The sequence below is a fragment of the Henckelia pumila genome, chromosome 3, assembly GCF_033568475.1.
Source record: "Henckelia pumila isolate YLH828 chromosome 3, ASM3356847v2, whole genome shotgun sequence".
Taxonomy (NCBI): Eukaryota; Viridiplantae; Streptophyta; class Magnoliopsida; order Lamiales; family Gesneriaceae; genus Henckelia; species Henckelia pumila.
In genome coordinates, this window is record NC_133122.1 from 184,963,909 (window position 1) to 185,033,941 (window position 70,033).

Consider the following 70,033-nt stretch of genomic DNA (forward strand, 5'->3'; position numbering starts at 1 on the left):
TTTTGCTCGGGACTAGCAAATATTTAAGTTTGGGGGAATTTGATAAGTGTATTTTACACTTAATATGATTATGATTTTAATTGTTAATTTCTTGGTTTTGAGTAGATTTATGCGCAAGTTTTGTTGTTTGTGTGGTTGTAGGAAATTATGAAATTGGTGTGGAATTTGAGGAAAAGAAGAAAATAAAAGGGGAATAAAAGAATAAAAGAATAAAAGGAAAGGAAAATAAGAAAGATATGTTGAGAAAGTGTTTAGCGCTTAGTTTTAGCGCTAAAAAAGAAGGAAAGAAGAGCAATCGCGCTGATTTTGAGGAGCTTGGAAAAATAAAATGCGAGAATTATGCGCGCCCGCGCATGACTACTGAGCGCCCGCCCCGACAAGATTTCAGAGTTTTAATTATTTCTAGAAGGAAAGTTTATATTCTATTGGGATTTTTAATTGGATTTTGTGTGCGACGTATAAAAAGAAAATTGGAAGTTAGATTTGAGAGAGGAGCCGCCGCATACATCAGAGATTGAAGAGAATTGGATTGTGATTTTTGATCGGGGAAATATGTGCTTAACGTGAAGAACAGAGTTTGAAGATCGATAGTCCGGACACGACATCGCATATTCGGCTTTGTTTTCTTTCTTTTATATTTATTAAATTCTGAATTGATGCCTTTTCTGAAAATGAATTATTGTTATCAGAATTTTATTATGAACTAAATTTTTAGAGTCTAGAGGTCGGATGGAACCTGGATAGACACTTTCATGAATTTTTGATTTTATTGAATTGAGTTTCTTTAGATTAATTGTTTTTTTTCTAGATTTGATTTTCTGTTCAATTAACTGATCAATAATTGAATTGTAATATTTATTTAAAATCTGGCACTCGGGAGATGGGATTTTGAATAGGATCGATAGAAATAACACTATTAATTATTTATATAACTCCGAAGAGTATATAACTTTAATAGATTCTTAAAAAGAACATCGTTTTACACAATTCACTGTAATTAGATTGTACTAGAGGTTGAAATAAAAATTACTACAATAGTTTACCTCAAATACATTATCCACTCCGATCTTGTTTCAAAAGGTGGTTTCCAAAAGATTCTTTAATTTTTAGTTCTTTAGACTCACCGGAGATAAAAAGATATCATAAAAGTATAACTCATGAATCTTTTACTATCTTTTACTATATTATTAAAGGTGCGGGCCTCTTACCATTTTTTGGTACGTTAGTATGGCTTTTTTCTGTTCTCTAATAAAAAAATCTTCACTCGCTTGAAGGAAAAAAAAACTTCCATCCTACTCCCTCGCGAAGTGGGTTAAAAACTGTCTCTACTATGCCCTAGAACCGTCAATAAGTTTTCTTTTTCTTCTCCAAGACCTCTTAACTTCCATGCTTTGGGATATCACAGACGCATCTATCCATCTGTATTTCATCGGATCTTCGGGTGATATAAGACATTTCCGCTACATAATTTGAGGTATAATTAAGAACCCAATTTCTACTCTCTTTTACGGATTTAGAATGTTATAACCTTTAATAACCCCAATTCCTACTTTGTTTGCGGACACACAGTGTTAATATTTAGAAAGTAGAGTATTGGAGAATCGAAAACCCCAATTTTCTATTCTGTTTATGCTTATTTTAGTGGATTTTAAGTTGAGTTTTAATAATGATTAAATTCTTACATTTCAATTTCGAAACGTGTTTTCAAAAGCATGTTAATTTGAACAGATCACTTTGAGCTCATCTTTCGTTTAGGCAAATAAAATATTAAGTGTTAAAGATGCTCTGTTTCTCATCCTAAGTTACATCACCACGACGCCAATAGAACGCCACCATTGTGAGTAAACTGTTTTACAATTAGTCTGAGTTTTGAAATTTTTAATTCTTTTTGTTAAGTTTTAAAACTTGATCATTTCAGGTTTCTAAGCTATATAATTTTGGAATTTCGGTTCACACTTTCAAAATTTTAATCTTTTATAGGATTTAATTCTTAACCGTTTTTGTAGATTTCATCATCAAACTTAATTGATTTGATAAATGGATGACATAGTTATTAGCTTTTTAGTTTATTGATAAATCGACTCTTCCTGATTGTGGATTAATTTTTTTCAAAATATGTTTAATTTAGTGCAGTTGGAGACAACATGAATTCAGGGAATTTGTTGAAAAATAACTCAATCTTCGGTACAATAAATATTAATGCTAGCGTATAAATAAAAATTTTATTAGTATGTGTCAGAATTGGTAAGTACTATAAATATTATTTAGTTTAAAATGAAATTTTTATTGCTTTATAGTTTTGCATGGATTTGACTACATCTACAAATTTTATCAGTTTTTCTTTTCAACATCTATAAATAGGACCTCATAGTGAAGACTGGGGCGAAAACCGATTGGTCAGGAGAGGTCCACTTCCCATTTATGCGGATTTACTTTCTGGAGTTATTCTTGGTTTTCAGCCTCCCTTTAGATTACTCTCTTATGGTGTGAGATCGACTGTTGGAATGAAAGAAGGAACTGCTATACGGAGGCTTGCCGGAGTTTTTCCACCACATTTTGCACTAGGTATGAAAGTTTTCTTATAAACAGGACATTTATTGAGCAAGAACCTTTACGTAAAGGTTGGCATCTTCAGGAAGAGGCAGGAAACTTCAAGGGTTGGCTGTAGCCATGATAAAGTTATGGGAATAAAGTTCAATTGCAAAAAATTGCATTAAAAAGAGGAGTCCAGCTGACAACAAGTGAAAGAATGGCAGAAGATCTCAAGGTAACATGCGATGCCCATTTTGAGACCAAACATTGAAATAAAACTCAAAGAGTGAAACCATCAATGCATAGTAGTGAAGGTTGTTAGTGTATGGGAGTATTTATTCTCAAGAATGTAACGGTATATGAGTTGTAATGCAAGTATACTCAAATTTGAAATTAATTAATTGTCTTCTGCTTATTGTGATTGAAGATATGATCTCTAATATTTGATTCACCGTATGTAAGAACTGAAATAATGCATGTAAACTTAAATACCTGAATATGCTCGATATTAACTTGATGCAGAAATTAACCGGTGGCATGCTACTGTCAAGAAACAAGGACTTCCTGGTATTTTATAAAGGAAAATGTTTTTTTGACACCAGATGTTGCCGAGGCATTACTGGAACAAGAGATATTGGCGAAGACTACACAAGATGAAGAAGAGAAAGCTCGGTTTCGAGCATTACCTTTAGTTTCACTAGTTTAGAGAGAACCTAATGAACTTGGAACTGAGGGTACACTAAAAAAAACTTTAGATTTATATTTTAGTGAGTTGTAGTCATTGTCTTTAATTCATGTATTTTTCACTAACTCCCACTTTCATATCATTAATAATATTGGTTCATGACGTACGATCTAGCATATTAACAACATTATTATTGTACGTTGCAATTTGAAAGGTGTGCTCTTGAACTTTGTAAATGAAATTCTTTGGTAATCAATCACGGAAGATGGTTGATGCCTGATGGATTTATAAATAGAAAAATTATATTCAAGGATTTAGTTTAACCTTTTTGGATCTCTCAATCGAAAAATAATCAAATTGTTGTGTTAAAACAGTTTGTGATGAATTCACATATGAAACTGAAGCATTTATTTATAAGTTATATTTTCAAAAATAATAATAAAATTAAAAAATTATTTTGCACACGCAACGCGTATGCGTCAGTAGCTATATTAATTAGTTTTCCCTTTGTTTGTCTTTCTATTGAAAGACATATGGAAATCTAAATAATGAGAACTTGAAAAAAAAAAGTTTTGTAAATTGAAACGGCTTCCACATCTTTGTCTAATTAATTTACCGTCTCTAGCTCTAAATTTTTTAGCAAATTTTGTTGGCTTAATCGACAAAAAGAATCTTAATTTGGCCAAGAATGTAAGACAAGATTTAACAAGGATCAATTTGAATGAAAGAATAGTAGCCTTCTTCAATTTCTCATGCTCCTCTTCAATGTCTAATGCTCAGAGTCGATTGAAACAAAAAAAATGTCTTTTTATTTCCATTTTAATCTAAATTGATACTTCTAACATGTTTTTGAAGAATATGTTCAAAACGGTGCATAAAAAAACAAGTCAATAAGGTCTAACTTTCAATTTGTTTTGTTGAATCTTAGGCTATGGATTTTAATGATATGCATGTATTTTTATGTCTTTTTTTCAATTTTAATCGAAATTTATACTTTTAACAGGTTTTTGAAGAATGTGTTCAAAATGATATATAAAAAACAAGCAAGTCAACGTCTATTCTTCAAGTTCCCGTCTCCACCAAATTGGGAGAAATACTTTCTCTTTTAATTGCATTTTCAAGTTTATTTTATTTGTTCGGGTATATATAGGTATAGAAATTTGTTCTCATTTCAAATTAACTTACGATAGGAACCGAAATGTCTATGATGATGAAATTGATATTGGGCATTATATGTTAAAATTAAGAACAACTATAGCTCTAATTTGAATAATTATAATTAACTTAACTTTTTTTTGGCATTCACTGTTCTTATATACATAATTCTTTCTTACTCAAAAGAGTGCAATATTGAATTTTAAAAAGAATTTTGATTAATTCTATTTTTAAAGGTACGCGATATGGTGCATTTTTTGGTCCTAATCTATCTTGATGTGTGAAGATTCTATCAAGGTTTTGAGCAATGAGTACTGGCATCCAAATTATCAAAGCTTTTTACATGTTTCAACGATGGAGTTTAGTAACAAATCTCTTTTGTCGAGTTTGATGTGCAACATTTTTAAAAAACTTGAATGCCACATTTTTTTGTTACACACGCAACGTGTGTGCCACGGTTACTAGTCTCCATAATTAATTGGATGTGACAACACCTGAACCGCATTCTAAAGTAATTACACTAATGAAATTAGGAAACCCCCAAAAAAATTGAAAGAAAAAGCATTTGCGACAAAAGACGTGGAATTATACCTTAAAGAAATTAAAACCAACACGGCTTAAACGATGTAGAGTTAAAGAAACTAAATAACTACAATCCATTGCTTAAAAAATGCAGAAATGGAGAACTACAGAGAACGCATTACTGAGTGTTTAAAAAAAAATCAAATATTTACCTAGAGCAGCACAAGAAAACAAGATTAAAGCTGAGAAATGGTGAAGGACAAAACTAACAGTAGGAAACTTGTTGCTAGTGTAACATATGAGAAAGTCATCCCCATAGCTCCATCTCTCACTATCACACATTTGATAAACTTTGAAGCACTCATTTTCCTAAAATCTTAAATCTTGGGCAACTATGGTCGAACATGGTTGACAGCTTCGAAGCTTCAGGTCGTCATTCCTTGCTATATTGGCATCAAAATGAATCTTAGGACGATCTGTAACCGAATTCTAGCTCCAAACACATATTACCGACACCGGTGGAAGCGAGAAGAAGGAAGAATGGGGTTCAGAAAATTAAATAAGAAAGCCAGATCTCGCATTATTATTATTATTTATTTTTTCAAAAAATGGAAAAAAATAGGACAATGGTTTAACATAATCTGTTGTCTTGGACTCCATAAAACAACATAAAACACAACGATTTTAAAAACCGTTGTCGTAGACCCAAAAAATGCACATAGACAACGATTAATTAAAACTGTTGTCGTAGGCCATAAAAAACCTGCTCATAGACATATAAAAGACAATGGTTTTTTTCATTAAAATATGGCCAACAACAACGGTTTTTACTAAAATCATTGTTAAAAGCAAAAAAACAACAATTTTTTGAAAAACCCATTGTCTATTAGGTTTTGTTGATACAAAAAATTGTTGTAGTAAGAGTTGTGTACAGGGGAAGCTACCTCAGTATTGATGCTTTACACAGTCACAAAAGGGTATAGTTAATCAGGAACATTTCAGAGATAGATGAGCTCTCTTGATGAAATTCATTGTGGTGCAAAGGTTAGTGGCAAAGGAATCTAGTATTTTATCATCTGACTTCGTCCTGTGACTTCGTCAGAGATACAGATTGAGAATTTGAGATAATGAGCTGTCCAGGGAAGGGTATTCCTTGTAAGTGACAATACTGAGTTTCTGTTCAGAAACATTGGTAATTGGATTAGAGTGAGTTCTAATTTCAAAAGGCGTGGATAGTAATGCCTAGTATAAACCAAGAGCGAGTATCGGCTCGATAGAGTGTGTCAGATACTTCAAGAAAAAGGTTGTTCTCCTAGGTTTAGATCAGTGATTTAATCAGTAACTATGGGAAGTTACTAGAGAAATTTATTTTAATGGTACTCGGGAGTGTCTTGCATTAAGAATGTTGTGATTGCGTTTTCAGGGTTGACCAAGACCTGATTTCGAGGACGAAAGCTCTTAAAGTGAGGAGAATGTAGTAACCCGGGTTTTATTTTAAATGTTAGAAAATGACACTAAATATTAAAAGTGTAAAAACATGATTAAGGAGTTTTTATTTGGAAAAAATAAGTGGAAAATCAGCTTTGGAACGTCCAAAAATGGTAGGGATGGTCTCAGGGGCCCGAAAAATTCGGAAGCAGCCGAACCATTTTGGAGCTTCTGAACCAGATTGGATCTTCCAAACTCAGCAGGAAACACGTGTCAAAATGAGTTTTACGCGTGGAAAGTGAGGTGCAGATCGGATCTTCCGAACCAAATTTCAAACCTTCAGAACTCTAGGTGTCAAAATATTGTCTACACGTGGAATTCATGCCCAGATCAGAGTTTTTGAACCCAAATCATACCTTCCAAACACTGGCCTATAAATATGGGCAGAAATCTCATTTTCAAGTGAAAATTCATAGGGTTTTCGAATCATTAGTCTTTATTTGAGTGTTTTGGGCCATACCATCGAGGTCGAGCATTAGCGAGGTACTACAGGGTTTGTAGCGGAGCTATACCAGGGTCAAGGCTTCGACATCAGCGGGTTGAAGACGGAAGAAAGTATAGTCTGAGATCCCTAGTAGTATTAAGGAATATCTATTAGCTTAGTTAAGACTTTTAGATCAGTATTAGTGATACATAATTACCTTGATTTGTAGTAATGGACTGTAGATGTTTGTACTTCTAGGCTAGTTTTTTAGGGACATAAAGTATGAACTGAGATAGCCAGCGAGTATGCATACTTATATGTTGCATATTATGTGTTATGATCAATGTTTACTGATTTGTATATTATGATGCATGTGCATATTCATGTTGAGTCAAATCTTCTTCGAGATAGCCATTTGAGTAGGGTCGCTCAGCCCTACATTCTTGTTATATTATCGAACACCAGGAGATGTCCTGATGACGAAGAATGACGCTACAGTGATTTTGACGAGTATGAGGATGTACTCAACGGAGTTGACCCCAGATGGTACTACACACTCATTGATGCTTAGACTAAGAAAGACTAGATAGTTGAACAGTACCCAGTCATTTTGCCCATTGTAGGTTTGTATACTCGTGCTTTACGTTCTGGGCGTACTTTGCTCACATCTGTGTTGCTTTTCATGGACACCCCATTCGACGGGATAATTGCAGGTGCCTCAACAGATGGACCTGTGCGTAGCAGGTGACCTAGACAAGGATACGGAGGTTGTTGTTATTCTGCTTAAGTTATTTATTCGATTGATTTGTATTTTAACTCCATTTTGGATATTTATTTTATCGGTTTTATTCTACCAGATTAGCAGTTTATTCAAGTTCAACAGTAACTTTGATTACGATTTTTTTATTATGTTTAATTGCATGCTTTAATGTTTAGATAGTAGGTGATCCGAGTCGGCTCACTACACTAAAAGTCTAGGGATATTCAATCATAACTTTTATTTACTCTATAAAAATCTATTGATATTCAAAATAGATTTTTGTAGTTTTAAAAGTCAATTGGTATTCAACATTGAATTTTAAAAACTTTACAAAAGTCTAGTGTTATTCAAAATGTCAATGAATTTTTAATAAGTCCATAGAATTCATTGACATACAAACATTAGTACTTAAGGTACAACTATAATATGTCAAAACATATCTTTGGTCTAACTAAAGATTTGTATGGATTTTTAAAATTTATAATCCATGTAATTTTTTTCTCTCTTTCTCATCTCTCCTCCCCTCTCCTCTCATATCACTCTCTCTCATCTTCAAAATATATCTATATCTATATATATAATTAACTATCTATTTTCATCTTCAAGTATTTTTAATTAATTTTCTAAAATTTTTAGGATAGTTTAAAATCAAAATAAAAAATATTTCATTTGAAAATTTAGAATTTTGGAATAGATTTATGGTTTTAATTTATGATTTATACCTATAATTGTAATATTTAATAATAATAAAATATGATTCATAAAATTATAACATGACCTAATTCAAATAATTGAATTGTCGCACAAAAAAACATGATAAACAAATAAAAATTAATAGATAAATTTGAGGATATAGTTGATAAAATAATTTATTTCTTTTGTTGTTTAAAAATAATATTTATTTATGAATTTTAAACTTACTATATGTGCAAGTTTTAAATTAAAATTATTATTTTTAAAATAAAATTAGTACACTAAATATAACAAAATATCATAAATATTGGTTGTCCATGAAGTAATAAGATTTTTTGATAAATCAAATTTAAATAAATTTTATATTAAATATTTGATTAAAAATTATTTTTATTTAAGGATATAATTGATAAAATAATTTATTTCTTTTTTTTGTTTAAAAATAATATTTATTTATGAATTTTAAACTTACTACAACTGAGACAAATTTTAAATTAAAATTATTATTTTTAAAATAAAATTATTACACTAAATATAAAAAAATATCATAAATATTGGTTGTCCATGAAGTAATAAGATTTTTTAATAAATAAAATTTAAATAAATTTAATATTAAATATTTGATTAAAAATTATTTTTATTTTTTGTTTTAATAATTTCAATTAGTCTATAAGTTATCATATTTTAAAAATTAAATTTACACAATCACAAAATATTTTAATTTTTTTACATTAATATATATATATATATTTATTGATTAAATTGATTTAACTTTTGAGCAAGTGAATTTATTTCCATCAATAAATTTAAATATATATATTTTAGATTAAATTTATTATTTATTTAAAATAATTATTAATTCAAAAAAATCAGTGAAAAATAATACGACATATTAAAGAATAAAGATACAAATCCATATGATTCTATGAAAAAGTTTACAAATATCTGTAAAAGTCCGGCGAAAAGTATACAAGGAATCAATGGAATTATGTTTTGCAAATCTGTGAGATTCTATAAAATGTGAATAAAAATTCATCAACTACACATAAGTTTATCATTTAAGAAAGTCATTAAAAATCAATAAAACTCTAGATTGAATACACTTCTGTTTTTTTGCATATTTTGTGTGTGATTTGACCCCGCAGTAGAGGTAGAGAATATAATGACTTAGATTTATCCACACATTTTGTTTGTCAAAGTAAATTGTATAGAAGGGACTTGTTCTCCTTTTCACGGTAGCGAAAAATTTCATAAGAGAAGAGAAATGGGAACCTAGCTAGATACGAGCTAGGATTGAATTTCCCATGCACCTTATAGTATAAATTTAGTGGATCTGAACTTGCTGCTACTGCACCTTAATTTTAGGATGATCTTATTAGAGAGGAATATATATATTTATTTTTCTTAATTATATATATAAATTTTTTAAAATTGTTAATATTTTTAGAATATAAATAGTTTTCTTGTATCAACATAAATGAATCATAAAATTTTCATCAAAGTTTGTGAATCAAATGGAATTCTCCACTCTACTTATACAGGAGATAGATAATTAATTCAAGCGGAGTACAAGTTTATATTGAGATAATTGCACCAGTCCACGAACCAATCCGCTAGCACTAATTCAAAAGTCATAGAGTCTTTCAAATATATTAAGGTTCTGTTTGGATGTGTACTTATAAAACTTTTTTATAAAAGTGTTTTTTAAAAACTTTTTAAAAAATAAATATGTGTTTGGACAATTCTATAAAAACATTTTAACATTTCAAAAGTAATGTTGTTTATCTTTGACTTCCATAGTTGTATTATAAAAACATCTAAAAAAACCTCTCAAATGTTCTTTAAAAACTATACTTGGAGAACACTTTTTAAAAAATATTTTCAAAAAAAAAAATTTACCAAAATTTTATCCAAACACATACTTTAAATTTTTTTACTTATAAAACATTAAAAACGTTTTTAAAGTATAAATGAAAACAGAACCTAAGAAATTAATGCATATTTAATTTTTCTAAAAAGTCAAATATATATCACTCTTTTGTTATAAAACTCAAGAACATTTAACTACTTTTATAGAGAATTTTACACTTGATTTTTAAAAACACTATATCTAATATACTATTATTTTAAATAAAAAATTTTTTTGGCTTCTCCATATTTGATGCGATGTGGCTAGACGTATAAAAATGAGTTAGATCTATTGGATTAGTCTATCCCGACATATAAAATAGGTAGGTTGGATTGATAATTTCTCAAGCCATCAAAATAATGGATGAACTCGTCTCATTCGCATAATAATGGAGTAGGACAAGTTATAAACCGGTGCATCCCACTAATCCAGTTTGATACCTCTAAATGTGTTGATGCAATTATGACATTTATCTTTAGTGCCTAGGGCATCGTCTTATATCTTAGTAGAGCTGTCAAAATGAATTGAGCTCGTTGGGTTGACCCACTTTATCCCGTTTAATAGACGGATTGGATTAGTAATTTTACGCACCCAAATGACGGGCCAGCCCTGACCCCACCCGAACCACCAAATAGACAAAACCCAGTTGCTTATTTTCCAACCTCCGTCCGGCCAACTGATGGATTTGGTGGGTTGCAGACTTATCCGGCCTCTTTTGACAAGCTCTAAACTTAATTAGCCAACTTTGTTGGATATTAGTTATTACAAAGGGCAAAACGGAGATTAGACAAAGGGCAAAACGGAGATTAGACGAGATTATGCTCTGGCATAAAGTAATTTGTTCTGGCAAAGTAAAACTCGAGAATCTCACAAGTACTGTATAAAATTATAAATATTATACAAGACACCACTTCTAATAAATCCACAGAATTGTTTTCATTATTAATAATTATCATTAGCTGGCACTGTCCTTTTCCTTTGACCCAGCAAAAAAAGATTTCTCCGCCGGGAGCGAGGTGTAATGGAGGAAGAATACTGGAAGTTGTTCGTGGAGGAAACCTCATGGTACAATGACATCGTTTTGGGTTCAATGCTTCCGGAGAAGTGGTGCGCTGCACTCCCTCATTTCTACAGAGGGTGGCTACGGAACTACATTGGAGGCACTTTGCTTTATTTCATCTCTGGAATTTTGTGGTGTTTCTATATCTACTACTTGAAGCGCAACGTTTTTGTTCCTAAAGGTATTTTTCAACTTTATCCAGGTTCTAATTTTCTTTTTTTTTTTTTTTCAATGTAATTTGTTTTTGTTATTAGTCTACCTTTCCTGAACATCAATCGTTTCTATTTTATAAAGTTGTTTTTTGATTTTGTGTTTAAAGCTTGTGCCTATTCTGTTCATTAATGTGGGCTTTCTTGCTCTGTTTTGCTCCTTTTTTTCCCCCCTTTTCTTGACGAGGCAGGTGGGTTGAGGGTGTTGTGTTCTTTGTTTAAATCTGCTGCAATATAGTTCTATTCGATTTCATTTTTGGTGCTTAATTTTGGATCTGACAAATAGCGTCAACTGTCATTTTTTATTCAATCTCCACGTCTAGATTGTGAGACCTGGCATATGGTTATTTGGATTTTTTGGTAGATTAATTTTTGTATCCACTGGGTTTAGTTATCTGTATCATACATCTTGTTGAACTTTTTAATCAATTATTGAGATGTTTTATTTTTTAGCATAATCAATTATTGAGATGTTGATAAAGCTAAACCAGGATCATTCGCTGCATTTAAAAATTTTGGTGAACTAGCTAGTTTATCATGTGACATGAATAGTTTCTCTATTTATTGAAACTGTCCATTCTCCTGAAAGATGTGGACAGTATGTGCTCCTTTTCATTGTGTTTTCTTTTATGAAACATGTCCCGTGTTCCAGTTGGCTGTCCCAATTTTAAACATCGCGTAGCTGAAATTTATTATCAAGTATATCACTGGTAAATGTTGGAAATTTAAGGCTCTTCTCTTCATGTTTTATCTCAGAGGGCAGAAATGGCGATTTTCAGCAGTAAGATAGAGAGCCAAGTTCTTAAGGTTCTCCAAATTACTATGTGTCTAGCATGTCAATTGCTTCCACTTTCTTATGTACATAGAACTGAATTTAACTGTCTCATTCAAAGTTATGTTGTAATTCACTGGCTATGTAAGATTAGTTATGAAAGTAGAAATCAAGGGGCGGATCTTATCTAGGTGAGTGTGATACACCTTTTGCATGTAAAATATTTTTGAGAGTTTATTTGAAGTTCTCCTAAGAATCCAGGTTTCACCCTGCAATCACATTAGATGGCTCTCTCCGTCCTTGTTATTTTGAAGTTAATTTAAGCCTGGTTCTCGAGGTTCTCTAATTACTATAATGTCAATCATATCAATTTCTTCCGCTTTCTTTATGTGCATATAATTAAATTTAACACTTCTCATACAAAGTCATATTGGCTATGTAAGAAAACCTGTGAAACATAGAAAGCAAGGGGCAGTTCTTATCTGGGTCAGCACAATACACCTTTTGCTTGTAAAATAATTCAAAATTTTATTTGATGCTTTTCTAAGAATCCATGTTTCTCCCTGCAATTACATTAGATCTCCCTTCCTTGTCTCCACACAATTTTTTTTGGAACCAATCTTGATGCTAGTATATAAATTCTTAATTTAACTCGGTGTGAGGAACACACGTTTGTGATAACCTGTTTGTTTACAGATGCCATTCCTTCGAGAAAGGCCATGCTTTTGCAGATAGGAGTTGCCATGAAAGCCATGCCATGGTACTGTGCTCTTCCGACGATATCTGAATACATGATTGAACATGGATGGACAAAGTGTTATTCGAGGATAAGTGATGTTGGCTGGATTCCTTACCTTTGCTATACGATTATCTATCTAGTAATCGTGGAGTTTGGGATTTATTGGATGCACAGGGAGTTGCATGACATAAAACCGCTCTATAAGTATCTTCATGCCACTCATCACATTTATAACAAACAAAATACACTTTCTCCATTTGCTGGTAAGTTCTTATTTATTTCATCTTTTACATATCCTAGTATGCCTTTCAATGAAATACGGACACTCGACTTATGCAAAGATCATGTGTAATTTATTTCTTTGCAATTTTGATTAGAAGTTATTCCACTCCATTTTTTGTCTTAGAGAAATTACACGAGCCCGCAAGTTTTGAAGATTGGCAAAGCTCCGTGTCAAAGCAACTAGCTTTTGATATTGGGAATAGACTTTGAGTCTTTGTTAACGTAAAAAACAGCTTAAGTTAAATTTATTCAAATTTTTTAAATTGTAACTTAACAATTTTTCCTCGGATCTCTACTGAACACGAGTACATGAGTTATAACGAGGCAAAATTTTGGATGGAGTAGAGTTTGAGCCTTTGACAACATAAAACAGCTTAAGTTAAATTTATTCAAAATTTCTACATTTTCACTTTACAATTGCCCCTCAGATCTCTGTTTGGACATGAGCACATGAGTTATAATGAGGTAAATTTAGGATTTGTGACCATTGTTTTCGCCTGGTATATTCATAGATGGAACTGGATTTGAGTAAAGGATCTTAGATATAAACTAATGCAACAATGTGAAAACTTTGGAGCACATGGTGTAATGATTGAGACAACGTATGAAAGAGATTTGAAATGTACGCATGCCAAATGTATCTAAACAGATGTAATGAGTTCAGACTCTATACCTCAAATCCTTGTTCTTAACACACACTCATCAAATTTCGCATAAACAGCCTCCGTATGTATTTGCTGATTATATTTTCTTTGTGTTTCTCCTTTCAAAATTAACAATTATTCATTAATAGGATGCTTATTCTCACTTTATTCTGACTAGGTCTGGCTTTCCACCCACTCGATGGGATATTACAGGCAGTACCTCACGTCATAGCTCTCTTCTTAATACCAATGCATTTCACAACACACATAGCACTTTTATTTATCGAGGCCATATGGACTGCAAATATTCACGACTGCATACACGGGAAATTATGGCCTGTGATGGGCGCAGGGTACCACACAATTCATCACACCACTTACCGCCACAATTATGGCCACTACACGATATGGATGGATTGGATGTTTGGAACTCTTCGCGATCCGATGGAAGATGAGGCCAAGAAAATCTAATATATGTGGTATCAGTCCTCTATGTACTTGTCTATTTGGTGCGTGCATCATTCGGTTGGCATGACGATGATTGTGCTATGCATGTAAATTTAGCACTTGATAGATGTTCAGAATGGAGGGATTTTGATGTTCTTGAAATAAGTCAAAACGTTACCATCTATATATTCAATCTTTATCAGCTACAGGTCGAGCTTTTCATGCATTTTTTCCTGAAGATTGAGTTTTGAGCAATGCATATTTGTGATTTGTGGTCACCTTGTTGATGTGGATAGATAGTTGGTAGAGCAAAATGTACTTGAAAAATACCTTCCAATTATAATTATATGAATCAACCATTGTTGGATTCCATGCTCTTTTCAGGGATTTAAAGCCGAAATTGCACCATTCATCGCCATATAGTGGTTATTTTCAGTAAATATGCCTAGTTTTGTTTGGACCCAAAATAAGGAAAAAATTACTGCAGGCATCAAAACACGTGAGAAGAATAGATAAAAATATTTATAAATTGTATTTCATATTAATAGTATAATATTATTTTAATGCTGTGCATTGTCGTTTTACTACGAGAAATTGTTTTGGAAAAATATAGTAGTGTAAGCTTCTACTCAACTCTCCGCAAATGAGAAGATGGTGGTAGTTTAGTAAATCTGATTTGGGCTGCTTTTAAATATACATATATAATATAATCTTTACAATATTATAATACATAAATCCCACAAAAAAATCATATTTGGTCATTTTAATGTATTTCTAAATTTTCTCATTATCATTCTTCTAATATGTTTAATTTAATAATGGAGATCTAAAAAAATAAATTTCTTATTCAAATACTTTCCACATTTTGTTCCACTATCCTCATGATCCTAACCACTATCACATTATCCTAACATTTAAACAAAAATTATAATTAAATTCAAGTTTGCCCATAAGAGCATGTACAAGGATGTGAGGAAGTTGGTGTGTTCAAGTTGACAACTTGATCGCATGATGATGTCAGCGTTGATAACATCATTGTGTGTTTCTACAATGGTGTGGTGATGTTGAAATATTAATTTTTTAATATATTAAATAATGTTTTTAAAACATAATAAAATACACAAATTTATAACAAATCAAAAATAAACTTAATTAAATTTAAAATTACATTAAAAATGCACATAAATATAAAAAATAAAAAAATATTTTTTAAAACATAAAAAATAATTTTAAAAGCATGCATAATATTCCAAAATACAAAAACAAACATGAAAAAAATACACATGAATTAAACTTGACAAAAATAAATAAAAAAAATATAGTCGTTGACCTTTTTAAATATTTTTATTAATTATTCTTAAATTTTTTGATTTTTTTTACAATTTATTTCACTTATTTTTAAAAAATAATGGTGGGCCCGCGTGAAAAAAATTTTAAAAAAAGGAGACAAACAATAGAGGTGTGCCCCGCGTAAAAAAAAAATAAAAAAAAAAAAGATGGGAAGGCTTGACCGCGCGGAGCCCCCCACATGACCGTACGTAGAAACTTCCGCGTGCGGTTTCCTCGCCCCTTGGAGGGGGTTGGAGATGCTCTAAAAGGGTAAATTTGAGAAAAATACTTCTGTCAATTTATACAATAGAATTAAGTCCCTAGATAATTTTTTTTTTAATCTAGTACCTGACGCAATCTAAAAATTATTTTAAACTCCCTCTACAAACTTTTTTTTACTTGTTTCTCTTTTCTAATTATTAAAAGTAATATTGGGGATAAAACTCAAATACGTCTTTAAAGTTTCCTAACTTTCCCAAAAATATACTAATACTTTATTCGTTTCTAATTATGTTCCTTATTTAACAAATAGTTTCCTTAATATGTCCCTCAAACTAAAAATTGCCTATAATACCCTTATTCTAACAATTATAATTAATATTTCCTTTGGGCTCAGAAAATGGTATCAGAGCCTAGGTAATTTTATTCAGACTTTATATTATTCATTAAATCATATTTTTCTTTGTTGAGGAAGAGATTTTCAACAAACCATGGATTCAAACGAGAGTTTGAATCAGAAGGATTTTATTTATATGAAATCCCATAAACAAGTGAATCTATTTAAAATAGATTCTTTACAACAGAACTTAAAGAGACTTAGGTCTTTTATACTCTCTGAAGAGATTAAGAAATATGATTTCTAATTTTTAATTTCTAGATATCACACCAGATTCCTCTAAACTCTCCGGAGATCTTAGAGAAATTCAAAAGACGGTACAATATTACAATAATCAGGGGTATGAAATACCTCGACAGATTGAAGAAATCCTTAAAAAACAAGAAGAAATTCTTGTAACTCTAAAGGATCTTCAAACTAAAATTATAAATCTAGAACATATTTTTGGTTCTAGAAAGGGAAATACAGGAGGAAGGTTACCACTCTCGTTTGGTACCGAACCTCTGTTACATCAGAAAGGTAAAACCAAAATGGTTCAAAAACCTTTAACTGATGATGAATTGATGATTAATCTTATAAAGACAGTATCAGAGAAAAACACTATCTGATGACTACTTTAGAAAGATTAAATCTCGAGGATCTACAAGATCTTGCGGATTCTTTTTCGAATCTTAAAATAGTAGATCTAAAAATAAATTCTCCTGAGGGTGAACAACCCATAGAGAATCCCCCGAGATATGTGGTTAAAACAGAAGAACCACATAGTAAGTTCCATGTTGGAGAAAATTCACATCCAGCAGGAACCAGATCAAGAAGGAGTAATATACCAATACATCAAACTCCTTATGGAAAAACCGTTTTAGACCCGATACATCCTTATGAGGTTATGTTAAACCTGGATGTTCTGGACTTCAAAAGCAGAGAAGATCTCATAGATGATTGGACATCAGCCATGAGAATAGCAGCAGGAACTTTAGATCTCAATAAAGAAGGATTTATCAAACTTCTGGAAATGAGTCTAATGGGATCTGTCAAGATAGCTTGGGAAATGACCATGCTAGAAACCAAGAAATCAATCTTAGCAGGAGAATCACTTAGCGAGATTGGAGGAAGAATGGTCACCCTTTTTAAAGCACAATTCATAGGAGTAGACTATTTCAATAATCAAGATACAAAAAAAAAGAGAAGATATACTCAAGCTCTGTATAGCCTCGAGTTACATGATATCTGTTTAGTTGATGAATATATTATGTTATTCACCAAATACAGATGGAATTCGTTAGTTGAAGAAAATGTAGCCATTCAATTATTTTTCGCAAAAATGCCAAGCCCCTGGAGAGAAATGCTGATAAAAGAATACGTTCTAGGTAATCTTGATACTTTGGCAAGACGCACCTCTTTTTTGAAAGTAAAATTGGCGGAATTGTGTCATATGGCAGCATTACAGAAGAACTACAAGAAAATAAGGGGTATTAACAAGCATACTCCTCTATGTTGTAGAGAAAATGATCTCCCTACGGTTATAGGGAATAAATCACAGGGATTTAAAAGGAAGAAATTCAGAAATAATTCCTACAATAAAAGAATGAAAAGTTCTTGGAAACCAAGAACATTTTGGTCCAAACAAAAGGCCAGATCTTATAGATTAGGTAGAAGAAGTGGACCTACAAAAACATCCCCAAAAACAAACTCATCACAAGGCAGGAGAAGAACACCATCTAGAAGAACTTTCAGAAGAACTCATACGAGAGCAAGTGAAAGTTTCAAGGATTGCAACTGCTGGACATGTGGAGCAAGAGAACATATATCTACAAACTGTCCAAAAAACGAGAAAAAAGGAGTTAAACTCTTTGAAGCAACACCAGATATGGATGATGCGGTATTCTTTCAAGATCTAGTCCAAGTATATCAATTTGAAGATATCCCCTCAGATGAAAGTATATACGAAGAAAAGATATTGTTTAGCCAAGATGAATCTGAAGATGAATCAGAATCAGAATCAGAATCAGAATAAAGAAGAAGTGTTTCGACACGAAACACATGAGAGTTTGGCTGGATTTTTTTAGTCAAACCACGATATCTCATAATATGGTCCAAATGATTATGACAGAAAATCCAACATTACAGAAGTACCAAGGATTTTCGGCAGGACAAGTAGAGAGGGTCTTAGGCAACCTAGGGCTAAGACAAAGAAGACATCATTTGATTTACAAAGTATCCAAAAGGGAAATGGCAATTCCGATGGAGTTAACTAGTAATCAAATAGAGATGCAGTTAATTCCTTTTGAAGAAGTAAGAGAGGAATTGCAAAAGCTGAAAAGTGAGGTAGTAAGAACGATGTCTTGGATTCATATTGGAGCAATCCAAATAATGTTCAAGGCAACTTTTAAAGAAGGAATAGATTCACCCATAGATATCGTAGTATGTGATAAAAGAATGGGGAATATCCAAGATGTTGTTCTGGGTACGATCTCAGGAAATTTATGTGCAGGAAAAATTGTATGAGTTATTTATCCAAGAATAGCCTACAATTTAGCTGACAGAGACTTTAGTCGAGCCTTGAAGTTGCATCAAAACTTCAAGGAAAAAAGATTAATGAAGGAAGGTAATAGACCATATTCTATTACTTATCAAATTTCATATGCTCTTTCTAATACGCATCATTCTGAATTATTTATTAGAAATGAGTTTATTGAAATTCCAGAAATCTTTGGAAAAGTTATTCAAGCAATATACCCGGAAAGAATCGAGTTTCCTTTAATTCAGGAAACAGACATTCAAATACAAGATAAACCGGTTCTATACAGAGATCTAAAAATAGAACCCCGAAGGTTATCTTTCCAAGGTGACCGAATGACAAGTCGAAGGTGGGAAAAATCTCCTATTCAGGAAATTCCACCAGAAGAAAAGGAGTTTTCAATAATAGGAAAACTTAGATCTCCAGAAGGATGGAAAGAAGTCAAAATAGTATTCGAAATTACAAGTCACAGGAACCAATTTCCTTGTAACTCGATTTACTATTTAGAGCAGCAGGTAACAGGAACTTACCAAGGATTAATAAATATTGGAGAATTGGAAGTTCAAATCTGTGGAATTCCAGGAAAAGAAGTGGATCAGCTCATTCTTGGCCTAGAGTTTCTGGAGGACCATAAACCATGGAAACGCCTTGAAAAAGGAATAGAGTTTATGGCAAAAGAAAAGACTTGGAAGATTCAATAAGAATTGTACGAGATGGAAAACCAAGAGAATTGGATAAGGAACAATCCCTTAATCAGATTCGAAAACTCTGTTTACAAACAGAGGAAGAAGCAATTGTTAAAATTAGTAAGTCATGAACATGATTTACTAGAACGCATTGAAGAAGTGGAAATGAGTAACCATACTCTACCTTCTAAGGCCTTAGGAAAACTAGAGGTAAATAGTCTTAATCGGATTACTGAGTTACAACACAGTCTGTTAAAAATGGCGGGGCCATTTAGTAATCCCTTTAAAAAATGACAACAAGTCATTTCTCCATATACATTCCAATTGGGATGTTGTATGAACAATATAAGGCTGAATATTTTGCAGCTTATATTGACTCAGGAGCAGGAATTTGTACAGCAAAAATAGGAGTCTTCCCTGAAGAATGTGAAGAAGAATTGCCAAAAATTGCTGGACGAGATTTCTCTCGAAGAATTTTAATTCTTTGCAAAGGAATAAAACAAGCAGAGATCCTTATAGGAGGAGAAGGTCAAACACCTTGGTACAAGGTAAAGACACCACCAATCTATTTTCATGATACAGGAGCTGATATCCTGTTAGGAAATAACTTCTTACAAATGTTTAAGAAGTAGACACAAGACAATGAGTCAAGAAGACTTATGTTCACTATAATTTGTGATCATAAAATTATCGTTCAACGACTCAATGTTGTTTTTTATCGACAAATACCGATAATATTTCGCAGCCAGCGTGGTGATAAAGGACAACTTTTTCACTAAAAATGAAAGATCCAAGAAGGTTTGGAGAAACCATGTTGAAAATAACAACAGAACAAGAACTCCAAATAGAGGATATGGAGCTTCTCAAAGTAACTCTAAATCACAGAGATATAGAGTTAGAAAATAAAGTATCCCTTGAAGATGTCAAAAAGAGGCTCAAAGAAAGTTACAACGAGCATCCTTCGGCATGGTGGGATAAAAATCAACTCAAAGTCAGTCTTACTCTAAAGGAAGGCAAAGAGTATGAATTCGTCAGATATAAGCCTATCCCAATGAACATAACAGATCAAAGGGATATGAGAATGATTATCAAGGAACATTTGGTCCGTGGTCTAATCAAAGAAGGAGTTTCACCATATAGCAGCCCAGGTTTTCTGGTCAGAAATCATGGTGAAATAAAAAGAGAAAAACCCAGGTTAGTTATTAACTATCAAGGTATTAATAAAATCCTGGAGTTTGATGGGTACTTCATACCCAGTAGAGAACATCTAATTAGCTGTGTACGAAATGCTAGAGTGTTCTCAAAATTTGATTGTAAGTATGGATTTTACCAGATTCGAATGGAAGAAGGCAGTAAGAAATTCACAGCCTTCTCTACACCACAAGGACATTATATCTGGGAAGTTATGCCTATGGGATTGGCTAATGCACCCCAAATATTTCAAAGAAAGATGGATAATCTTTTTAAAGATTATTTCAACTTCATGTTTGTTTATATTGATGATATTCTTATAGCATCAAAAAACATAGATGAACATATTAAACATTTAGAGATTTTTTCTAAAATTTGTATACAAGAAGGACTGGTTTTATCTGAAAAGAAATTAGTCATAGCAACAAGGAAAATTGAATTCCTTGGAATTGAGATTGATGAAACTGGAATAATTCTGCAACCTCATATTGTGAAAAAGGTAAAGAATTTTTCAGATAAACTCAAAGATGTAAAACAACTCCAAAGTTTTCTAGGAGTTGTTAATTTTGCAGGGATATTCATAAACAATCTGGCAATGTATAGAAAGGTGTTTAATCCTTTGTTAAAAAAGGATGCAAGGTTTATATGGACCGATGAACATACTAAAGGGGTGAACCAATTAAAAGAGATATGTAAGAATCTCCCAAAAATGGCTATACCCGTGGATGAAGATGATCTGGTGTTATTTACAGATGCCAGTGACGAATGGTGGGCAGCAGTTCTTACTAAGATCACTCCAGATGGAGAAATACCATGCAGATACTGTAGCGGTCTTTTTTCAGAATCTGAGGCTATCAGATGGCATATCAACGAAAAGGAACTTTATGCAGTTAAAAGGGCTTTCGAAAAATGACCATTATTTTTACTTGCTAAAAAATTCACTTTGAAGGTTGATAACACTAAGATAAAAGCTTTCCTAAGGAATAAGATTGAATCTAAACCTAAGAAGGCTAGGTTATTAAGATGGCAAGCTTTATGTCAAAATTATATTTTTGATATTGTTATTATTAAATCTCATGAAATATTCTTGCAGATTTCTTAACAAGAGATGGAAGGCAGTGACGTAGATTCCATCATGAAAATGCAGAAGCATCTCAGGGAATACCTTGGGTTGCTTCAAACCGAGTTCAACCAGCTTGTCATAAGTGCCGATATGGCGGGCAGGTTACAACAAGCTGATCGGAGCAAAGTATCGAATCGAATCACAGGATGTATGCAAGCTCAAACTCAACTATGGGCTGCTATTCAAGGGCCAATTATGCGTGCCATAGAAAAACCACTGGTTTCTCAAAAATAAGAAATACAGCCACCGGTTGTAAAACAATATGTTGAGGATTCTAATACTCAAGAAACAAGCGCTAATCTATCATCAGCTTTTGATGATCTAGATAAAACAACAATTGATGAGGATAACTCATCAAGTCAAACCTCCGCCTCTTGGGTAAAAGAGGAAGAGATCAATCTTAAGCCCCACACTGACAAGGGCAAATCTAAGATTGATACTAACCCAGCTGTAATTTCTCCATTTCAGGTTTATCAACAAAAATGGGAGAAATTAAGTACAAAAAGTGAAATCAACCCGATCACTTGCAGGGTTGATGTTGCAGGAATATATCCAAGGGTTTGGCTAAAAAACAATGTCAATCCTAAGGATGTAAAGATATGGTATGAATTTGGGACTCTAGCCTCAGTTTATACAACTTCACCAGGCTTCCAGGAAATATCACAACTACCAAAATGAATTCAGGAAGCAGTCCAAGAAACATGGGCAAATAATGATCATTTGTCCAGAGCAGATGTGCTCGAGTTATACTTCTTTAGTGCAGCTCCAGAACCAACAGGAAAAGAATCACACGAGCCCTTTCATTTCATCAAGCTAAGGAGACTTGACATGAATAATAAAAGATTTATCAAGGATCCTATATCTGAAGAAATACCATTGGTGTCCACCTTTGGAGAAAATGAAATTTCAACCAGAAGGGCATGGGGTATTTGGGTTTGTCTCACCGAGATGGATAAGATCAAGTTTTCGTTCAAATTTTATCTAAATTCTTTGAACGGATCATTCCTGTTAAACACAATGACAGAAAAAACTACGGCTTTTGCGGAAGAACTCTTCGAAAAGATCAGAGGAACTTTTTGTGGAACAACAAGCTTCCGGGGAGTAAAGAAACTCGCCGAAAATTTTGTAACATGGCTCATATCGGAAGATGGTCAGAGAATATCTGCCCAGAATGTCCAAACCAGAAGGAGCCAGAATTCGGAAAAACCTTCAAGCCCCAAATGGATCGAAAAGATTTTTCCGAGACAAGCAAAGGTGGACAGGGACCACCAAAACCGCGTTTTCCCAGGGGCCCACTGCAAAAGCAAAAGATGCCCCGACAACAATAAAGAAGGCATTTGAGGAGAATAAATCCAAAAGAAAAAGTCAAGCATGTGACTCCTCCACTAGTAAAAGATGCCATCGGGCATGTGACTCCCACTTGCAAAAGATGCCATCAATAATGGCATAAAGAATTCAAGACAGCTGTAAGATTCCCTGAAGTTTCTCGGTGAAACGAGTGGAACATCGGCTATAAATACAGGATTTTAAGGAAGCTGAAGACATCGATCATTTCCTTCAGTTTTCTTCCAAATAAAACATTGTAATATTTCTCTTTCTATTGTATTAAGTTTTACTTTTATGTATTTCAAGAACAAAGCTACTATGAGTAGCTAAACAAGTTATCTCCTCCTCTTCAAAGGAGGCTGATTTATGTAATAATATGTTGTCTGAATAAATTTCCGAAGATCTTCCCTATCATGTTATTTTATTTAAAAAATTAAGCTTTTACTATACGCCCTAAGGTAGGAAACGAAATAGGGATGTGCTAGCTGCTGCTGAAGGAGTCTGTGTCAGAAACCATCGGTTGCGATCGCGTGGTTTGGTTGTGAGGAACAACATGTAAAACCCGGTGGACATAATCTGGAAACAGTGTGGTCAAAGAGGTATTCTGCTTTAATTTACTGACGGAAGCATGATGGGATTAAGCCTTTAAATTTTAAATAGGAAAATAAAGGGTAGAATGAGCATTATGTAGTTTTAAGGACAAATTCAAGAAACTATATTAATTTGTTCCATCTAGAATCGGAGGTTTCAAAAATGAGTTCGCAACAGACGATGAGTCCATCTTATTCCCTGTAATAAAATAAACAAACCAGGATCAGTTCTTAGTGTATCAAGAATATGTCTCTGATGCCACTTGTAAGGAAATAAGGGTTGCACATAAATAGTTTTAAGTGTTGTCACAAGATGTTGACAACACCTACAATAACACCTTGAGTAAATTGCAACAAAATATAATTTAAGCGTGAATAAAATAAACAAGCAACCAATTAAACAAAGTCAAATGTTTTAAGCACGAGTATAAAATACTCTTGCACCTCCTCAGGACAAAATTTTCATTAGAAAATAATCAAAGAGTTATACAAACCCTAAAACTAGTGATCATTGTAAAATCATTTTTCTCCAACATATGAGAAAATAAATCAAAGAAAAGCATCTCCTAAAATTCTATACGAAAATAGAATAAATAAACAAAACACGGAGATGAATCCTTGAGGCCGAAACTCTACTAGAACACTCCAATGTTTGATCTTCGATATTCACGTGTTTTTCAAGGCTTCAAGGTTACACGACCAACACACCTTCAATAATTCTCTCACAACATATGAAGTAAATCTCAATTGGTCGTACGTTCTCTATCTCTCTTTTTTCTTGTGCATGCCTATATCAATATATAGGCAACAATATTTTCCTTCTTGGTTTCCTTGTATGCATAGGATTCTCTAGATTTGATCACACCAAATCTACAAAGATTGAGAGACAAAATAATTAGATCAAAATATCAAAGATAACTCAATCTTCTTAAATAAGAAAATAAATATTTTAAACATGAAATCTCAAAGTATTTTCATGTCCAAGAAAGTCAAAAGGCTTTAAATAAAATCTTTATAGAATTAAGGAATTTTCAGGAATAACATATTCCTTTCAACTAGAAAAATTGTTTTTTCAATCAAAAGAATAATTCAGAAGAAAAACATGAAAAAAATCTCAGCGTTGGTGTTCTTCTTTTTCTCTCCCTAGCCGCCAAGTGTTTTCTCTATATTTTTTGTCTGACCTAGCCTGCGTAAAAATCTCCTTTTTAAACGCCCTAGAATCCTTCTCTCTTGTCTTTCCTTTCTAAAATCTTCCAACAAGATAAGTTTCGTTATCTCGAGCTCGCTTGAGCGGGTAAAAAAATACCACTCGAGCACATAACTTTCTGTCCAGTTCGTCAATTTCTTCAACAGCACGCTCAAGCAGGTAAAAGTTACCGGTCGAGCGCAATTCTTTCTGCTCAATTTCCGAAATTTCTTCCTTAAACCTACAATTAAACCAGGAAAGATGAGGAGTAGACTACATGCATAAATAATAAAGAAATAAAATATGAATGTTCCTAATTATGACGTAAATATGCATGCAAAATGGACTCAAAAATACCAAAAAATAATAAATAATAACGACACGTATCAAATACTATTCTATATTACATAATGATGGTGGAAGATTTTATCAACACAACAGAAACTTGGAATGAATTTAAGGTACGCCAATACTTTCATATTATTGAAGTTGAGGCTATTTGTGCAATAAGTTTGAATCGTAAAGGATGTGATGATGTTCGGTGTTGGATGGGAAATGCGAATGGTTGTTATACACGCGGTTAAATCTAGATATTTTATGGAACTTAATATCTTGGCTCCTCCGGCCGGATACACAATCTGGACATCCAAACCAAGAGTGGTGGAATTTTATGTGGTGTTTACAAATTCCACCTAAAATCAGAATTTTTCTGTGGAAAACCATTAATGACTTTATCCCAACGGGAGTGAACTTGAAGGCAAAACATGTCCCAACAAATGATATGTGCATGTATTGTAAATATCAGTTAGCTACTACAAGTCATTGTCTCTTTTTCTGTCCATTAGTTTGTAAAGTATGGAAGAACTCTGCATTTTGGTACCATTTGCATTTATTTCGTAAACCCTTTTTTTGGATTGTATGGTGGCTATGTCAAAGGTGTTAGCGAGAACTGCAATGGAGGTGTTTGTGATGATGTCTTCGGCTATTTGGGGTGAGGTATGTAAATGGAGTCATGATACAAATAAGGATATAAAAGAGATTAATGTTAGCTAGTGTTTTGCTTGGTTGGATAATTATCGAGCCGCTAACTTGGCCCCGCCGGAGTTCAGCTGGACAGGGACAGATTTCTACTACTCAAAAATGGTTCCCTCCTGAACAGAAATCTGTGAGATTAGATCATTTCGAGGCTGGAATGGATTGCTAAACTAACAAAGACAGCTTGGGTGCAATCATTTGAAACTCTTCTGGCATGGTTGTGGGAGCGAAAGCAAAGGTGATGCGGCATCGGGGTTGGGTGAAAGAAATGGAATTGGAAGCTATTAGATTTGGAATGGAGTTTTGTCGACAAATTGATGTTTCAAACATTTGTGTTTTCTCGAACTCATTGGTGGCGGTACAAGAATTTACCGAGACAAGTGAGGATCTTGGACAAGATGCTGTCATTGCGAAGGACATTCGAGAATATATAAAATCTGATAGGTTTGCTTCGATTTGGCACATGAGGCGACAGGCGAACAAGGTAGCTCACCGCCTTGCTAAAAGTCACTGATATTGCAAGCTAATTTCGATTTATCCTACCAATACTTTTTTGGACTAGTCTGTTGCACAAGATTTTCTTAGTGACTAGACCACTAGCCTAGTTTGCAATCATTGAACTATAATCATAAATTGAATGAAAAAACATATAAATTATTGAACAAAAAATATAATATTCCCTTAGACTAATTTAGTTAACTGATTTTTTAAAATTTTGTTAAGGAAAAGCACATGATTTTCTTAGTGACTAAACGACTAGCCTAGTTTGCAATCATTGAACTATAATCATAAATTGAATGAAAAAACATATAAATTATTGAACAAAAAATATAATATTCCCTTAAACTAATTTACTTAACTGATTTTTTAAAATTTTGTTAAGGAAAAGCTAAGAAGTGTTTTTCAAAAGCTCTATCAAATACTACTTGTTGGATTGCTTATACTTATATCGTGTATGAATTTAGGCTACGATTCTCGAGATATTTTTGTTACATCAATTGATAATATTGTTCGTTTAAGAAATTATACCAACGTCGAGTGTATGAACTCTATATATAGTTCGTGCCAAGGGATTATATAGAGTCAACAAAGGTTGGTGACCATAGTTTTGTTCACTAAATAAAAAGTGTCCTTTGGATTAATTTCTTGGCTAGGCCATCAAGTTCAACTAAATTGCTTGATTGTTGTTGATTAGGGAACAATGTAAAACTGAAATTTTGGCATTTCGTTTTGTGACCTCATTTTTGTAAACAATGTTCCACAAATTGAACTACTATGTCTATGATTTTGAAGTATTGTCCTATGTCTGATATGCAAATATATAAGAATTTATACTATTAATGAAAGAAGATAGCTTAATAATAACTACGTACTTTTTGTGAGTTTTTTTTAAAATATTTCAAATATACCCTTAGTTTGTTGTGGATTTTGCTTCTTATTCAATTTTGATTTACTTTTAAAATTTCTTTAAACTTTATTTTCTTTTTTTTAAGTGAAAAATTGTTTGAATTGAATTTGTTTCACTCTGTCACAATTATAAATAATTCAAATTTATATAATCATCTTTTTTATTAAAAAAATCGTTCATCTTCTATATTTTATATACGCGCATCACGTGTGACACAATTGTTAGTATAGATTAAAAATAAAATTAAGTTATAAATAAAAAAAATTGACCAAGGCTATTTCTTAAAATGTACCACTTACTAATATAGACACACACCATGTTGAACACAATTTTCAGTAGAGGTGTTCATCGGTCAGTTCGATTTTAATTTGTCCAAATTCGGTTTGATTTTTCGATTTTTGGTTTATGAAAACTATAATTCGAAGAAAACCGTTTTACTTCGGTTCGGTTCGGTTTTGTACTATAATGGACCGATTTATACGGTTCGGTTTGGTCGGTTTGATCAATAATACATAACACAATATTTAATGTAGAGGTGTTCATCGGCCGGTTTGATTCCGTTTTCGGTTTTTCATTTCGTTTTTTTCGGTTTTAGTTTCAGAAATATATAATCCGATATCTGAACCATTTTTTTTCGATTCAATTCGATTTTCTATCAAAATGGTTCGATTATTTCGGTCGGTTATTTCGATTTTGATACGATTATTAAAATTAATAATATAAATATATTGTAAATATAATATGTTATCTTTTTAAATGATTTATTAGTAAAACTTTTAAAAATAAAGTTTAAATGAATTACATAAAAAAAAATCAAGTAAAAATTACATTATACAACCATCAATTAATCAACTATGAATTACAAAAACAACAATGAATTACATAAACAACAATCAATTAAAAATTATTCAAAATAATTATTCATTTACTAAATAAATAAATATCATCTCATAACATATATAATATATAATATAAATATAAATAAAATTATTAATTTAATGAAATTTCGGTTTTATCGATCGGTTCGGTTTTGACATATATAATCCAAAACCGAACCAAATAAACTTCGGTTCAAAGATTTATATTCGAATTACTAAATACGATTTTTGGTTCGGTTCTGTATTTGATTTTTTCGATTTGGATTTACGATTTTTTTCGGTTTTATCCGAAATTTGAACACCCCTAATTGTCAGTTAGCCACATTTCAATACATCCGCTCAAAAATAAAATAAAATAAAATAAAATAGCTTCAATAGAAAATTCTATAGCCCTTCTCTTTGAAAAAAAATATACATTATATCGATTGAAGTTCTATAGCCAATTTCTTCAAATATCCATGTTTCCTTTTAAAGAAAAGGAAAAAAAAAACTAAAATCAGCAAACTAATTTGGCTTAATTTTCGGAATGAAGTATTAAAAATTACGAGCACTTGCACGTTTTCTTTAATTTTTTGTTAATTTATTGGTAAGTTTACAATCTAACTAAATAAATTTTTTTTTTTTTAATTTTAATTTTTTTTTTCAACAGAGTATGAACATGTCATTAGATATATCAACAATGTCTATAACTAGGGGTTCGGTTTTGCATAATTACGGTTTGGTTTTCGGTCTACGATTTTTTAAATGTCTAATCCGATAACCAAACCATTTAATTACGATCTGGTTCGGTTTTATAGTACTACGGTCTGTTTTATACGGTCGGTTTTACAGTTTTAAAAACAAATTCAATCAATTAATTATGTATTATTCTACGAGTTGTAATTTATATTTTAAATTCAGTTTATATAATTGTTCTTTAGGTTTTATGAGTTTAAAATTATAAAATTTGATAAAATTTGTTTTTATCGTTTTTCCAATTATGCAATTTATACATTAAATTACTTTAAAATGTATACAAATATATTATAAGAAACTTTTTAGTAAATTTAAAATTAGTTATCAAATTTAATGCATAAAAATATATAAAATAATTTATATTTTAATTATTAAAATTAAATTCACTTACCAATAGTCTAAATATAAATAAAACATTTATTTTATTAAAATACGGTTTAAACGGTCGGTTTGGTTTTGAAGTACATAAAACCATAACCAAACCATAATAATTTCGGTTTTAAATTATAAAACCAAAATAATAAATTTGGATAATGGTTCGATTTGGTTTTCGATTTCTTCGGTTTGGATTTTAAGTTTTTTTTGGTTTGACCATATTATGCACACCACTATCTATCACCATCACATTGTCACTTTGATGAGGAAAAAATTGCGACATTCGGAAAGTTCAAACCATTACACTATTATCATAGATTGAATGAAAAAATCATATAAACTATTGAACAAAAAATATAATATTCCCTTAATTTAGTTAACTGATTTTGTGAATTTCACGTCGTGCACCTCAGTACCCAGAATTTTTTTGAAGCAATCGAATATCTCTCTGTATAAATCATTTTTAGCAACCATCACAAGTAATTGACTGGTCAATCCAAAGGGTTGACAGTCGGTACCAATCAAAGTTTATGGCCTGTAGGTTTTGTTTTATATTATGAATTTAATCTATGCCTTTGTTCACTTGTCACGATTCATGAAATAATAAACATCACATTTGATTTTGCAAATAATTAGACCGAAACCATAACCTTATAAAAAAATTAACAAATAATCAAAACATTAAGGTAAATATTTTTTTTTGCTTCTGATGCAAAATTCACATGGTTTAATTATAATTCATTAATTATAACATAATGGTACGCAAAATCAAATCTCATTGGGAATTTCTAAAAAGGTCAATATTATTTATTTCTTTTACTTTAATATTTTTGAAAAAAGCAATGCCCCACATACTCTCTCTCTTATTCCTTGCTTTCATGCCTCTTTTCTGCTGGTCAAAAAGATATTCTTTGCCCTCTAAATTTTGCACTTCTTTTAATTTGGATCAAAGTTTAAGTTCAAATTAGTATGGAATTCGATGTTGCTTTAAAATTCTAAAATCATCTTTTAGCCATTAATTTCTGTTTTTGGCTCCATGCCATAATCCTACAATCTAATTAACGTTACATTTTAGAATAATCGAATTCAATTTTATCCGAGAAAGACAATAATTAATAAAAAAGTTCTGCCACCGTAATTAGTTTGCTCGATTGATACTAACAATTTGATTTAATCAAAATAAAATCATGTTGTTTATTTGTTAAAAAAAAGTAATTTATTTATGGAAAAATTGCATATACCACCCATGTGAAATCGCGTGTTTGTTGATAACCCCTTATGAAAATTTTTTGAGCTAGAAGCCCCTTATGATTCTAAATCTGTAGCATACACCCCCTTCTGACTAAAAAATAACTAAAATGTCCTTAATGTTATAATACAATTTAATATTAAAATATATTTCGTATATGACAAATATTATGATAAAATAATTATATATAATTTTCATAGTTATTTAAATAAAATTTGATTATTTTACTCAATTAAATATAAAATTATAAAACAAAATTAATTTAATTATTTATTTAAGTAAGTGTATTTTTGTCAATTTTTAACTGAAAATGGTGTGCATGCTACAAATTTTGAATCACATGTGGTTATTAGCTTAAAAAAATTTCACAGGGAGTTATTAGCAAACTCGGGATTTCACAAGAGTGATATATGCAATTTTCCCTTTATTTATCCAAATAACAGAAGTAATTCCATATTTTGGTAGGAACATTTCAAAGTAAATTTTATTAGAGAATAAAAATACCATAAAATATATTTGAAATTTCTACACCAAATAATTAATTTATGATTGAAAAAAGAAATTATGGAGTCCCAAAAGACAAAAAAAGTAAAAAAAATAGGACAACAATTGTCCGTACGTACACTAGACAAAAACAATACTACTACTCAGGGATGGCGAGGAGCACCGGCCGCCACGCTCTCCTCATCAACCGCTGCCGAAACGTGGCCGAAAGCGGCCGCAGAGAGCGGCAAGCAGCCCCCCTGACGCCGCCGTCGGACGCGGTTCTGGCCGTCAACAACCTGTCCCGAACATTCTCCGAGGCCCTCTGATCTCCGAAAGCCGGCGGCGAAGACACGAACAAATCCTTGAGCTTGTTCCTGGCGGACAACTGATCATCTCCCCCAGATTTCTCCGGCGAGGTCCCTTCACCTCTATTATGAGCATCGGGAGTGCCCTCGTCCGGGAGCCTTTTCCCACCGAGCAGCATTCGAAGGGTCCTCTTGCGGCGGAGGTGGATGACTGGGCTGGCGGTTGGGCTTCTGGCCACGGCACACTGTGCCGCTATCAAGAGCTTGAATTTGTGGAAAGTGGGCATGTGAATCGGTGATGTATATTATCCTTGAATCGACCGGAAAAGCGAGATGAAGGTGTTATTCTGTGTGTGTGTGTGGGTTCAAAGATTAAAATGAGTACGGGCAAGGGAAGAGGCCTCTTTTTTCGTTTTATTCTGTGTTTCGGTGTTTTCATCAACTTCCTCTCATATTCTTACACGTGGCACCAAGGAAAAGACCGGCCCCGAGCCCGCCCTTGTTTTCATCCATTTTTTTTTATTTTGGATTTGGATTGAATACGCTACACTTATTAGTTATTACTAGAGCTCATTTAACTCGGTGTGTTTGAAGTGGTAGATTCCTAATTTACCAATATATTATGTTATTTATCTTATGTTTTTTTTGTCATATTATTTATCTATCTTTCAATTATTTATCTCACATCAATCAAATCATAAATTATTTATCTTACATCAATCAAATCATTGAACAACGCAATCAGGGATGAGGAGGACACTCAAACAGGCGCAAATCCTCTCGGACCAAATCTTCGGTGGAGTAAAAATCACCCACCTGATCTGGTCATCGGTAACCTTACTGCACCTATTCGTACACGTAATCAACTAATTGATGAGCTATTGCATGCAGCTTTCATTTCACAGCTAGAGCCCAAACACATAAATGAAGCATTGCAAGATGTTAGCTGGATTGAAGCAATGCAAGAAGAACTAAATCAATTCACTAAAAACAAAGTGTGAAATCTAGTCCCTCGATCGACAAATCAAAACATCATAGGCACCCGATGGGTGTTTCGCAACAAATTAAATGAGGATGGGACAGTGGTGAGAAATAAAGCCCGAATGGTTGCTCAAGGATTCAGACAAGAGGAAGGCATTGACTTTGACGAATCATTCGCTCCAGTAGCAAGGCTTGAGGCTATCAGAATATTCCTTGCCTATGCTGCTTACAAAACTTCAATGTATATCAAATGGATGTCAAGTCAGCTTTTCTCAATGGTCTACTTCAAGAAGAAGTATATGTTAAACAACCACCAGGTTTTATCAATTCTTTAACTCCTAATTTTGTTTTTAAGCTTGATAAAGCTCTTTATGGCTTAAAACAAGCACCGCGTGCATGGTATGATACATTATCACAATTCCTATTAGATCATGCCTTTACTATAGGAACATTCGATAAGACTATTTTTAAGTTTGTTAAAGAAGATCACATTTTACTCGTTCAAATATATGTAGATGATATTATATATGGATCAACTAATCCTTGTCTATGCGAGAAATTTTCTAAGATGATGCAGGAACAGTTTGAAATGAGCATGATGGGAGAATTAAATTTCTTCCTCGGACTACAAGTCAAGAAGCTGGATAATGGCATCTTCATAAATCAAACTAAGTACACCAAAGAATTATCAAGAAGTTTGGTATGGAGAATTGCTATGCCATTTCTACACCTATGAGTGCTTCTATTAAACTTGACAAAGATGAAGCAGGAACACCAGTTGAGGTAACTATGTATCGAGGTCTAATCGGTTCATTACTTTATCTTACGGCCAGTAGACCAGATATTATGTTTGGTGTATGTTTGTTGCAAGATTTCAAGCAGCACCCAAACAATCGCATTACATTGCAGACAAGAGGATTATTAAATATCTTAAAGGCACTACAAATATGGGTCTTTGGTATTCCAAAGACTCAGAATTTAACATTGTTGGCTATTCAGATGCAGATTATGCAGGTTGCAATATTGACAGAAAAAGCACTGGCGGATCGTGTCAATTTTTGGGAGATAGACTTATTTCATGGTTCAGTAAGAAGCAAACATCAATCGCCACCTCTACTGCTGAAGCAGAATACCTTGCAGCTGGCAGTTGCTGTGCTCAAATACTATGGATACAACAATAGCTTAGGGACTATGGAATCAAGTCAAATGAAGCTCCTATATTTTGTGACATCACGAGTGCTATTGCAATCACTCAAAATCCAGTAATGCATTCCAGAACCAAGCACATTGATGTGCGCCATCATTTCATTCGTGAACACGTACTCAAAAATGAGATTCAAATGATCTACGTATCTACTGACCAGCAGGCAGCAGATATTTTCACCAAGCCATTGTCGGATGCTAAGTTTTCTTATTTTCACATTATTCTTGGTTTAATTGATTTAAATTAAGACAAGCATGATTTTAGGGAGAATAATCGTTTATTTCTTTTAAAGAACAAAATAATTTCATTACATGGAGTGCTTAACCCTATCCCCTAGTGAGTCTGAAGTTAGCATGAGCCGCAGAAATTCTGCTTCTCATTTCACGACTCCACTCTATCATCCAGACGGAGAGCGAGACTTGACCATTGCAGACGTCATCTTCGAAATAGATGTTCTGCATCTCGTCTCTTTCTGCCAACAACATCATGAGCCGAATAGCAGATAGCCTTAGCACCACACCAGTGCTCTGGGTTCGCAAGCAACGCTTGCACCATAGCAACCCTGCAGCAAGGCCTGGCCTAAGAGGCACAACACCTGAACGATGTTGACGACGAATGGATTCCATCATATACCACACGCTCATGCCTCTTTCCACAACTCTACTTCTGTAGATGGACTTTCGTCTTTCGAAATCGGATTCATCCATTTTTTGTTTGTTATTTGTTATTGTTTCAACTAAGCTATGATCTATTTACTTGTTTACATAACAGTATTTATAGGCGAAGAATACCAAAGGCCAAAGGTCATGAATGCCAACAGTTACCCACTGATTCATCTTCGAGAAAATCCGAAAGAGATACTGGCTCAGACTGTTGATAAACATATATTATCGATATTTCTGCACTCTTGCATTTATTTAAAAGCTTAAAATAGTTATTATTTTTAACAGTGATTTGTCATTATTAATATATGTTTTCTTTCTCTATGATATCTCGTTTAATATGTGATGTGACGTAACTTTATTGCTCGTTGCTTACTATTTCATAAAAGAAGATAATGCGCAAAATAAATTTGTTTATTTCAAAGAGAGAAGGACATATTACATGAGAGCCCTACCGATCTCCTTCTCCACCTCACTCTTCCAAGAAAGCATGAAGAACGTAAGCTCCCTGGTAGGAGAGCGAACGTAGCCGAGATCATCCGACCGGATGCACTCTAGTCCTTCTAGCTCTTTGTAGAGCAAGAGGAGCAACAGGCCCTCTGGACTGAAGACCAACATCGAGTCCGACGACCCCAGCTTATCTTCATATTGCTGCACAAGGGCAGCATAGTCTCTCTCAGAATCGTGTGGATGGCCAATTGAGAGAAACAGACACAGCTCTTCAATTGTCTCCATTTCTTCAATAACTTGGAAGAACACAGCATCTTCGTACTCTCGAGACCTAACTCTCGTCAGAGCAGCGGTGAATTCTTCTACCAAATCACCTCCCGGACCCGGCATATTGTTTTCTGATTTATTGAATGATTTCTTATTGTTACACGACTGATATATTCATTTCATATTTATAGGCATAAAAAGAGAAGGTAAAACGTCGGGTGATATCAATCGTCTACTGAACGGAACACGCATCAAATCATTACTCTGAAAATCGACGGCGTGTCCAAGACATCACATATCATGATGTCAGACATTCAAGAATGATTACAGTCATTGGAATTCGAATCCAACCACCTTATATTATATTTTATTATATTATATTCATTGTACTTACTTTATTTTACCGCGTATCTTTCATTCTCTCTCTCTCTTTCAAAATTCAAAAGTTTAAGTGACGTGGCACCATATTTACCGATCATTTCACACGTCTCTCACAAAACTTGTCTTGCAAATCGAACTCATATTCACTTTTTGCATCTGCATTCTTCACAAACTATTGATTAAAATTTTTGTTTGCAGAAAAAAAAAACTCAAGTATGTCTATCCAAAAGACTTGCCTGGCTATTAATTTCGATGAAGTCCATTCCATCCAGAATGCGGAAATTTCAGTCATGTTCAACATGATTGAAGCTTCAGGACTTCGCAAATTTCTTAGCTCCGGATCAACGGTCAACTATGATCTGGTCAAGGAATTCTTTGAATCCGCCCAACTACATCATGGAAGCATCATATGTATCATCAGAGGACGGAAGATCGAGTTCAATCAACGTTTATTCAGCGACACTTTCAACTTTCCCACAACCGGTTTGATGAAATGCGCAGACTTACCTGACGGAAATGCAACTCACTGGGCAGCTCAATTCATACTTGATGGCTCATCCATTAAGGTCAATGGCCTCAAACAAAGCTTGAATCCAGCATACCGACTATTGGCTAACATAGTTGCAAAAACTCTTTTAGCCAAGGATGGATCCTACGGCAATATCACTCTCGAAAAGCTTCAGTACATGGCCTCTATTGCCTCCCAGTTGAACTTCAACTGGTCTTCAATTCTCTACTCTACTCTATGTGAAATGAATAGAGGCAAAGGACAATCGGAAGGTTTTGCACTACAGATATGTTATCTACTTGCAGCTCTAGACGTTGACTCCTCAGACTATGAAGTCCTTTATGCAGCCAAATGGTTAAATGCAGTCACAATCCCTCTGTTCTTAAACAAGAATCAGGTGACTTCTGACCAGCTCAGGACTATCAAACAAGAAATTGGGGCAGATCAACAAACTGCCAAAAGCACTGCAGCTCCCCAAGTCAAGCGTACTCGACCGATCAGACAACCTATTCAAGTGGACTCTAATCTGGAGGATGAGGTTAGTGACAATGCTCCCTTAGTTCAAGTATTCGCTCACCCCTCTCCATCCCAAAAGGCAAAAATGGCTCCCAAGCTATCTCACCCGAAACGAAAGAGGATCAAGTTTCTATCTACAGTTCACACCCCAACGTCTCAACTGACCACAGCAACCACTAAAGTCTTAACATCCGAAACACTACCTACTCACCCAATCCAAATTCCCCAAGTAAATTCCGAACCAATTTACAGCACCATTGTTACCACATTACCCATTTTTCTGCCCTCACCGACTTCATCAGTTAATATTGCTTCCGTCATCAGTCAGCAAATCTTGAGAACACAAGAGTTGGTTGTGAAGACCCAGATTCCTCCACCAAAAGGGATCACTATCCAGGAACTCTCGTTCTTTGCACTGACCACAACTTCAACCGACCCTCAGGGCAAAGGAAAAGCACCTCTCATCCCATTTCAAAAAGCCCAATCGGTAGTAAAAATGGAGGTTCTTATCATTATTTTTAACATTCTCCGGGCTGTGCGGTTCAAACTACAGGAATTTGATGAACGGGTGAACTATCGTCTGAATGCTTCATATTCTCAGATCTTGCTTGAGAATAAATTGGAGTACCTTTCCAAATTGGAAGACAAAATGTTCATTCTCACTACCACATCAAATCTTGAAACAGCACTCGACAGATATAAGTTGGTGGACATTCAGCTCCGTGATAGTCTCGCCCGATATATTCTTGCCAAAAGAGAGAAGAATTATCAGCCGATGAGCAAAACTGCCAAAGATGACACTGAAGTCATCTTACGTCTTAAGCAGTCAGTTGATGTCACTGACACCTTTTTACGAGAATATCGGCTCAAATACTCCATCCCACTACCGGACGACGAATACATACAGGCGTATAACAACGAAGTTCAGGCCATGATCCCTCTTCTAGATTCTCATGATAACTCGGAAGCATCTGACTTCGTATTCTCAGCAGAGGAACATGAATTTATTGCGGCACAAGACGAATGTCCCTTGACATATTTTCCGTTTGCTTCCTCATCAGCCTCTGAACCTACATCAAGTGCTGATCTCATCACAGATCCTCAACTGATTGACTCAATCACAACAGTTGCTGGTGATAATCTTCCTGAGATCCCACTCACATCAGTCTCATATGTTATGCAATCAATTTTTTATGATGAACAACCAACATCTCCTCTTCTGGAGATTCATTCTGAAGACTCGCCTCAACCGACGACTGACGGCTCGCAGCCCTCCAGTCCAATTCACCAAACAGATCAGGTGATTGGCATCGATGTCCGTTCATCGATCGAGACCACCAAAGTCTCGCCTCCAAGAGAACAAACTGCTACACTTGCTTCAACTTCAGTTGCTGACTCCGAACCAACGAATTATGCTTTGGAACGCATCGTAGAAGATCTTCGCGTAACCACACAGCGAATCAGCAATCGCATACAAGGACAAGACGCTAGCATTGACAACACAAGATCATTATGTCTCGCCTTAACAGTTTGTCTTCTGAACTCGGCAGATGCGTCACTGAACTGAAAAACTACAAAGAACGCAATCTTCGAGCTATGGGTACTATTGTCGAACAGGTCTCTCAAACTGTTCGACTCACAAATGAGCATACTTCAACGCAAACCTCAGTTCTTCAGGCTGATTTAACCGCTCATATCGACTCCCGTATTGACACTTTTCAAACCACTGTCGGTGCTCAACTAGGAGAGATCATCTCTCATCTCACCCGTGGTGATGTCAAAAAGGGGGAAGTACCCAAAAAATCAGTTGACACCTCTTCAGAGAGAATGCAAAGGAAGTAAGGTACATTTTATGTACATTTTATTTACTTAACGCAATGTAGGTGTAATAGGTTTTCACTGCTACTTATCAATGATTGCTTGTAACATTAATTGTTCAATGCAATTAATCTTCGCAATGAATTCATTTCGTCTTCTATCTTCTTTAAATGATTTTTGGGGCCTAGGTTTTGTCATCACCAAAAAGGGGAAAATTGTTGAATCCTGACTTTTGGTGATAACAAAACAATACTTTGTTGTTTAGTCGGCTGCCATTTATTTGTATAAGCAGCTACGTCAACCGAACAAAGACATATCTATCGACGTCAGCCAAAGCATACAAAGCAGCTACGTCAACCGAGCAAAGACACATCTACCGACGGCAACCAAAGCATGCAAAGAAGTTGTACGACAACCGAACAAAGTACACATCTACCGACGTTAGCTAAAACTTATCAACCAACGAAAAATGTAAAAACAGTTGTATGTCAAACGGAACAAAGACATATCTACCTACTGAGATATCTACCGAACTTCAAATACAGAAAGCTATACGCTACATTTTGAAGTTACAGTTTCCCAGATCTCAGAAAGTGACAAGACAACTAAAAAGAAAAAGGACGAAGCATTTAAGGATTCATCTGATAAAGTGAGAAAGCCTTAAATAGCATTTATTGTGAGCGACACATTGAATAGACAATTAAAGGCACTCCCAGTACGAAATATTCAGAAAGCTTTGTCAGTAGGGAAATCCTACCGTTGGACAAAGAAGAAAGACGTTGAAGACTAAGGCTATATATATCAAAGCCTATATAGACAGAACATACGACAGAACACAACACAACAACGCTTATTGAAAATCTGTCTATCTGAGCTCTCGAACCCATCTTGAATACTCAACCGCTCAAAGAGAAAACCCTTAGCTTTAACAGCCTTATCTGATCTTCAAAGATATCTTTTTCAAGGGTTGCTCAAATCCAGATATCGTTTGAAGAACGCTACCTGATGCAAGGATTTGAGAAGTCTTAAGTCCTCAAGAGACTAAGACAATCATCATCACCATCTGAAGAAAAGCTTGATAAGAGCTTTAAATCTTATCACTGTGAATCTAGGAGTTCCATATTAGGCATTGGATAAGTCCTAACTTGGATCGGGTATATTGCAAGATGTTGTAATAACCAAAGTCTTCTAGTGAATCCTTCCGAGGTGGAAGAAGGGGTGACGTAGGAAATTGAGCTCCAAACATCAAAGAAACATATATGTGTCTACTTACGTTATTGCATTACATCATTCCATGGATATCATCTAGCATATTGAGAGCTATTTCCGCACTAATCATAGTTGCTCTTATATTTCTAGTAGGCTAAAAGAAAACCGATCGAGTGAACTAACATTTACTCAACCATATTGCATTAGATTTTAAAGACTATCATTATTGTGTATTCACCCCCCCCCCCCCTACATACTATATCGATCCCCAACAGATGGTGAATCCTCTCCATCTTTTTTCTCCACACCATCTGATACACAAACATTGAAAAAGGAGATAATGTGCAAGAAGTGAGCAAAACCACTTGGCCGATAGGAAGGAAGGCCTTCAAAAGGACAATTAGAGAAAAAGAATCGAAAGATGCAAACATGGTGAAAATGTTGAAAACAATACATAAAGTAGAAAAAAAAAGGAGATAATGAGATGACTGCTAGTTTTATTTTATCTAAAAAATGTTCTTTTCTTCGTTCAAAGGTCTGTTTAGCGGAGCTAAACCATCGGAGTGAGAGAGATTGTGATGCACTTTTTGCGGAGTCTCCCAAACGATGGTACCTACAATCAGAAGGCCCCGCTTAAATATGTTCTCGACGGTGGAGATGTCACGAGCTACGATTTATCGTCAGCTACGGACCGCTTCCCTTCGGCTCGAAATTGTATCGATTGACCTGAACCCTACTTCTGTTTCATTGCTCGGGTTATCCTGAAGCTGCTAACCTGTCCTCTTTGACTGACGGAATTGTTTCATCGCGTTCTACTGTCTTACGTGGATGTTTGATAAAAGATCATTATGCAACAATGACTCAAAATATGGAAAAGAAGTTTTAAAATGAGAATGATGGAGCATGAGATGAGTGTGAAGGAACAACAAAGAATAGAGATAGAGCAAGAATATCGAATCATGGAAAAAAATGTTAACAGTCCAAGGCCTACTGACATTCAACGTCGGTATTACAGAAGCAAGAACAAATTCTTCGAAAAAGATTCAATTAGTAATTTATTTCGTTGATATTTCATTATATTTTATTCGGTTTTAATCTTTTAAATTTGTTGTACTTTTTTAAATTTTATTTCATGTCTTTTTATTTCGTGTATTTTTATTTTGTGGTGTTGTATTTCAAATTATTTTTAAAATTTAATTATGTGTATTTTAAATTTGTTATATTTATGTGCAATTTTATTATGTTTTTTTTAAAAAAAATATTAAATATAATAAAATATAATTTCAACGTCATCTCTACAAAATCATCATTCCATTATAGAAACGTACAATGAAGTTATCAACGCTGACATGATCATGCGATCAAGTTATCAACATCATCACACCAACTTCCTCACATTGTTGAACATGCTCTTAGAGATCAAGGAAGATTTAAAAAAGACAGTGTATTTTAGGGGTGACAAATTTTACATAAATCCCGACCCGTCCCGATTCCCAACCCGTTCTTGTCCCGAAATTTTCCCAACCCAAAATTTTCCCGACCCGAGTGGTCGGGATTTTTTCCGACCCGATCAATTTTGGGATCGAGATCGGGATAGGCAACTCTTCATGACGGGATTCTCGACCCGACCCGAATATAAAAATAATATTTTTTAAATAATTTTTTAAAAATTTTTATGTTTTAATATTAATGTTTTATAATTATATACCATATAATTTTTTTTATATTTATCTTTTTTAATATTAACATTGAGTTATAAATTTTTATTTTATTTTTTTATTATTATGAATAATTATATGTTTTTTTTTATTAATCAAGTAGTTGTTTTAGTTTATTTGTAATGTACTAAAAAAATATTTTAGTTTTTTAATGGTTATATATAAAGAAATTTTAATTTATTTGTAATGTATTAAAAAATTGTTTGATTTTTTTCATAAATTTTTTTCAAAAAAATATTTTCATAGGATTTTTTTTTTAAAAAAAATATTATTCGGGATTACTCTCTCCCGACCCGACGGGATCCCGAACATTCGAGTTCCGACACTTTTCGGGTGCGGAATTGGGAGAAAAAAAATATCTCAATTCCTATCGGGATGAAAATCGGGTAAGGGGGTTACGGGACGGGTCCCGACCCGATTCCACCCCTAGTGTATTTGGTCAAGTTCTTTATAAATTATAACTTCCGGATAATTATTTATGTGAATTTAAGGCAGAAATTCCCTAAAAAATATTAATAATATAATATATTCTTCATTTTTTTTAAAAAAAATATTAAGCACATTTAACCTTTATTAAAAAAAGAAAAAAGAAACTCAGTTACATTTGTCCCAACTGTAAGAAGTTTTATGCTTTTTTTTAAATGACTTTAAATGCAATTAATTTCATAAAGGAGTTATTTGCTTTTTTTAAAAAAAATAATTATAATAATAATTATTATAATTTTAATTAATTTGCCCTCTTAACTTCCTATAGTATGATTAGAAAGAAATTACCACTTGTAAATTACAACCTCCTAGAATGAGTTTAAAATGTCCATAACCATGACTTCTTAAGATCGGTAAATTGATTAACTTTTCTGGCTTCAGCATTCAGAATATTGTCCCACAACATGAGCATGAGGTACTATTGCTTTACCTTAAGCAAGAGCATTGACATTTTCAAATCTATGCTACTCATCCAAATATAGTGCCATCTTTCACTTGCTTTATCATTTCAAAATATGATTATAATCACATAAAAATTCTCATCCGGACCACCTCTTAATTTTTTTAAATTTGAGCAATTTGTTTATCTTTCTAGGTCTTAATCCATATGATACTCTATTTGAGAAATTGTTTGACATGAACTTTTGTTTTAGGGCAGAAATTTTGTCACTCAAGTGCCAAGGATTATACCCGACCCGTATTAAACTCATCCAACCCGATCCAACCTGGATTGGACCTATCGAGTTTTTGGGGCAAGACTGGGTGGGTCTAAAGTGAGGCAGGGTGATTCTTGTATTTGGCCAAAACCACCTGATTGCCATTCATACTAAGCACAGACTACAAGAAATTTGGATTTTATCAATCGCGAGAATTTGAATTTTAATAATTTTAAGGAAAAATTACAATTTACGACAATTTGCCACTTTGTGCTTTTAGTGTTTTATGTTTTCAGATTCCAGTTGTCATCTTGTATATTCTTATTTTTGACAATTTTAGTCTTTTTTCGTCGAGAAAGTACTGATGAAACACGACACACGTCAATTCTATATCGTCGATGCGTTAATATCACATCAGCACCACGTCGAAAAAAAGGACTAAAATTGTATTTAAAAAAAACAAATTGAAATCTGATAATATAGAAGACCAAAATTGTAAAAAAAAAAAATAAAAAAATACATACACCCGACCAAAAAAAAAACAAAAACAATTACCCCTATTTTTAACTCCGAAATGGTGTGTTTTAAAATGAAGGGATTAACGTCTCTTCGTGTCTTTCCATAAATGTATTGTCCCGCAGCCACTAGACCTGTCAATTCAGGCCGGTATGTCTCCGCCCGTCTCGGCCCGCTATCGGGCGGAGAGGGCCGGCCCAAATTGATGGCGGGTTGGGAATACCCCAACCCAACTCGTCATGGGTTGTGGGTTGGGTGGACCAACCCGCCATGAATTAAAAAAATTCAAAAAAATATGAAAAAACTTTTAAAAAACATACATAAATAATTATAAATGATATACATATTTAAAAACTCATTAACAACAAATAAATCATTATAAATAATATAAAATTTTAAAAATAATCAATTAAACATAAATCATATAAATCATTTAGAGCTTATAATCATTTATAAAATATTTTAAAAAATATAAATTTTTTAACACTTATCAATCAAAAATAAAATATTAATTATAATAAAAATTTTAAAATTTAAAAAAAAAAAAATATTGGCGGGATCGCCAGCGGCCCAAACCGGTCCTCCTGAGGGGCTAGCAAAAGCATCACCCAACCTGCAATTTTTTAATGGCGTGACGGGTCTAGTTGCCGTCACAACTTTCCTTTTACATTCTACCTGCAGAAAATTGTCATTCAAAATGTAAAATATGAAAAATAAAATAAAATTGCAACCGTCATTGAGAGAACACCAGCCTAATTCTTTCATACATCTTTATTTATTATTCGAACTTGTGATTGATTTTTCTCCCTTGAAATTCAAAGGAGCGTAACATGTGAATTTATGCTATTATATATTTTAGTGATTATAAGTTTTGTATCCTTAGATACCGTTTGGTATATGAGATAAAAGTGGGATGAGACACAAATTTTTACTCATCTCATGTTTCTTTCATTTTTTGTTAACTCAATGATATTTCATGGTCCGGTATGAGATTAGATGTAGGTTTGATGACAAATATCTCTCCACACATGGTATTAGTGGAGGATGAGTGTCATATAAGTAACATTGTGTGAAATTGACAATGACAATTAAGATAATAAACACAATAATCTTACAAAATAAAAAACATACAAAACAACATATTATTCATAACTATGTCTTGCTTATCCATATCTCATCATATTTTTATTCATCTATCGTACATCCCATCCATGATACCAAACGTTATCTGAAAGTTAGTTGTTTGAGAACCATTTACACCATTTATAGAATAAATTAATACCGTTAAATAAACATTAATTTGGTGTGCCCAACCCATAAATATATTTCATTAATTACTTGTATTCATATGTTTATACAAGTTAAAGAAGGCAAATGGTATACTTCACTTTGTTTGCAATTTATGATAAAAGTTCGATTTGAAATGCTAGAGGAGGAGGGTGGCGGGTCCAACTTAATTAGACGAATAAATTAGTTTTATGCAATTTTTTCGCATTGGATCCTGATTCTTTAGTTGGAGGAGCTGGAAATAAAACACTAAACCAAAACTATTTGTTGAAGAATTAAGGACCACACTTGTGAATTTTAAAGAACTATGATGTCCCTCAATATTAAATGGATCTAACCTGATCCAAGCCCAATAATTAATATTTTTGGAAATATATTTTAAGGTCCATTTAATCTTATTTTATGAAAAGCCCAGTCTGGGATGACCTTGTTAGGAAATGGGTTCTTTATTATAAATTCATAGGCTTGAGCCCTAATTGGTATGGTCGGAGCCCGACCTGGGCTTAGGACGGGCCCAGTATCTAGAATCTTCTATTATTCTCGGATATATGTAGATCTGTAAAGGATAAGGATAATATTCAACAAATCCAAGATTTGATATGATCTATGAGTAGATGTTAGAGTCCTACTTGGTCAAGGCTCCTACCTGAGTAGAGTTTTATTCTAACACATGTTCTACCTTATCAAGGTAACTTACCCCTCCAGCCCCTATAAATACAGGTATGGTTTATGCTTTACTCACTCATCTCTTCTAGTCACTTTTTGTTCACATACTCACACACGTATATTCTCTTGTTCTTACTTTTTGTCAAGCTCTTTCACTTTCGAGCACTGACTTAGGCATCGGAAGGGTCACGTCGAAATCACCTTCGGCGCCCCCTAACTCAGCTTTTGTATGTGCAGTGCACGTGAAACCCGACCCAACCCGCTTTGGGGAGGATTTGGAGATTCGCTCTACCAGTCTAAACCCGGAGAAAATTTTCGACATCATCAATTGGCGCCGTCTGTGGGAATTTGAAGAAGAAAGAGTTGAGATGGCTGACGCGAATGGAGGAAATCTGGAACAACTTGTCACTGCTGTTGTTGAAAGAGCCCTGGCTACGAGGGCAGGAGGCCATCCTCCCCCACCACCCGATCAGAACGCGCAGTTGGAGGAGATCAAGAAATTGAAAGAAGAGATGGAGCTCTTGAAGAAGAAGCAGTCCGGATACTTAGCCACGCCAGTCCGAAATATTCCTTTCTCTGCTGAAATACTGGAGTTCGAACTCCCCAAAAACTTTAAGTTTCCACATGTTGGGGAATATGATGGAAAAGGGGACCCGAAAGAGCACCTGTCCTGTTTTGAGAATGCTGCGTTGTTACATAAGTACTCCGACCCGATCAAGTGTCGGGTCTTCCTCAATACCCTGACAGGGCCAGAACAACAATGGTTCAACCTATTGCGTCCAGGGGATATCCAGGAATTCAAAGATTTCAGCAAGGCTTTTCTACACCATTTTGCTAGTAGCAAAAAACACCCCACAACCACTCTCAGCCTTTTCGCCATCAAACAGCAAGGTCAAGAAGATTTGCGAGCATATATTCGTCGATTTAGTGCTTTGGCCCTTGAGGTACCTACTGCCACTACTGATCTGCTCATCAGCGCTTTCACCCAAGGACTTACTACAGGGGATTTTCTTAAATCCCTGATCAAAAAACCGTCGTATACATATGATGAACTACTTGCTCGGGCCGAAAAATATGTAAATTTTGAGGAGATACAAGTTTCCCGGTTGAATAATGGGACGGACAGGCCACCAAGCCCGAAGAGCACCAGGACCCCTAACACACCTTGGAAGATAGGACCATCTCCCCGACCTGAAATCTTGGGACAATTCACATCCTTCACCCCTCTAAGGATGGGTAGGACTCAGGCCATGCGAATATGTGAAGAAAAAAGACTTTTACAGAGACCTCCATGGTGTGATCAGGGGCCTCGCAGGCCAAAATCTGATAAGTATTGTGACTTTTGCAATGAGTATGGGCACAATACTAATGACTATCGTTAGCTGGAGCAAGAGATTGAGAGAATAATTCAACAGGATCCAGGGATGAAGGACAGGTTGTCATGACAAAAAGGAGGATATCCATCGAATAAAAGAAGTCGCGAAGGCCCCGATCATTATGCATCAAGACTCCGACCTGGGCCACCACAGGGAAATTTCCAGCGTCCGAATCAAAATCAACCTGGGAATAACCAAGGACCGCCCCCTCCCACAAAAGGTGTCATCAACATGATATCTGGGGGGACCGACTGATGGAGATTCCAATAGGGCAAGGAAGACAAGAAGTCGGAAATTGAGCAACATGGAGATAGCCGATCAGGTGGTTAGGAAAGGCCCAACCCTTTCCTTTGGCCCGGATGATCTTAAAGGCTTGTCAGATACTACACATAATGACGCACTGGTTATTCGAGCTCTGGTTGCTAATTACAATGTGGCCCGGATTTTTGTGGATTCCGAAAACTCGGTCAATGTACTATTCCAAGAGACCATAAATCAGAAGGATTTGGGAGAATATAAGGTAGAACCAGTGGTGACATCATTATTCGGGTTCACGGGTCATGCCATCCGACCTACTGGATTGATCAATTTGCCGCTCACTTTGGGCAAGGACCATACAAGTAAAACACGGATTGTCAGCTTTATTATCGTGGATGCACCATCAGCATATAACGTTAGCTTGGGAAGACCAGCCATGACTACATTCATGGTCGTGGCTTCAGCACTATATCAAAAGATCAAATTTCCTGTGGGTAATGAAGTTGGCGAGGTTCAAGGAGATCAGAAGATTTCTCAAAAGTGCTACGTAGAAGAGGTACAGATAGAACAAAAAGCAGTCAAAATTAATCATGGTGACCGACCCGGACCTGTAGGTTGGGAACAAGTAAATTTGTTAGAAGAAGATACATCTCTTACTGCCGAAGAAGAGTGCGAAGAAATTTTGATTTGCCCTTCGACCGGGTCGGTTAAAGTTTCTTGGACGCTAGAAGCCTCTCTTAAATATCAGTTAATACAGTGTCTGATGGAGAATAAAGACGCCTTCGCATGGTCCGTATCTGATCTTTTGGGAGTACAGAGAGAAGTAATGGAGCATAAGCTAAATTTTATACGGGACTATCGCCCCATTATTCAAAAGAAAAGACACTTCGGGCCTGAAAAAGATGCTGTGATTCAAGGACAAGTTGAGGAACTTTTGAAAGCAGGACACATTCAAGAAGTATATTTCCCGACCTGGTTATCAAATATAGTACTGGTACCCAATTCTTCGAGTAAGTGGCGCATGTGCGTAGACTTTCGTGATCTGAACAAGGCATGCCCAAAGGATTGCTATCCTTTGCCCCGAATAGATCAGTTGGTGGATTCTACCTCCGGGCATGAGTTGTTGTGTTTTCTGGACGTCTATCAGGGGTATCATCAAATTTCCCTAGCCAAACAAGATCAGGATAAAGTGAGTTTTGTCACCTCCACCGAAACTTATTGCTATGTAGTCATGCCCTTTGGGCTCAAAAATGTTGGAGCCACTTATCAAAGATTAATGGACAAAGTGTAAAAGCAACAGAAAGGAAAAAACATCAAAGTATATGTGGATGATATTCTGGTCAAGACCCGAACAACTAAGCAATTCATTACCGACCTGACCCAGACATTCCAGACATCACGTGATTATCGATTAAAGTTAAACCCGAGCAAATGTACATTTGGAGTTCAGACTGGGAAATTTCTTGGGTACATGGTCACCAGGAGAGGAATTGAAGCTAACCCGGAAAAAATTCAAGCCATTATCTCTATGGAGTCACCCAAGAACATTCAGGAGGTGCAAAGGTTGTCTGGAAGGATTGCTGCACTGGCTCGTTTCATATCGAGATCGGCAGATAAGAGTTTCACATTCTTCAGAGCACTCAGAAAAACCAAAAACTTTGAGTGGGATGAACAGAGTGAAAAATCTTTTCAAGAGTTGAAGACATATCTAAAAGAACTACCGGTGTTGAACAAACCAGTACATGGAGAAGAGCTCTTTGTGTATCTAGCTGTCACACCCCGTGCTGCTAGCTCGGTCCTGGTCCGGAAGGAGGGGGTGAATCATCTACCTGTCTACTTCGTCAGTCATGCCTTGAAAGGAGCAGAGCTTAACTACATGACACGGGAAAAGTTAGCTCTGGCCCTCGTCATTACAGCCAGAAAGCTAAGGCCCTATTTCTTGTCACATCCGATCACTGTTCTTACCAACAATGCCTTGGGAAAAATCACGGCCAACCCAGATTCATTGGGAAGATTTATCAAGTGGATTATAGAGTTAAGTGAGTATGACATAAAGTTTGACCCCCGTACTGCCATCAAAGCTCAAGCCCTAGCTGATTTCTTGGCAGAGACTGTTCAGTTAGAACAAGAAGACCATTGGAAGATATTTGTAGATTGATCATCTTGTCAAACAGGAAGCGGGGTTGGGATTGTGATAATATCACCTTGGGGCGAGGAAACCAACATCTCAATAAGGTTGGATTTTCGAGCATCTAATAATGAGGCAGAATATGAAGCCCTCTTGCTCGGACTAAAGTGTAAGGCCCGAAATTATTTAATTTTAATACGAGAATATTTAATTTGGAAATATTTAGAGTTTAGAATTAAATTCTAATATTCTTAAATGAATAAGGATTGAAATTTAATTAAATCGCTTTTTCGGGGACTGAATTGCAAATAACCAAAAGTTCAGGGACTAAACTGCAATTTGGATAATATATATCTATAATTACACATTTTTCAACCATTATTAACGTGAAGCATCAGAAGAAAAGGAAGGAAAGAGCAGAACACGGCTGACACCCTTTTGGAAGCCATTTTCATCCGTAAAAGCTCCGATAACTCATGATCCGGTCGTAAAAAATTCGAGATAAATATATATCTGTGATCACCGCTCCGAGAGCTAAGTTTTGGTACAAGTTTCATTCACTTTTCTCAGATTTTGTTTTTATGTTGAAGATGGAAATTCATGATTTTAAGATATATGCATATATGAGTTGTACCGATTATGTATTCGCAGACGGTTCGGAAAAAGACTGTCGTTCGAATTTTATATGATTTTAGAAAGAAAAATTCGAACCCTATCATTTTTGTCTATGCTGATTTTCGAGTTATGTGTGATGATATGTTTAGAATTATGTTGAGAAGTGCTTGTTGGATTGATTTGATTATGATTTAGATCGCCGATTTTTAGCCGTTACGCCGTCGGTTTCAGAATTACTACACTTTTGAGTCTATTGAATTAGTGAAGCTTAGATTGAATGTATAGCTGAGTTTTTGGCTCATTCATATTCCATTTTCAGCTTGGTATCAAAGTGTATTGAAGCCGAGACAATAGTCTTCGAACCGAGAAAGATTGAAGAAGGTTTGAAGTAGTTTGATTGATTGACTTGCAACGAATTCGAGCAGATTTTGATATATATTCGTCATGTTATGTTTTCATATTTGAAGTACTTTCAGACGCGACATTTAAATGTATAAATGATAGCTAATCCAGATGGGATAGAACACTCGAAATAGCTATTATTTTCGAGTATCCCTTGTTAATCACATACTTGTTTGATTTTGTATTTTATGTGATTTAGATGACTTTGATGCTTTGTGTGCTTATGTGCTTATATGTTCAAGATAGTTTGTAGTCTTTAATGCATACAGATTATGTTTCATTCATCTTGAACTCCAGCCTGACAAGCACAGAGGGTTGAAAAGCCTAGAGTGCATATGACGTTTGGAGGGCAGTAGTTGACTGGCACAAAATGTAGACTTACTTTCAGAGCCAGAAGACTCACTATAGTTGCACCAAAGTCAGAGAAAATAAAGTATTTGACTTCATCTCGATTGGGTGAGTTGGTGTTCGTTGAAGATTTTATTTCCTCGGGATCCCAAGAACCAATATCCTATTGATATCAGATTGATAGCCTCTTTTGACATATGCATTGCATTCACGTTTATTATCTCGCGCTTTATGTTGTTTATACTGGGATTTTATTCTCACCGGAGGTATCCGGCTATTGCTTTGTTTTGTATGTGTGCATGGCAATAGTTGGTGCAGGAGCTGGTCAGAAGCGACAGGGATAGCTCGAGAGAGAGAGTCTTAGCATGTGACGACTCGAGTTTTAGCAGAACGACTTGTACTTTGAGTTGGTTAAATATGTTAGAAATGATACAAGAACTTTGTATGTTGTTGTCAAGTACTTGTTAGCTTTCATATTATGTTTGTGAGATAGCATGTCTATTATTTTGTAGCTTGACAAAGATTATATATACATGTTGGGTTTGTGTTTTTGATGTTCTCATCTTCTCTTGTACATATATGGTTTTGTTGGAAGAAGTTATGCATCAAAAACTTTCATTTGACAGCAAAATGGTCAGATTTTAGCAGCCGGGAAAAACTCAGCTCGCTCGAGCGCAGCCTGGGATCGCTCGAGCGAGCCAAGGGTGTTTGAACCCGAGAGGTGCTCGCTCGAGCGCAAGTGAGGCTCGCTCGAGCGAGCCACCTATGTAAAAAAAAATTGTTGTTTCTTTTTGCGATGAGGTTTTGCGTCGCCAAATGTCCGGTATTGCAGATTAACTATTTTTAGTTATTAATCGCCCTATAAGATTTGATTAGCACCCAAGGTCCTCACAACAGGTGGTATCAGAGCATAAGTTTCTGGATTCAAAGAGAAGTTGATGAGTGGGGTAGATTGAGTCTGTCTAATTGTTTGATATTGCATGAGATTACATGTGTTATGTGATTATGTGCAATATATGCTAGCATGCTTTATATTGCAAGATTTATGTGAGTTCTTGATTTTGTGCTTTTATTGCTACTGCATGCTATATATGCAATTGTATTCCAGATTATCCTCAGTCAGAACCTGAATTCTCATGAGAACACATGAGAATGCTTATCAGAGAAGGATGGAATAAATTGCTGCATATGATATTGTTTATGCACTAATCTGTTTGACAATCAGATGTGCCTCCCCGTAAAGCATCGGCCACTAGACATCCATTAGTGGTTCCCCAGGCCGAACCAGCATTAGTACCACCGCCAGTTGCTGAACCTCAGAATGCACATGGTAGTACATCTGGTGATTCTATGGATGCTACTGCTACTCCGATGGAGACACAGTTGAAATGATTTCAGTTGTTCAAACCGCCAAAACTGAAAGGAGCAGAAAATTCAGTTGATTGTGAAAATTGGTTAGAAGACATTGAACAGTTGTTTGAGTCACTTGATTATTCAAATGACCGTCATATCAGATTAGTTATACATCAAGTTCATGAAGTTGCCAAAAGTTGGTGGATTACTACAAAGAAAGCGTTAGAACATCTAGGTACGACTATCACCTAAACTGTCTTTAAAACTGAATTCTATCAACGTTTTTTTCCAGTCTCCTACAGGAAGGATAAGGGTGCTGAATTTTCCAATTTGAGGCAAGGAAACTTGAATATCGAAGAATATGTGGCCAAATTTTCAAGTCTTTTGAAGTTTGCTCCACATATAGGAGCGACTGATGAAGCCATGGCAGACCAGTTTATCAATGGCCTCAATCCAGATGTGTTTACTCTGGTGAATAGTGGACGACCCAATACCTTTGTTGATGCCTTGAATAAAGCTAAGGGAGCAGAAGTAGGTTTATTGCAACAAAGAGGAGCACCATTTCTTCCACAGCCTGTATCAGCATCAGTGCCACAGAATCCGTCACAGTTTCAGCAACCATCTCCCAGATTTGAGGGAGGAAGCAGTGGCAGAAAGGATTCTAGATTCAGGCCTAAAGGTAAACATTTTAAGAAGTCTGACAGTAGTTCTTCCAGTTCTAGTGGACAGAGACAGTTTGGTACAGGAGAGAGAACTGGTGAGTCAGGAGTATTTTGTGGTAAGTGTGGTGGACGAAATGCTATTGATCAGTGTAGAGGTGTGTCAGGGAATTGTAATATTTGTCGTCAACCAGGTCACTATGCCAAGGTGTGTCCTCAACGATCTATTGGTGAAAGTTCTTCTCGACCAACACCTCAGGCAGAAAGACAATCAGTGCATTCATTTCAGCCTCAGCAACAGACTAGAGCAGGAGGAAGCCAGACTGTGACTCAACCTCCTAGACAACAGACACGAGTGTTTGCATTGACGGAGGAGCAGGCTCAGGCACCACCTGATGATGTTATAGCAGGTAACTGATTTATCTTTGGTTATCCTGCCTATGTTTTGATAGATACAGGTGCATCACATACATTCATATCTAAAAAATTTGTTATGATGCATTCTTTATCGTCTGAGCCATTGCCTACTGTTGTTTCTATTTCATCTCCTTTGGGTGAACGTATTATATATGTTCGAATGATTCACAATTATGCTTTGCAATATGACGGAAATGTGATTGATATAGATTGTATAGTACTTGGATTATTAGATTTCGATTGTATTATCGGTATAGACATGTTAACCAAGTATAGGGCGACTGTAGACTGTTTTCAGAAAGTGATCAGATTTAGACCAGAAATGGCAGCTGAATGGAAATTCTACAATAAGGGTTCAAGAGCCAAGATCCATTTGATATCTGTGTTATCTATGACCCGTTTATTACAGAGAGGTGCAGAAGGATTTTTAATTTATGCAGTTGATGTATTGAAATCCATTCCAACAGTAACAGATATTCCAGTTGTGCATGAATTTGCTGATGTATTTCCTGATGAAATTTTTGGTTTACCTCCAGTTCGAGAAATAGATTTCAGTATTGAGTTAATGCCAGGTACGCAACCAATATCCAAAGCTCCTTATAGAATGACACCTATTGAATTGAAGGAATTGAAGGATCAATTGGAAGATTTGTTGGCCAAAGGGTACATTAGGCCGAGCGTTTCACCTTGGGGCGCTCCGGTACTATTTGTACGAAAGAAAGATGGTTCAAAGCGATTATGTATCGATTATCGGCAACTGAACAAGGTAACCATAAAGAATAAATATACATTGCCTAGAATCGATGATTTGTTTGATCAGCTATAGGGTTCCGCTATCTATTCAAAGATTGATTTACAATCCGGATATCATCAGCTGAGGGTACGAGATGAAGATATCCCTAAAATTTATTTTAGAACAAGGTATGGACATTATGAATTCATTGTCATGCCTTTTGGTTTAACCAATGCTCCTGCAGTATTTATGGGATTGATGAATCGGGTATTTCAAAAATACTTGGATGACTTTGTTATTATTTTTATTGATGATATCTTGATATATTCCAAGAATGTCCATGATCATGTTGAATATCTCAGAATCATTTTACAGACTTTGAGAAATGAGAAATTGTATGCCAAGTTATCGAAATGTGAGTTTTGGTTGCAGAAAATTGTGTTTCTTGGGCATATTATTTCAGGTGATGGTATTTCAGTGGATCCAAGCAAGGTAGAGGCTGTACTGAATTGGCCTAGACCTACATCAGTGCCAGAAATACGGAGTTTTATGGGCTTAGCAGGATATTATCGCAGATTTATTTGAGATATTTCCAGCATTGCCAAGCCTATTACGCAATTGACTCAGAAAAATAAACCATATGTTTGGACTGAAGCTTGTGAAACAAGTTTCTTGGAGTTAAAGAAGAGGCTTACCAGTGCACCTGTCTTGACAATTCCATCAGGTACGGGTGATTTTGTGGTATATTGTGATGCTTCTCACAAGGGTCTGGGCTGTGTGCTTATGCAGCGAGGTCATGTTATCGCTTATGCTTTGAGACAGTTGAAGCCACGCGAAACTCGGTATCCTATCCATGATTTGGAGCTTGCCGCTATTGTCTTTGCATTAAAGATATGGCGACATTATCTTTATGGTGAGAAGTTTGAAATTTTTTCTGATCATAAAAGTTTGAAATATCTATTTTCGCAATCAGAATTGAATATGAGACAGCGGAGATGGCTAGATTTACTGAAATATTTCGATTGCAAGATCAAATATTATCCAGGAAAATCCAATGCAGCTGCAGATGCATTGAGTAGGAAGGTATGTTCATTATCCTTATCTACGATAGGTGTATCACAAATGGTAGAAGATTGTTGTATTTCTGGATTAGTATTTGACACAGATATACAGCCTATCTGAGTTTGTGCTATGAAAGCTGAGCCAGAATTGTTGATACGAATCAAAGAAGCACAGAAAGTGGATCAGAATATTCAGAAATCGATTGATATGGTCAGATCTGGACATCAATCTGAGTATCAGGTCAGTGCTAATAATGTGTTATATGTGAATAACAGATTGGTTGTTCCAGATGTGTCAGATTTGAAATAGCAGGTATTGAAAGAGGCTCACAGCAGTCGATTCAGTATTCATCCTGGTGGCAGAAAAATGTATAATGATTTGAAAATGCAGCATTGGTGGAAACAGATGAAGTCGGATGTGGCTGAATTTGTATCCAGATGTTTGAATTGCCAACAGGTGAAAGCTGAAAGAAAGAAGCCAGGTGGTCTATTACAGAATTTATCAGTTCCAAAATGGAAATGGGATCACATTTCCATGGATTTTGTTACACAGCTACCACGTTCATCCAGAGGGTGCAATGCCATTTGGGTGATTATTGATCATTTGACGAAATCAGCATGTTTCATTTCGTACAAAATGACGTACAGACATGATCAGATGGCAGAAATCTACTTCAGAGAAGTGGTAAGATTACATGGTGTGCCTAAATCTATTGTTTCAGATCAAGACCCTAGATTTACATCACACTTTTGGCTTAGTTTGCAACAAGCTCTTGGTACTCAATTGCATCTGAGTACAGCATATCATCCTCAAACAGATGGACAGTCAGAGCGGACTATCCAGACACTTGAGGATATGTTGAGAGCTGTAGTACTAGACTTTGGTATTAGTTGGCAAGATTCATTACTACTTGCAGAATTTTCTTATAATAACAGCTATCAGACTAGCATTGAGATGGCTCCTTTTGAAGCACTGTACGGAAAGAAATGCAGATCACCATTGTACTGGGATGATATCTCAGAAGTACCTGACGTTGGGCCTGATATGATCCGTGAAATGACTGAAAAGGTGAAATTGATTCAGAAAAGAATGAAAACAGCTCAAGACAGACAAGCAAAATATGTGAATATCAGACATCGACCTCTATCTTTTAATCAGGAAGACAGAGTTTTCTTGAAGATTTTTCCATTTAGAGGTACAGTCAGATTTGGCAAGAGAGGAAAGTTATCTCCGCGATTTATTGGTCCATATGAGATTATCGAGAAGATAGGCGATCTTGCTTATCGACTCGCTTTTCCTCCATCTTTATCTGGTATTCATGATGTATTTCACGTCTCTATGCTGCGGAAGTATCAGCCTGATCCTTCCCATATTCTTCAGCCTGATGAAGCTGAACTTGACGAAACTCTCAGTTATTTTGAGCAGCCTATTCAGATTCTTGATCACAAAGATAAACAGCTCAGAAACAAGACAATTCAGCTAGTCAAAGTTCAGTGGAGTCGACATGACACAGAAGAAGCGACTTGGGAGACTGAGTCAGATATGAGACAGAGATTTCCAGAGTTGTTCCATTGATGTGAGTTCTTATTCTGTTTTATTTTATTTCATTCTCTTATGTGTATACAGATTGCATATACAGCTTGCTTATGATTTCGAGGACGAACTCATGCCTTAGTGGGGGAGAAATGTAAGGCCCGAAATTATTTAATTTTAATTTGAAAATATTTAATTTGGGAATATTTAGAGTTTAGAATTAAATTCTAATATTCTTAAATAAATAAGGATTGAAATTGAATTAAATCGCTTTTTCGGGGACTGAATTGCAAATAACCAAACGTTCAGGGACTAAACTACAATTTGGATAATATATATCTATACTTACACATTTTTCAGAAGGAAAGGGCAGAAAACGACTGACACCCTTTTGGAAGCCATTTTCATCCGTAAAAACTCCGATAACTCGTGATCCGGTCGTCAAAAATTCGAGATAAATATATATCTGCGATCACCGCTCCGAGAGCTACGTTTTGGTATAAGTTTCATTCAATTTTCTCAGATTTTATTTTTATGTTGAAGATGGAAATTCACGATTTTAAGATATATGCATATATGAGCTGTACCGATTATGTATTCGCAGACGGTTCGGAAAAAGACTGTCGTTAGAATTTTATATGATTTTAGAAAGCAAAATTCGAACCCTATCATTTCTGTCTATGCTGATTTTCGAGTTATGTGTGATGATATGTTGAGAATTATGTTGAGAAGTTCTTGTTGGATTGATTTGATTATGATTTGGATCGCCGGTTTTTAGCCGTTATGTCGTCGGTTTCATAATTACTACACTTTTGAGTCTATTGAATTAGTGAAGCTTAGATTGAATGTATAGCTGAGTTTTTGGCTCATTCATATTCCATTTTCAGCTTGGTATCAAAGTGTATTGAAGCCAAGACAATAGTCTTCGAACCGAGAAAGATTGAAGAAGGTTTGAAGTAGTTTGATTGATTGACTTGCAACGAATTCGAGCAGATTTTGATATATATTCGTCATGTTATGTTTTCATATTTGAAGTACTTTTAGACGCGACATTGAAAGGTATAAATGACAGCTAATCCAGATGGGATAGAACACTCGAAATAGCTATTATTTTCGAGTATCCCTTGTTAATCACATACTTGTTTGATTTTGTATTTTATGTGATTTAGATGACTTTGATGCTTTGTGTGCTTATGTGCTTATATGTTCAAGATAGTTTATAGTCTTTAATGCATATAGATTATGTTTCATTCATCTTGAACTCCAGCCTGACAAGCACAGAGGGTTGAAAAGCCTAGAGTGCATATGACGTTTGGAGGGCTGTAGTTGAGTGGCACGGAATGTAGACTTACTTCCAGAGCCAGAAGACTCACTATAGTTGCACCAAAGTCAGAGAAAATAAAGTATTTGACTTCACCTCGATTGGGTGAGTTGGTGTTCATTGAAGATTTTATTTCCTCGGGATCCCAAGAACCAATATCCTATTGATATCAGATTGATAGCCTCTTTTGACATATGCATTGCATTCATGTTTATTATCTCGCGCTTTATGTTGTTTATACTGGGATTTTATTCTCACCAGAGGTATCCGGCTATTGCTTTGTTTTGTTTGTGTGCATGGCAATAGGTGGGGCAGGAGCTGGTCAGAAGCGACAGGGATAGCTCGAGAGAGAGAGTCTTAGCATGTGAGGACTCGGGTTTTAGCAGAATGACTTGTACTTTGAGTTGGTTAAATATGTTAGAAATGATACAAGAACTTTGTATGTTGTTGTCAAGTACTTGTTAGCTTTTATATTATGTTTGTGTGATAGCATGTCTATTATTTTGAAGCTTGACAAAGATTATATATACATGTTGGGTTTGTGTTTTTGATGTTCTCATCTTTTCTTGTACATATATGGTTTTGTTGGAAGAAGTTATGCATCAAAAACTTTCATTTGACAGCAAAAGGGTCAGATTTTAGCAGCCGGCCAGAACTCAGCTCGCTCGAGCGCAGCCTGGGCTCGCTCGAGCGAGCCAAGGGTGTTTGAAACTGAGAGGTGCTCGCTCGAGCGAGCCACCTAGGTAAAAAAGAAAAAAAAAATTGTTGTTTCTTTTTGCGACGAGGTTTTACGTCGCCAAATGTCCGGTATTGCATATTAACTATTTTTTAGTTATTAATCGCCCTATAAGATTTGATTAGCACCCGAGTTCCTCACATAAAGGCTGCTCGGAATCTCGGTATATCCCGAGCTACCATTTATTCAGATTCATAGTTGGCCATACAACAGAGTAAGGGGAAGTTTGAAACTAAGAATGAAAAGATGATAAAATATGCTCAAGCATTAGACAAAGCCAAGGAAGATTTTACCGAAATCACTATGGAGTTGATCCCGAGGACTGAAAATACAAAGGCCGATCACTTGGCCCGTCTCGAAAGTTTTGTAGGGGAACCATCTGACCCTGGACTGAAGGGAAAAGAAATGATATCTCAACTTGATAGTCTAGATGACATAATAGCGGATGTAATGGAAGGGGATTGGAGGTATGACATACACAAATACCTAACCAAGAACGAGCTCCTGAACGACAACAAGAAGGCTCGGGAAATTAAAAAAAGAGCCTTACATTTTGTGATGGTTGATAAAATACTTTTTAAGAGGTCATTCTCCCAACCTCTTCTCAAGTGTTTTGGCCCGGACGAGGCTAATTATGTCCTACGAGAGATACATGAAGGTTGTTGTGGAAATCACTTGGGTAGTATAGCCTTAGCTCAGAAGGCTCTGCTGGCCGGGTTTTTCTGGCCCACCATGAAGAAGGACGCATCTGCCCTGGTCAACTCATGTTATAATTGTCAGAGGCATGCTAACTTACAATGGAAGCTCGCGGAATTTATGAGGGCAGTAGTAGCCGCCTGTCCTTTCGATCAATGGGGAATGGACATTGTTGGACCATTCCTAGTCAGTACGGGTCAGAGAAAATTTTTGTTAGTAGCTGTTGATTATTTTTCAAAGTGGGTCGAGGCTGAGCCCTTGGGAAAAATAACAGATAAGAAAGTGCTAAATTTCTTGTGGAAAAATATTGTTTGTCGGTTTGGAATACCGCGCAGGCTTATATCGGACAATGGAAGACAATTTTGTGGTTCTAAGGTACAAGCTTGGTGCAAGCAGATGAAGATTGAACAATTTTTTACGTCTGTCGCTTATCCTCAAGGTAACGGGCAGGTAGAAGTTACTAATAGAACTATTGTGCAAGCACTCAAGACCCGATTAGATTCATCACGGGGAAAATGGGTGGATGAACTTCCATCTGTGTTATGGTCTTACCGGACTACAACAAGGTCCGGGACGGACGAGAACACTATACAATATGGTGTATGGGACTGAAGCAGTTCTTCCCGCCGAGATTGGATAGGAAAGCGCTCGAATAATAGTCTACGGCCCTGATAACAATAAACTAAGGGCCATGGATTTGGATCTGGTTAAAGAAAATCGAGTTAGAGCAGCAGTTCGGTTAGCAGCTTATCGCAAGAGAATGACTCGAGCCTATAACAAACGGGTCTACCCTTGAGCCTTTCAAGAAGGGGACTTGGTTATGAGGAAAATTCAACACCATGGAGAGAGAGGGAAGCTGGATGCAAAGTATGAAGGACCCTTCAAGGTGATAGGGAAGGCAGGAGTGGCAGCTTATTATTTGGAAGACGCCCAAGGAAAGAGAGGGAAAAGGCCATGGAATGCTCAACACTTGAAAAAGTATTACTCTTAAAATCTCGACCAGAATTGGGGAATTACTTGACCTCTTAGGAGTAATGGGTTGTGAGTTATTATGTTGTTTTTGTTTTTAAATTTGATAGTAGTAGTAGTCCTTTTGTTACTTCTTTAATTTTTGAGATATTTTTGGAAATTATTTATGAGAAAACGACATATTTTTGTCAAACACCACGCCATTCGTGGTCAAAATTAAAGCCCGACCTGCTCGGTACTCACCACGCCATTCGTGGTCAAAATTAAAGCCCGACCAGCTCGGCATTGACCACGCCATTCGTGGTCAAATTAAAGTCCGACCAGTTCGGCACTCACCATGCCATTCGTGGTCAAAATTAAAGCCCGACCATTTCGGCACTCACCATGCCATTCGTGGTCAAATTAAAGCCCGACCAGTTCGGCACTCACCACGCCATTCGTGGTCAAATTAAAGCCCGACCAGTTCGGCTCTCACCACGCCATTCATGGTCAAAATTAAAGCCCGACCAGTTCGGCACTCACCACACCATTCGTGGTCAAATTAAAGTCCGACCAATTCCGCACTCACCACGCCATTCATGGTCAAATTAAAGCCCAACCAGCTCGGCACTCACCATTCCATTCGTGGTCAAATTAAAGTCTGACCAGCTCGGCACTCACCACGCCATTCATGGTCAAAATCAAAGCCCGACCAGCTCGGCATTTATCACACAACTTATGGCCGGAATTTCACACCAAAATTTTGTTAAAGTCCCAGCTCAAAAATCCACTTCACACTTGGTAAAATTTTGTTAAGTTTCCAGCATGGGAATCCATTTTATACTTAGCAATATTTTGGCTACATTCCTTACTTGGAATTTTATTTCATCGAAATTCCAGTTCGGAAGTTCACTTCATACATGGTAAAATTTTGTTAAGTTTCCAGCACAGGAATCCATTTTATACTTAGCAATATTTTGGCTACATTCCTTACTTGGAATTTTATTTCATCGAAATTCCAGTTCGGAAGTTCACTTCAAACTTGGTAAAATTTTGTTAAGTTTCCAGCACGGGAATCCATTTTATACTTAGCAATATTTTGGCTATATTCCTTACTCAGAATTTTATTTCATCGAAATTCCAGTTCGAAAGTTTATTTTATACTGGGTAAAATTTTGTTAAGTTTCTAGCTCAGGAACTTTATTTCACACTTGGTAAAACTTTCATAAATAGTGGGTAAAGTCACAGCCCGGGAGTCAATATTATACTTGCCAATTATTTTAAATATCTGCTCGGGAATCAATCTTATAATTAGTTGAGCGTTTACTAAATTCCCAAATCGGGAATTAGTCCTTTACTTATAACCGAAAACCCATTCTTTTTGAACTCGGAAATTAGTGAACCAATATGAACCAAAATTTGTTTGACAAAACACGATACATGGCCCAGGACAGGCAAGAAAGGAAAGACCACACAGGGTCTGGATAGAATGTTTTCAAGCATTGTTTTTTAAAGGCAAAAAAATAAAAATAAGTGGCAGCATCCTCCTTTTGTTCGGATTTTTCTTCCTCCCGCACAGGCTCCTCTTGCTCAGACTTCTCTTCCTCTTCAGGCAAGTCATCCAAAGCCTTGGCAAAATCGAGGGAGGAGAAAGGATGCTCGGCTTCCGAATAACCCTCAGCCCGAATCTGAGCTAGGCACCCCTTAAAGCCGTCCTCGAAGAAGGCCACATTCTTCCCAGCGCATAGGTCGGCAAACTCAGAGGAGTTAATAAAATCCTTTTTCTTTTCCGCCCATCCAACCTCAAACTCTTGGTCCTTGGCAGCCAGAGCATCCTTGAGCTCGGTAATACGCTTCTTGGCCCCATCCCATCCATCCTGAGCCGTCTCAATGTCCGACCTCATATCATACACTTCCTAGTCATGAGCCGCTTTGATGTCACGAATCTGCCCGGTCAATGCGGCTCTCCGTTTCATTAAGGCATCTTGGTTCAAAGAGTGATCTGTGCGGGACTTATAGGAATGGGCGGTAATCTCCCCCGCCCAGACCACAACCTAGAAAGGAAAATATAAAATAGTTACGAGAAAAAGAATGAAAAAAAAAGATCACAAATAACAAGAAGCTACCTGCATGAGGGTCAAGGCCAAAGATTCCTCAGCCTCTTTGTCCGAGACTGCACGAAATATCTCCAGGTCCTCTGTAGAGACCATGTGCTGCAAAATATTCAAACTCCAGGGTTGGTCTGGCTGGGAAAAGAAGGATATTCCCAGGCTGTAGGGATGATCCGGATTACCCCGCTCCATGTACTCGGGAAGGGACCCGAGATCAACAAAAACTTTCTCTTTCCCCTTTCCGCGAATGGCGGGGTTGGCATGGGGAATGGACTCTTGCTTCCTAGGGGATTCATCTCCTTGAACTTGCTTGGAAGTTTTCTTGGATTGTGGCTCGGGAATATGCGGTTCGGATTTAGTAACAGATTCCGCGGAGGCCTCAGGTTTCTTTCGTTTCAACCTCTTGGCTGTAGCTCGGAAGTCAGCCGTCATTTCAACTTTGATTATTCTTTTGTCTGTATATTAAGAAAAAGAAAAGGTTAATGCAAGTGCACGGGAAAATAGAGAAGAAAATGATTTAAAAAAGTTAACTATCCCTACCTAAATCACCCTGAACCTCTATCCCTTTCCTACAAAAGCCATATTTGCAAAGCAGGTCTTCCTTGATTAGGCTCTCGATATCGAAGGTCTTTTCAGATAGGGTAGCAAGAAAGTTGGTGAAATTATGGCTGGGTGGAACAGGAAAGTCAGGGGAAGTAAAATTCATTGCCCAGTTAGATCGACATTTCCAAAGCTGCTCGGGCTCAGGACAAACAAAGAAAAATCTATTGTTCCAACCCTTATGAGAGCTTGGTTTTTCCTTCAAAAATTTGTACTCGGGCCGGATAGAAATATAAAATCGACCCGCGGCTGTTTTCTTGATTTGAAGGAATTTTGTAAAATTCCCCACATCTAAAGGAACCTGGAAAAAACAAAAAAAGACTCCTAAGGATTGTAAGAGTGGGTGCCCAGTGAGCCAACTGTGTGGCTATGGGCTTTGATGACTCTTTGTATAAACAATCTTTTGTTTAATATTATTTACACTTTTATTAATGGCAATGACTTTATATTACTTCATATTGTTATATTGTGATATACTATTGTTGTTTTAATAAAGACCTTGAATATACCATAGTGTATGTAAGATGTGGTAGAACATGGAGATGTCTATCATGAAATACATCTTATAGTCACTGTATATTCTAAACTGTTCCTAGTCGATTGAGCCGTCCGATAATAAGGATAAGGATCGCTCGAGTTTGAGACTAGCATTTGCGATGCGGAGTACCACGTTTCATTGGTAGGGAACATGGAGATGTTCGAAGCATGCAAATGGATATTCATAGAATGAATAATCGAACTACCCTATCCGGACTTTCCAAGTGGTTATCACTTATCGAGTGGATAAAGTCCGCGGTTTTGGTTGTACACCATTAGTCCTTACGACTTGAAACATCATGGAGACTCTATATGCTAGTGCTGTGCTTTGACTCGTTTACCGACTCTATGGGGGTCATCAGGTGTCGAGATTGGGTACAGTTACGACACATATAGGAGTCGATGCATTGTTGTCAAGGATTCACCACATACTTGCGAGTGTGGATATCCTATGCGATCTGAGGAGATATTAGTGTGACAAATCTCTGGCCAGAGTACTTGATGTGATTTAAGAAATGGTTTCTTAGTAGCACATGCGATGTCACTAATTTGATCTTCAAGATGTATTGCATAGTTATCGAATCTTGAGCGACTCTCGATATACCAATGGTTGTTGATTCGATCGGGATATTTGGATGAAGGGACCGTACTGTACGCTAACCAAAATCTATTGGTTCTTGTAGGCACTATCAGTGATACCTAGGGAATCATGGGGCGATGTTGCTAGGCGCTTTACCATGATTCGTTGGGCAAGTCGGAAAGTGTTGTTCCGAGTCACAAGGAGTTGTGAGCCCACGGCTAGCTGTATCCCTGAACCATTGAGGGTCACACAGTGTAATGGAGTTTTAATCCCCGTTGAGATAGTTAAATTTAAAGAGTTAAATTTAATGAATAAAGAAGTTGGACTTCTTAATTAAGAGTAAGGGAGTAGGATTTCCTAAAATGACATAGGGATGGGCATTTTTGGAAACCACTGAATTCGGATTCAGGAAAATTTATTTTGACTTTAAAATGTACAGAAATGGTTTCTGTGCACATTGGTGAAATCGGTTCATCAATCGGAGTCACGATGAATTTTATATTAATTTCTGAACGTGCGGGCTTTGCTTGTCGGGCCCTAACTTATGACTAATGGGCCCTAAGGTGTTAGTGGCCTGCATTATAAATAAGTTATTGCAGTACAGAAATTACACACAATAGGTCATAATTTTGAGAGCAAAATTTCGAAACCCTCCTCTCTCTCAAAAGATTTCGGCCGACCCCTCCCCTCTGCCCGAGAAAATTCCGGTCTGTGATTTTGAATTGCAGTCAGGAATAACGAATCAGATTCGTTTAATCTCTTCGCAGAAAACTTCTGACAGATTTTCTAGTGCAATCTGTCAGAGGGATTTAAACCCCATTCGTGGACCTGATTGAAGGAGTTCATCAGTTCCTGGGAGATACAAGAAGCGCAGAGAAATCTGTGTGGTGTCCATTAATCTCGCTTCGAGATTGAAGGTAAAATTTAATTAATTGTTATTTGAATTTTACACACTTATAATTTAATCGTTGAACGGTTGATACCCACACTATGGAATTGTTCCATAACAAAATTTTTAAACTTCCGCTGCACCGGATATCAATCGTGATTGATCTGACCGCCAGTTTTACAACAGTGGTATCAGAGCCAGGTTGCTCAGATCAAACGATTAAATTAATCAATTGTACATAATTTTTGAGTCTCGGTTTTTGAAACAAAATAAATATTTTTAAATAAAAAAAAAAAATTTTTTCGGGGCAAAACCCGGGCAGCGATTGGATCGCTGCCCGGTGGGGCAGCAATTGTTGCTGCCCCGGGCGGCGCACGGCGCCGCCCAAAGAGGGCGCACGGCGCCGCCCAGGGCAGCGCTGTGCGCTGCCCAGCGCAGCGCTGGGCGCTGCCCAGGGGCGGCGCTCGGCGCCGCCCAGCGCAGCGCTGGGCGCTGCGCAGGGCAGCGCTCGGCGCTGCCCAAGGGCGGCGCTCGGCGCCGCCCAGGGCAGCGCACGGCGCCTCCCAGGGGCGGCGCCAGGCGCTGCCCTAAGGGGGCAGCCGGGCTGCCCCCGGCCCGCGCCCCGGTTGCGGGCCGGCCCGGGAGTGTCCCGGGCGGCCCGCGGGAAAAATTATATTTTATTTAAAATTAATTTTAATGTGTTAAAATTTTATTTTTGGTCCGGTCAAAAATTGTTTTTGATTGGTTCACGAGATTTCGGATCGAATTGTTTGAGTCCATAATTTTAAAATTGATTTTTGGATAAATTTGAATTTTTGGAAAATTTTAATATTTTATCCTTAAATTGAATTTTGAAATCAATTATTTTTGGTACAATTGATGATAAGATATGATCTTATGATATATTAAGTAAAATATGATTTTATCTGTAAAATTGGATTTTATAGATAAAATATGATTTTATTTGATATAGAGATAAAATATGATTTTATGTGTAAAATATGATTTTATATATAAAATATGATTTTATCTTGTTTAAATTTGAATTGCCACTGCATGTTATCCAATAAATTAATTTTGAATTAAATGTTATTGGATAAGGATGATCGATTGCCATGACCAATTTTGTAGGTGTATGTTAGGAATTTACATTTTGTTTTATTGTTGTTGGTTTTATTAATGGGCCTGGTTTATGGCCCGATATGAATGTCATATGTAATAAAAGTGGGCTTGGTTTATGGCCCGTTCCCACCCCTAAAAATGTATCCCCTACTTGTCATTGTTATTTATTGTAAATACATTAGATTTAGTGGGAGATCAAGATTTGAAGACGGTGGGCCCAGCAGACAATAAAGACTGAAGAAATGTAAATTGAAAGCACATGTAATAGGATTGCATTGCATACTGCATATTACCTAGGATTGGACTAAGACCCGTGATTGGCAACCACGGGTCAATTAGAAATGGAATCGATCATCCTATATAATATATGATATTATGATTGTATGCATGTTTTAGACATAATTGCGTGAATCCGGCAAGCATGCAATAATTTGAAAAATTGATGAGACAAATATTTTATAATTAAAAATCCCTCATTTTAAATATGATTTAAAATTGATATCAAGATAAATAAAGGAAATTTAAATTTGTTTAAATGTTCCTACCTTCCATCAACGGTCAATGTATGTGATGCTACCCGCGGATACGGTCCGGCTCATATTATTGGGGGGGCCCGTCCGTCGGAAAGCTGTACATTGGATCGACACATGTTGTAAGTTGGGTGGAACTCCCATGGGATCGGCTCATATTATTGGGGGATCCACATGGCGACCGTCCATCACAACTTAATATTGATGGGTCATCTTGACATGTCACTTTAAACGGCGTCATATTATTGGGCCCTTATTGGACATGAGGTAAATACATGGGGGTTGCTTTGGAAGCAATTGGGCTCTACCTTTTGAGAATTATGGTTGGCTGATATTATTCGGGACCATAAGTTTGTCAATTGGACTCCATGTTCTCACTAAGGAAAAAGTTTCCCGTTTTCACTAGAGGGTGGTGAAATCGTTAAAATAGTGGGAGTGAGATTCATAAAATTAAATTTCGCCTATTTTATGTCTTAGTAAATTGTTAAACAATCATTGATATATGTCTGTTTTTCTTTTCAGTATTTCATACGATGAATTCGCGTAATCCTTTATTCTCGATCCTCGAACAAAACAAGTTGACTGGCGCCAACTATACGGAATGGTTCCGGAAGTTGAAGATTGTCTTAACTTCGGAGAAAATGCTCTACGTGTTAGAGAAAGCACCTCCGAAGGAAGCACCAGCTGATGTAAGTCCGGAGGAATTGGCCAAGCTTGATGCATGGTGGGACCATGACATCAAGACCAAATGCTATATGCAAGCCTCGATGTCTGATGAACTCCAGAGGCGATTTGAGGACACGGTGAATGCTGCTGACATTCACGCGCAACTCAAGGAACTTTTTGGGGCTCAATCGAGGGCTGAAAGGTTCGCAACTGTTAAGGAGTTGATGACGTGCCGCATGCGTGAAGGGACTTCGGTCCGTGATCATGGGGTACGAATGATTTGGCTCATACAAAAGTTGGCGACCCTTGATTTGGTGTTGGAGCATGAACTCAATGTGGATTTACTGCTTCTGTCTCTTCCTTCTTCATTTGATGGATTTGTGATAAATTTTAATATGAACAAGATAGAGGCCACCCTTGAAGAGATGGTCAATATGCTCGTTACATATGAATCCACACTTAAGAAGGATAAGCCCGTTTTCTTGGTGGGCTCCTCATCTTCTGCTAAGAAGGGGCCAAGTATGAAGGGCAAGAAACGTTCTGCCCCACCCAAGAAAGTCGAGCCCGAGAAGAAGCAAAAGACAAAGGCTTCAAACAATGGAAAATCCAAGGATGTTTGCCATTACTGCAAGAAGCCGGGACATTGGAAGCGTAACTGCAAGGAATATCTAGAGCAGTTGCGAACTGCAAAGGGTATGTTCTATATTGAAATTAACGTTTCGCTTAACACTACTTCTTGGGTATTGGATACCGGATGTGGATCTCACATTTGCAATGATTTGCAGGTGATGACAAGAAGTCGGAGGCTTAGAATGGGTGAGACCCAGCTGAGGCTCGGGAATGGTTCCAGAGTTGAAGCTACAGCCGTAGGAGACGTTTGTTTAATTTTGCAGAACGGTTTTAAGTTATTATTAAGAGATGTTTTATTTGTTCCAGATTTAATTAAAAACATTATTTCTATTTCTATGCTTGATAGAGATGGTTATTCTTGCAATTTTGTGAATGGGATTTGCAATATTTACAAGAATGAATGTTTGATTGGAAATGGACAACTTGAAAACGATCTATACAACTTAAAACTAAAAGACGTTCCAATAAATTATATTGATAAACCGGCGACAACAAACAAAAGGAAAATCGATAGTCAAAACCCGGCAAACCTTTGGCACGCTAGACTAGGTCATATTTCCTCAAGGAGGATGAACAAGCTAGTGGGAGAGGGCATGTTTGATATGTCTGATATTAACTCTCTACCTACTTGTGAATCCTGCCTAAAAGGGAAAATGACTAAATCTCCTTTTAAGGGGAAACCTGAGCGTAGTCAAAATCTGTTGGATTTGATCCATACAGATGTTTGTGGTCCATTTAGAGTTGGGACTCAACATGGCCACACCTACTTCATTACCTTTACTGACGATTATTCAAGGTATGGGTATTTATATTTAATGAAATATAAGTCTGAAGCATTTGAAAAGTTCAAAGAATTCAAGGCTGATGTAGAAAACAAGCTAGGTAAAAGTATTAAGGCACTTCGATCGGATCGAGGTGGAGAATACTTGAGTACCGAGTTTTTGGACTATCTGAAAGAGAATGGGATTCTCTCTCAGTGGACTCCTCCTATGACACCACAGCTGAATGGTGTATCGGAGCGTCGTAATCGAACTTTGTTGGACATGGTTCGATCCATGATGAGCTTCACTGAGCTTCCACCTTCGTTTTGGGGCTATGCGCTTGAAACGGCTGTATTGTTGTTGAACAACGTCCACACTAAAGCAGTGGACAAAACACCATACGAGTTATGGAATGGCAAAGCTCCTAAGTATTCGTACTTGAGGATTTGGGGATGTCCTGCTTACGTGAAGCGGACAGTGGGAGATAAGTTGGATAGTCGATCCAGCTTATGTTATTTTGTAGGGTATCCGAAGAATTCAATCGGATATTATTTCTATTATCCTGCTGAAACAAAGGTGTTTGTTTCTAGAAATGCCACCTTCTTGGAGAAGGAGTTCTTATTGGATAAGAAAGGCGAGATGATGGAACTCGAAGAAGTTCGAGAAGAACCCGAAATACAAAATAACGATCCTACGCCTCAGGAACCATTGCTGGACACGCCTGAACCTAGAAGATCCGAAAGGACTTCTAGACCTCCTGTTCGATATGGTCTTCTTCTTGAAGGGGATCAAGATGAACCCGACATTGGATGTGATCCAAGAAACTTCAAGGAAGCAATTTCTGATGCGGATTCGAATTTATGGCTTGAAGCTATGCAGTCAGAATTGGATTCGATGCATACAAACCAAGTTTGGTCTTTAGTAGATCCTCCCGATGGAATTGTTCCAATAGGATGTAAATGGATCTACAAAAGAAAGCTTGGGCCTGATGGTAAGGTATTGACCTACAAGGCGCGATTGGTGGCGAAAGGTTATACTCAAAGGCAAGGAGTTGACTATGATGAAACCTTTTCACCAGTTGCTATGTTCAAGTCCATAAGAATCCTTATTGCCATAGCTGCATGGTATGACTATGAGATATGGCAAATGGATGTGAAGACTGCTTTTCTTAATGGAGACATTAAGGAAGAAATCTATATGAAGCAGCCAGAGGGGTTCACATCCATGGGAAGCGAGCATAAGGTATGCAAGCTTCAGAGATCAATTTATGGTCTAAAACAAGCATCAAGAAGTTGGAACCAGAAATTTGATGAAACAATAAAAGATTTTGGTTTCATCAAGAACCCGGAGGAACCGTGCGTGTACAAGAAAGTAGTTAAGGATGCTGTGACATTCTTAGTACTTTATGTTGATGACATCCTACTCATTGGGAATGATGTAGGGATGTTACAGTCAACAAAGATATGGTTATCAAGTAGATTCTCGATGAAGGATTTGGGTGAGGCATCCTACATTCTTGGGATACAGATCTATAGAGATAGATCTAAGAGAATGATAGGACTCACTCAATCAACCTACATCGACACCATATTGAAACGGTTTTCAATGGATGGGTCCAAGAGAGGACATCTACCCATGTGTCATGGAGTTTCTCTATCCAAGTCTATGTGTCCCAAGACTGATGCAGAGATAGAGAATATGACACATGTACCATATGCGTCAGCTATAGGTAGTATCATGTATGGGATGATATCTACCAGACCGGATGTAGCATTTGCTCTGAGTGTCACGAGCAGATATCAGTCTAATCCTGGTCAAATGAATTGGAAAGCCGTGAAGGACATTCTTAAGTACTTACGAAGGACTAAGAATATGTTCATGGTTTATGGAGGACGAGAACTCAAATTGGAAGGCTATACCGACTCTAGCTTCCAAAGTGACGTGGATGACTCGAAGTCAACCTCTGGATTTGTATTCATGCTCAATGGCGGTGCTGTCTCTTGGAAGAGTTCCAAGCAAGACACCACAGCGGATTCCACCACTGAGGCTGAATACATTGCAGCATCAGCTGCTGCTAAAGAGGCCGTTTGGATGAGGAATTTCGTCCAAGATTTGGGCGTCATTCCTGAATTTGTTGGTCCAGTCCCGGTGTACTGCGACAACACGGGTGCCGTTGCTCAAGCAAAGGAACCAAGGTCTCATCAAAGATCCAAACACGTACTGAGGAAATACCACATAATCCGGGAAATTGTGGAAAGAGGAGACATCATTGTCGAACGAGTGGCCTCTGCAGACAATATCGCTGATCCGCTTACTAAGCCTTTGCCAGGACCATTGTTT

At 36.1% G+C, this 70,033-nt stretch overlaps 4 protein-coding genes and 1 long non-coding RNA gene across 8 annotated transcripts; 4 read left to right on the plus strand and 1 right to left on the minus strand.

Annotated features, from left to right (window-relative positions):
* Positions 1-1,284: 1,284 nt before the first annotated feature.
* Positions 1,285-3,406, plus strand: LOC140892961 (uncharacterized). 4 transcript variants are annotated; one of them, XR_012152956.1, is made up of 4 exons: positions 1,285-1,474; positions 2,362-2,565; positions 2,636-2,767; positions 3,055-3,406. It is a non-coding gene; the product is annotated as an uncharacterized lncRNA (long non-coding RNA). The 4 variants fall into 4 exon arrangements; XR_012152955.1 differs by having other exon boundaries at positions 3,135-3,404; XR_012152954.1 differs by lacking the exon at positions 3,055-3,406 and having other exon boundaries at positions 2,636-2,929.
* Positions 3,407-11,118: 7,712 nt separating this feature from the next.
* On the plus strand, positions 11,119-14,691 carry LOC140891292 (delta(7)-sterol-C5(6)-desaturase). The gene is made up of 3 exons (XM_073299717.1): positions 11,119-11,409; positions 12,906-13,211; positions 14,053-14,691. The coding sequence occupies exons 1-3, from the start codon at positions 11,190-11,192 to the stop codon at positions 14,343-14,345; spliced, it is 819 nt and encodes a 272-aa protein (XP_073155818.1). The 5' UTR covers positions 11,119-11,189; the 3' UTR covers positions 14,346-14,691.
* Positions 14,692-31,122: 16,431 nt separating this feature from the next.
* Positions 31,123-31,716, minus strand: LOC140893517 (uncharacterized). The gene has a single exon (XM_073302602.1). It carries the CDS (start codon positions 31,642-31,644, stop codon positions 31,210-31,212), a length of 435 nt encoding a protein of 144 aa, XP_073158703.1. The 5' UTR covers positions 31,645-31,716; the 3' UTR covers positions 31,123-31,209.
* A 13,334-nt stretch (positions 31,717-45,050) lies between these two features.
* On the plus strand, positions 45,051-46,064 carry LOC140890141 (uncharacterized). Its single transcript, XM_073297900.1, has one exon. The coding sequence runs from the start codon at positions 45,051-45,053 to the stop codon at positions 46,062-46,064; it is 1,014 nt and encodes a 337-aa protein (XP_073154001.1).
* Positions 46,065-46,362: 298 nt separating this feature from the next.
* LOC140890142 (uncharacterized) lies at positions 46,363-47,607 on the plus strand. The gene has a single exon (XM_073297901.1). It carries the CDS (start codon positions 46,363-46,365, stop codon positions 47,605-47,607), a length of 1,245 nt encoding a protein of 414 aa, XP_073154002.1.
* Positions 47,608-70,033: the final 22,426 nt, after the last annotated feature.

Coding starts and splice junctions, on each gene's coding strand:
- LOC140890141 (XM_073297900.1), top strand. CDS start 45,051: ATGGCTGACGCGAATGGAGGAAATCTGGAACAACTTGTCACTGCTGTT.
- LOC140893517 (XM_073302602.1), bottom strand. CDS start 31,644: ATGCCCACTTTCCACAAATTCAAGCTCTTGATAGCGGCACAGTGTGCC.
- LOC140891292 (XM_073299717.1), top strand. CDS start 11,190: ATGGAGGAAGAATACTGGAAGTTGTTCGTGGAGGAAACCTCATGGTAC. Junction 11,410..12,905: donor CAACGTTTTTGTTCCTAAAG/GTATTTTTCAAC, acceptor GTTTGTTTACAG/ATGCCATTCCTTCGAGAAAG. Junction 13,212..14,052: donor TACACTTTCTCCATTTGCTG/GTAAGTTCTTAT, acceptor TATTCTGACTAG/GTCTGGCTTTCCACCCACTC.
- LOC140890142 (XM_073297901.1), top strand. CDS start 46,363: ATGGAGATAGCCGATCAGGTGGTTAGGAAAGGCCCAACCCTTTCCTTT.